At 43.7% G+C, this 72,089-nt stretch overlaps 3 long non-coding RNA genes across 3 annotated transcripts in view; 2 read left to right on the forward strand and 1 right to left on the reverse strand.

The window, feature by feature from the left end:
* Positions 1–4,493, forward strand: part of LOC119872705 — a 7,310-nt gene extending 2,817 nt beyond the window's left edge. The window contains exons 2-3 of the long non-coding RNA XR_005361737.1: positions 1,808–1,896; positions 3,857–4,493. This is a non-coding gene — a long non-coding RNA (uncharacterized LOC119872705). The remainder of the gene's footprint in view (positions 1–1,807; positions 1,897–3,856) is intronic.
* Positions 4,494–22,711: 18,218 nt separating this feature from the next.
* Positions 22,712–26,443, reverse strand: LOC119872706. Its single transcript, XR_005361738.1, has 2 exons — positions 25,684–26,443; positions 22,712–23,041 (listed from the first exon to the last, which is right to left on the reverse strand). It is a non-coding gene; the product is annotated as an uncharacterized LOC119872706 (long non-coding RNA).
* Positions 26,444–26,492: 49 nt separating this feature from the next.
* LOC111096829 lies at positions 26,493–33,640 on the forward strand. Its single transcript, XR_005361739.1, has 3 exons — positions 26,493–27,124; positions 31,762–31,880; positions 32,884–33,640. It is a non-coding gene; the product is annotated as an uncharacterized LOC111096829 (long non-coding RNA).
* The last annotated feature ends 38,449 nt before the right edge of the window (positions 33,641–72,089 follow it).

Raw genomic sequence — 72,089 nt, forward strand, 5'->3', positions numbered from 1 at the left:
GGGCTCCCAAGTGCTTCCTGCAGCTGCCAACCATGCCTGCGCAGGCCTGTATTTGCAGAAAGGTTCCTTCTTTTGGGTCCACCGACTTTCCTTTACAAGTCTACTACTTTCCCTTATGAGGGGAAACCCGCACTCACTCCACTGCATTCGGGTGTTTGTATTGCAAGGTGCTCAGGACAGATTTTTAGATTTTCCTGGTTGTGGTGCAAATTAGACAGGCAAGACATTCTTGAGTCCAGGGGTACCCATCCCCACAGTCAAGATCACCATGACTACAGGGCCTCCCTTGGCCAGGCTACTGGTTGCAATCACTGATTACGTATGGGCATCTACCAGAGCCGTTCCTGATTCCGTCACCAGAGTAATTGCAGTCTTGCACCATTATTGATGGTATTTGGTTGTGTTAGGCTAAATCTGCCAGCATTTCCCGTGTAACACGCCAGCCTGGCTTTGGGCCCATGATGTTCTTTTGGTCTTCCCCATTTTCTAATATTTGTTCTTGCAGGGGGGGATCATGGTGACACCTTAGTCACCCGGCCAGTGTCCAATTCTTATTGGAAATATAAGACGAGTATCCCCTTTTGCATTTGGAAAATATGAACAAATGTTAGTTTTCTCATATTAATATCCACAGGGACCAAAAATCCTCTCTGAAGGAACAAAGCACTCAAAATCGTCACAAAAGTGTAAGGAACCTCTAAGGTGTTTCTATTTTAGAGGCTCATCTGCCCATCTGTCACATGGAGGGCTGTCATCTTGATACAAATACTAGAGTGTGACAAATGTCACAGGGTAAGAGCAGGTTTCCCTTGAATGGTGAAGACAGAGCTTTCTTCTGCAAAAACAGATATGTTCAAGCAGCTGGGTGGCTGCAGGAGGTGCTCACGGTAGACCTGAGGAGATGATGGGGGCAAGAAGCTTTTGGCCTTCTCTTCCCTGCACCCCCCGCCATAGTCAAGGCAGGTCAGCTCTTGTCTAATCTATCTATGTCTGTACATGTATGCACACGTATGTTCCTGTATATATGTACTCACACACATATGTATGTGTGTATATTCATATATGTGTGCTTCTGTGTATGTGTACATATGTGTATATATGTGCATTCCCGTATGTGTATATATGTATGCATATATGTGCATTCCTATATGAGTGTACATATGTATGTGTATATGCATGCACACGTGTGTTCTTCTATGTGTATACATGTGTATATATGTATGCACATATGTGCATTTTTTCATGTGTATGTGTGTTTATAGTTTAAAGAAAGTTTAAGTGCCACTTTAGGTTCCATGAAATAATTAGAACTCTGTAGAGTCAAAATGATGCAGGTATGCCTCCCTACATATGTTCAAAATATTTAAATTCTTTATGAAGCTTCAAGGAAAATGGCAGTGGGGGCAGGCGGATGAATCTTTGCATATACTTCATTCAGAGACTTAAATGATATTTCGCATACTATATTTCCAATGTATGTCAATACTACTGTAAGGGATAAATTCAAATCTGTTTAAAAATTACTGACTCACAACAGGCTTCTGTCATAAGTGCCATACATGTATTTTTCCAATCAAGTATCCTAGATATACAACTACCATGACATAGAATGCACAAATATATTTGTTGTTCAAGTGGGAACTCCACTCTTGAAAAGATGGGGAACTCCTGCCTTATCTTAGTTACCTCTCACACCTTTTAAAAATTTTTTTTAATTTTTTAAAAAATTTTTTCCTCTCATACCTTTTAAGCAAGTGAGTCATAGTTGTCTAACTAAACAGTCCTTTGTTGTTATTTTGCTCTATAGTCAAGTGGGACGACTCAGCTGTAGCCATTCCCTGGCAGCTTGAGCACTGGAACAGCCTCTCTTGCCAGCCTGCAAGGTGACTATATTTGGTGAGCAAATATTCCCTGCACTCTGCACTAAGGCTCTTGACCAAGCCTCCCTTATATCTGACAGGCACTTGAATGGATCCAAAATAAAACAGATGCAGGCTATCTTCCCCTCCCTGTCCTGGTTGCCATCCCCAGCCTCCTGGGAGAAGTGGAAGGGTGTTTCCAGGGGCCCACGCCCTGTGCAGAATTAGATCTACTTCCTTCCCCTCCCTTGGCCTTGGAGTCAGCTGGAATGTGGGTGGGAGATGTGGACAGAGTTAATGCACCCTCCCCCAAGGCCACTTTGCTGATCACAGAACCTCACACAAGCACAGGCACTTGGCTAATTTCAGCGGTGAACCTCTATTTTCCTGGGCTGCTCCTGAGCATTTTTATAGATAGCAAAGGAATCCTTACACATGACCCTCACAGTGTCACAATCACTATTCATTCCTTTTTTTGTTTGTTTGTTTTTTTAAGATTTATTTATTTATTTTGATGGGGAGGGCCAGCGGGAGAGGGAGAAAGTGTCCTAAGTAGACTCCATGCTGAGTGCAGAGCCCAACACAGGGCTGGATCTCACACCCCTCAGATCACAACCTGAGCCAAAACCAAGAATTGGGTGCCTAACTGACTGTGCCCCCCATGAGCCTCAGACCACTGCTCATTCTAAGTTTATTTCTGTTTCTACAATATGATAAAGGGACTTCCTGACCATCTTTCTCAGGTTATTCTTGGGCATCTCATGGATAATTTCTCCTTGCTGTGTGCTTGCAAAGACACAGATTCTCTGTTGAAGAGAAGTCCAAGTATGTGAAACAATATGTTGGCAAGAAGAAAAACATAAAGCACCACATCAATAATCTTATATTTTCCCAGAAGGAAGTGGAGGGGCAAGACATGTAGAGCAAGAAAAAAAATGAGAAATTTGACTTCAACAAATCAGTGAAAATACCATATCCCCAAACTCCTTGAGAAGCAACCATTTTCTCCTTTCTATAGAGTAGAGCATAAAGCTGGGAAGTCCACCACAGTTCCAAATAGGTTTTTTTTTTTCTTTTTTTAAGACTGATTGATTGATTGATTGATTTAGAGAGCATGAGTGGAAGGAGAGGCAGAGGGAGAGGGAATCTGAAGCAGATCCTGTACTGAGCACAGAGCCCGATGCGGGGCTCAATCCTACCACCCTGAGATCAAGATGTGAACCCAAATCAAGAGTTAACTGACTGAGGGATCCCTGGGTGGGGCTCAGCGGTTTAGCACCTGCCTTTGGCCCAGAGCGCGATCCTGGAGTCCTGGGATCGAGTCCCGCGTTGGGCTCCGGCATGGAGCCTGCCTCTCCCTCTGCCTGTGTCTCTGCCTCTCTCTCTCTCTCATAAATAAATAAAATATTAAAAAAAAAAAGAGTTAACTGACTGAGCCCCCAACTGCTCCAGATATGTTTTTATTTCTAGTAATTCCTAATGAAACTACCTCTGACTACAAACCTTGTTTCACGTCATGTTCCTGGGCAGGGTTTTCTATTTTGGTTTTTGAAGAAGCCAAACACGTTCCATGTATATCCCAAGTCATTCTGGTTTAACATGTGTTATGTGTACATGGTCTCTAAATATCTCCAGAAAGAATCTTATCTGCCAGTAAATATCAGTAGCATCAAACTGATTTGCATCTTATTAGGCAATTTATTCTAATGAGTGATGGAGTTAAGGCCCAGAAGAAAGAATCTGAGTGATCACATTCATAAATAGTCTTTATGAAGCTTCAGAGAGAATGACTTGGAATCATGGAAAACAAAGGAAGGCCAAGTGAGCCTGGAACACAAGAGTCAGGCAGTTACTCCTCCCGAATACTGGAAAACTTTCAGCACAGAACCGACTTGCCAGTTTCCTGGTGCAAGTGGCATTTGCACAGGTGACCAGGAAGAGCATGGGGTCTCATTCAGGCGTCTTCAGTGTGGAAAAGCTTATTTCCTTTATTCCAGGATTCTGTTTATGCAGAGACCTCAGGAATGGAACAGCATCCTTCTGGAGATCACAGAGGAGGGCTGAATCCACAGCCAGGTAAAGGGTCCAAATGAAGGGAGCGTCAGCAAGTCCAGTGGTGTCTTCTTGGACCACAAGCAGACAAGTGGTGGAAGCTCACAGGTACTGATGTTCATGCTCAAAAAATCAACCACATGAGTGTTTCAAATCAACATCGGGATCCAGCCACACTGGCTGAAAGAGCCTCCAGTGATGAATACTGCATTCTTAGGTCACCTTTAGAGGACAAAGGCAGCACACCCGGCTCTAGTCAGGGCAACAAACCAGAAACTGCTCTGCTCTGCGTGAGTGCTGTGCACCGAACCAGCCCTGCTCTGACTTGGGGTGTCCTGGAACTCCCTCAGCAGCCTGCACCCTGAGTGGGGGAGCTGGCAGGCTGAGATGTTCCCTGGGGAGGCAAGGCCTCGTCCTCACCCTCGTGGGGAAAGTCCCTGTCCCTGACCCAAGGTTGGAGACTTGTGGCCTTTCAGGCCCTCAGCACGGGGCTCCAGTGAACTGAAGGAACGTGGTGCAGGTGGCCGCGGGGGGCAGGCTGAGAGCGGGTGCACCTGCTGCTGTCACACCCAGTCTGCTCCTCCGTGGTACTGTTTTCTTTCACTTTGGGAGTTGATATCATCACCTGTTTATGAGTCCTCCTGTCAAAATGATTCTTTTCTTTTTTAAAAAAAGATTTTATGTATTTATTTATTTGAGAGAGGGAGAGCATGAGCGGGGAGGGAAGAGGCAGAGGGAGAAGCAGACTCCCCGCTGAGCAGGGAGCTGGAGGCAGGACTCCATCCTAGGACCCCAAGACCATCCTCTGAGCGGAAGACCAAAGACCGACGTTTAACTGACTGAGCCACCCAGGTGCCCCCTATCAAGATGATTCTTAAAAGAGCTCTCAGACATCATTTCCACCGGATGCAAATAATTCATGGGTTCCCAGCACCAGGCATTTAGGGCTTTGGGTGCAGGGAAGGGTGTCTGTGGATGACTGAGGAGAGGGCCAGTTTCAGTGTCTCAGGAGCCTCAGAGAGAAAGGAGAAGCTTACTTGTTTGGGTAGATGGGATGAGGCCAGCTTCTCTGAGAACCCAAGGTTCACCTCCATGTGTCCTTGTCTGACCAAGGCCTCCAGAGAACTCACTCTTCCCCAGGATGGGGTCCAGCCTGGACTCAGGCTGGCTGTGAACCCCTTAATTTGTTCCATTAGATTCACATTTCAAAGGTGGCTCTGGACCTATGAGAAAGGTGCACGGGGAGCCTGCAGTCTTGCCTGCTGGGAACAGCATGGCATAAACCCACCCAAAGAGGGTGTCAGACCCATGACCTGAGAGCAGAGGGGCCCCCGGGGGAGGCGGGGGAATGGTTTTGCCTTCTTCAGTTTCCTCTTCCACATTCCAAACCCTCAACTCAGTTGGCCCTTTCCAGGGAAACAGAAGAATAAATGGAACTGTTACCTACTCACTTCAAAAGGAAAAGTTTCTTTTATCTTCTGTGGTAAGATTAGGAGGCCAGGCACATTTACTTGTGTCTGAATACTTTAAACACACTCTTGGGAAAACATAAACAGGATTTATATGAAATGCTTTAATCCCCCCAAAGAGCAGTGAACTCTGTTGAAAGGGCACCAGCCATTCTGGAGTTGGGTGGGATAATGCTTGCTTATGCCTGCTTCTCACCTGTGACTCAGTAGTGGCCTAAATTCAACCGCAGACCTCTCTGGAACACCTCAGGGCTGCGGGTGCTGCACGGGGAAACAGAGCCAAGCAGGAATGGTCTGGGGGCTGTGAAGAGCTCAAGATCCCGTGTATACAGACAAACCTCGACATAAAATTTTTAATTGATCTGACTTTCTTGTCCTGGGAGTCCAATGCTCAGTGAGTTCCTTTTGAGATGACTGCAATCCCATGTTCCTAAAAATATGAACGTATGGATGGACTTCTGGAGGCAGAGTCACTGATCAGTCTGAGTGCTGGGATGTGGATCCTGCCTCTCGAAATACAACCGGCTGAAGGTCTTCTGTGTAAAGTGCCCTGACTCCGAATCCTTTGGGAGATAAATGAGTCCTTCCCATGTCTGTTTGGTAAATCAAGACTTTCTGAGTCTCATAGAACTTTAATAGGAGAGTAGTTTTCAAGATTGTCTTCTGCAGTGGGCTTGTTGAATGCATGAAGAAACTAGGGCCCAGACATAGGTTCAAGTCCTGCCCGTCACACAGCAGCTACAGTCCTGCCCAGGCTGTGTTTAAAGCAGGATGTGTTTGCGTGTAGACCCAGCATTGCACCTTGTGATTGCACATTGGACTTTGTGCACCATTTCAAGGTCAGCTTTTATGAACTTCATGGTGGGAGAAAAAATACACACACATACATAACACGTGCACACACACACACTCTCACATGTGCACGTACGCTTTTATTTTTACAAAGGGAAGCAAAATTGGGAAAAGAAGTGCTAACTCCAACTCTTACGTCCTTAGAAGGAAGGGCAAGTACTTCGTTGACTTAAAGTATCTGAAATACTAATTTTGTTTTCTTAAAATTACTCAAGTTCTTAAAATAAAGTGGAGACCAGCTTAGCAGTCAGGTGGGACAGAAGAGGAAGAGGCCTCTTTTCCTCTCTGTGAATTAATGTCTCTGTTGTCTGTGTTCTATTATGTCTTTGGAAATAATAACTCTGGAGGTTTATTTTCATTTTATTTATTTATCAACTTATTTTTTTGGCTGCCCCATCTGGCGGCCCATGGCCTGCGTTCACTGTGGGGCCTCAGGATCGCCCCCGTCTGTCAGGAAGAGCTGCAGGGAGAGTGTTGTTTGCTTTCTGCATCTGAATGAACATCTGCCAGAAACTCAGGGCCCAGAGTCCTCTATTTGTTTGTAGAATGTGATCATTATTCTTCTGACAATGCACCCCCATCCCCGACGTCAGCCTGGGAGATTCTGGCCCCTTCGTGGGTGGAAAAGGATCCAGGGCGCCCCAATAGCATTTTCTTCTGTTGCTTATGGGACCTCTGAGCTGTTCCTGATGGTGCAGGGGTGGCTGGCAGGAAGTTCGTGCCACCCTGGTTCCCAGGGATGGAAAGAAAGTCAAAGGACCCTAGCTCCCACAGACACAGTTCCCTGGGCCTGGTCCCCCACACTAACATATAAACTACAACAGGACAAGTAATGCAACCGGGTAAGCCTTGGAAATGCTGACCATAGGAGATGAGGGTGGCTGAGCCCCTCCAAGTGGGAAGAGCTTATCTGCCTTAGTCCTCTCCTCTGTGTCACTTCAAATGGGACTTAAAAGCAATTCTCTAAGTGGATTAGGTCTAGAGATTAACTTGAGTATCCTGTGTTGAAAGGCCTGGGTTTCGCTCTCTCCTGAGACAGTATTTCCAATACTTACTTCTGTGGCAGCTGCCTTGTGGGCAACCCCACTGAGGAGAGATGGGGAGAGGGGAGTAAAACACCATATTTTCACTCTGGCTTGTCCACTTGCTTCGCTCTTTTCCAGACCTTCCTTGGGGCCTCACATATTGCACCTCACACTGGCTCTGAGGTGTTGGGGGCATTTCCTAGACACAGTCACCAGGAAATCAAAATACTGAGAGAGGACCTGCTCATGGTTGGTTGGTAAGGTGTCAGAAGATTCTTCTTCAAGAAATTTTCAGGGCTCCTAGAATCACTGGGTGAATAGGTTGGAGGGATTCATTTGATATGAGAGGTCATAGCCAAATGTAGAATCGTACAAGAACTTGAGACTCACAGGCTACTGATGGCCACTTCAGGCCTGAGGAGCAGGATGAAGAGGAGGGAAAGGTAGCTGCCAGGGGGCTTGAGGGGTGAGGCTTCCTTTGCCAGGACAGGATCTCTCTGTCCTGGCAAAGTGCAGAAGAGGAAGGAAGGGGACTCCTCTGCTCAGGGGTTGGGCACATCATTGCCCTCACATGCCAAGGGGCTAGATAAAAACATCATTAAGATGGGAGCAGTTTGCTGGACATCCTGATGTAGAAGGGGGCCTTGTTAATTGCATATTGTTTTCATAATTCCTATTGGAAGGACAAAGAATGGAAAATGCTCATTCAAGTGCCTATTGTGATTTACGTCTTCTAGAGATTTTCCATGTAGTTCATTTGTACTCCTTATAGCAACACTAGAGGTAAAGAAAGTTGACTCCAGGGACTCCTGGGTGGCCCAATGGTTGAGCATCTGCCTTTGGCTCAGGGCATGATCCCGAGGTCCTGAGATCAAGTCCCACATTGGGCTCCCTGCTGGGAGCCTGCTTCTCCCTCTGCCTGTGTCTCTGTCTCTGTGTGTCTCATGAATGAATAAATAAAATCCTTTTTTTTAAAAAAGAAAGTTGACTCCATTGTGCAGATATCCGTTGAGAGGACTCCAGAAAATTGCTTAGGATCAAGTCACTAAGAGGTGACAGGCCAAGGATTCAAACCCAGGACGTTCAGTTTACCCAGGGCAGACTGATGCCATGATGCCCAACACCGTGCACTCATCAGACGGAGGATGTGGATTTTCCACTTCAGTTATGGAATCCGCGTTTGCCTCAGGGGGAGATCGGCTCCCTCCCCCGTACTTGCTTTTGCACATGGTGGCCAGCTGTGGCTCCCGCCCGGGGTGGAGATGGAACGGAGCCAAGACTGCACATCAAAGACTAGCAGGGAAGTGTGCACGGCTTCTTCCTGGCTCTGGCCTCAATTGCATGCTTTCTGGGCTGTACGAAATTAACCATGGCAAAAGGATTGGGGGAATCCTGTTGTGGAGGACAAACATTGTTTTCCTAGCTTTGTCCAATCCAATTACAACTGTTGATAGGTAGGCAGGTAGTGGGTGGTGAAAAAAGCTTCAGAGGTTTCTTTATAGTAAGTTCTTATGACTTTCACTGGGAAGTGAAAGAATCTCTGACCAAACAGTTGAAATTACTTTAAAATAAAAAAGCAGAGATCAAAGTAGTGTAAATCCTTAGTCATTTAGCAGTGTCATGGAATGAGATGATCTTAATTTTTCAAAGAATTAGAATAGTATAAAATATCCTTACTAAAATTCTGTGGAATGTAATAATCCAGAAACAGGAATCTACTGAGCCCCCGTCTTAAGCTTTGCATAAAGTTGCACAAGACCCCAGAGAGCTTCTAGCCCAGTGGGGAGACACACATTGTGAACAATCAGAGTCCCAAACATTAGGGACGCAGTCGAAGTGAGCACAAAATGCTTTAAAAATAGGGAGAAGGGCATATGCAGGGCTTTGTTTGGAGGGGGGTGAGGAAGATCTCAGAGTCTCCCCCAAGACTGTAGTATTTTAGCTGAAGACTAAAGCTGGCTGAGCAAAGAGAGAAGGGCATTTAGGGCTGAGAGAGAGCCATGTATGCAAAACTGTGAATATGAGAAGGGGGCTGACATGTTTAGGACTGGCATTTATTCAGAACATAAATGATCATTGTTGTCTACTATAAATGTAGAGCGTAGAATTCCAATTTATTAGAAGATATAACACATTTTACTATATGGTATCAGGATGCACAGGCTTTGATGTAAGAAGACTGAGTTGGAATCTGGGCTACGCTACACGATTCATTGTTCATTCATTCAAATATGTCATCAGGCAATATGTTTGGTTTTGGACATAAAAAAAAAAGGGTGGACACAGTAGCTGCTCTTAAAGATGTGACAAGTGTAGAAGTAAAGTGATATGTAGAAGGGTACAGGATAGGGGCTTTTCTCCACCCAAGTATTAACCAGGCCTGAGCCTGCTTGGCTTGGAGAGCAGACAAGACCAGGCACGTTCAGGGTAGTATGGCTGTAGACTAGGGTAGGGGCTTTTCTCGAGTCCCTGTGAGGGTAAGGGGGAGAATCAATGTTAAGGGACAATCAATGATAAGGGGAGAATCAATGATATGTTTTCTTGGAGGAAATGACCTTTGATCTGAGTTTTAAATCTGAAAGACAGTTAAGATGTCACAGGAGGAGAGAGCATTCCAGGCAGAAAGAAAAGGAATGGAGATGAAGAACGAATTCCTGTGTGTAGGAGGACCTAGAAGCAAGTCTGTGTTCCTGGAGTATGAAATGTGAGCAGGGATGGGCAGCAAGGGCAGAGCTGGTGACATTTTCAGAGCCAAGTGGTAGAGGGATAGCCCCAGTACAAGAGGTCCTGATCTAACCGGACCGGGTCCTGGCGTGTTGTTGTTTGTTTGCTTTTTTCCAATTTGGGTGACTGATGTGTACTCGGGGCTGAGAACTGCTACTGTCAGGGTCGGGAAGCTGCTGCAGAGCCTCAGGAAAAGCATGGCAGAGTCAGCTTCGTGACAGAGAAGGGTCTTCTCATAGAAGTCTGGAGGAAGCAGCAGCATCAGAAATAGGGAAACCATTTTGGGAGCGAACATCCATATGTCGAGTGCCTGAATGGGGCAGTAATTATAGGAACGAACACAGATGGGAGGAGGTGTTTCTGAGAAATATTCAAGAGGTAAAACCAGTAGGTGTCAATTGATGACATAGAGGTAAGGATGGGGGAGGGCATAAGGATGGATCCCACACTCCCTGCTGGCTCTCTAGTAGGATGGCGTATTCACTTAGGACACACCTAGTTAAATTTGTATTTCATGTAAACAATGTGTTTGTTTGTTTTTCGTGTATACCCCATACTATATATCTGTATATACCCCCCTCCCCTTTTATATCTGACAATCTTAGTCTCTGGGCTAAGGTAGACATATTAACTAAACAGAGAATATGGGAATAGGGACAACCTTGGAGTTGTGTTGGCAATGAATCCAGATCTGGACTTGTGATCAATGTCAGTAGAGATATCCAGTTGGGTGTTGGATATATATGTCTGAAGTCTGCAGACATACCCAGGCTGAAATCATCAGTGTGTTTACATAGAGGTCAAAACCACGGGATGTGGATGAGTTTTCTCAGGCATGCCAGCTACAGTGGGAGAAGTGGTAGCCCAGGATGGAACCCAGCTTTCTCAGTTACTTTGAGCAAGTCATGTAACTTCTCTGAGCTTTAGCTCCCCAGAGAATAATAAAGTAGAGAATAATAAAACCTGTGTCATATGCTTGTCGTATATGTGTATAATACCATGTAAAAGGTGCTTGGTATCTTTCCTGGCTCCTACCGTCATCAACACTACCCTTGCTATCATCAGTATTACTTACATAGATCATACAAACCAATGAACAAAGACAAACTGTTGTCTGCAAAGATAAACATGTCAAAATATTAGCAATATTATTTTTTTAATTTTTTTTATTGGAGTTCAATTTGCCAACATTTAGCATAACACCCAGTGCTCATCCTGCCAGGTGCCCCCTCAGTGCCCATCACCCAGTCACCCCAACCCCCTGCCCACCTCCCTTTCTACTACCCCTTGTTTGTTTCCCAGAGTTAGGTGTCTCATGTTTTGTCACCCTCACCGATATTTTCACTCAGCAAAATAATATTACTAAGGAATAAAGACAAAAATCACAAAGACCTACACTATAAATTATTCCATGTAGTTCAGATAGTAGGAGAACTCAGAAGTGTAATTCCTCTATTACAGTAATATCAATTTTTATCAATTTTATTCTCCAGAGGATAGAGTGAAGAAAGGTAATTTGCATCTCCCAACACCACCCTATCAACAATGATTTTAGTAAAGAGTTTGTTTTCTTTTTCTTTAGGGTTTCTGGGAAACAAATATTTAAAGATATAAGTTATATTCATTTTTTAAAAAGATTTGGTTTGTTTATTCATGAGAGACACACACAAAGAGAGAGAGGCAGAGACACAGGCAGAGGGAGAAGCAGGCTCCATGCAGGGAGCCTGACATGGGACTCGATCCTGGGTCTCTAGGATCGCACCCTGGGCTGAAGGCAGTGCTAGATCGCTGAGCCACCTGGGCTGCCCAATATTCATTTTCTATAGCAGGAGAGAGAATGTTAATTGAACTGGACCATAGATATAGACAGATCGGGTATATACACACATGAACATGCACCTGCACGTGCGTGCATGTGCGTGCACACACACACACACATACACACACACCTGAACTCTCTTCAAATTTTGTCTGGACATGTTAGCCACACAATGAGTCACTGTTTGTTCTGTACATACAGAAAGAAGCAAGACCACCAGGGTTTTTTAATCTTGTACTGAAGATGGGAAGCTAATGCTTTGATGAAAAGAAAAGGGAACATAGAAATGTCTGGAAAAAACTAAAAATACTAAGTCCCCAAAGGACTCCACTTAGCTCATCTTGCATACTATAAATGGTTTTAAAGAAACTTATATTCGTATATCTCAAACACTTATCCAGCTTCTATTTGATATACATCTTCTGTTTGTATTCCAGTAGGTAACAGAATAGCATCCTTGCCCATTCCAACTGTCCATCAAATTACCAAAATGTATGAAATAATCTCATAGTGCCTTGCTCTATTACAATAAATTCCAATTGAGAAATCAAGAAGAAATGCAAGACTCAGACTTAGTCTCTGAGCTTCTGGAGGAAGGAGGCTCCTTAAACATATAAAAACAGTTTTAAGTTCCTTCCACCCTACGTATGGAGAGAAACCCAGAGGAAACGGGTAGCAGCAGCTTTGTTTGCTCATTTGTTCATTTCATACCAATAGGCATTAAAGACCAACCGGGAGTTTGGTCTTGTGAGGCAGGAATGAGGGTAGACAGGAAGATAACCAGCTTCCTATTATCACACAACGTGATAGGGCTGGACTTAATGAGAAGAACAAAGTGCTGATAGAAGACCCTCGGATTAATTCTGCCTGGGTGGGTACCAGAAGGCTTATCCTGAGTTTTCCAGCTGGTTGCTCATACAGTTTTAAATTTAGAGGATTAAAAAAAAAAAAAAAAACAACAACCCACCATTGCCTGATTTGTTATGGTTCAATACTTTCCTGGCAGAATTAGTCTCTGCCTCCCCTAGGAAACCCCCACACTTATTTCATGCCTCCAAGATGGCTAGATTCCTTTGTGTGTGACCACAGAGCTACTGGCCAAAGCATGGGCTTGGCTTCATTCACATGCACCTTGCAAGCACCCAGGTGCAAGGAGCTCAGTGGGCGTTTCTTGCATGTTTGCTGTTTGTATGCATAAGTGCCACTGTGGAGCCGTGCTGGGAGACAAGAATCCTCTGGAGTAGTCATTTTCTCACTCCTGCTCCCACTCATGTCTCTTTTCTAAGTGGAGGGCAATGCAGACATCTAGAAGTGTCAGGGGTCAGAATATTGATGCTGCTAGCTGCCATTTCTGTGTGTTTGCTGGGGAGATGTCACCCCTGTGAGAAAGCAGTAGGATGGATTCCAACATGGCAAACAAAATGGTGGGCCCAGTGGGCTCATCCAGTGAATGAGGATTGCCAGGGGCCTTTCTATCATCCTGGACTGTCACAAACCACTGGCAGGCCCATTCGGAAGATTTCAAACTAATTGACCAATTTTTAGTCCAAGAACAGGATGAAGAAGTAACCACCATGTTGTGAGCCCAAGAGGCCATACAGTTGCTTTTCTGCCCTTATACTTTTGTGTCTTTCTATCCAGAACTCTAAGCATTCTTTGGAAACAAGCGAACAAAAAACATTCAGTAAGGGCATGCTGAAAATTTAAAAACAGACCAACCTACTGGATTTCCTTTCATCCATATTGGTTTAGAAATGTCCAGTCTGAGAAATCCCTTGGGAACTATAATCATGACGGTGATTATTTCACTTGGTTTGGCTGAGAAACAAAATCTATACCCTTTCAGTTTGATTACTGAAGCCACATGGAAGAAAACAGGGAAGGGAGGAAAGGCAATATAAGAGACTCCGACTGCTCCTCACTTCTGTTCTGTCTGCAGAGATGCCCAGCTTCCCCAGCTCCTCTGATGTAGCCACAATGACTCTGATGCAGCCAACGACATGTTTCCAAATAGCTGCAGATCCAAGACTTATTCTGAAGTCCAGATATCATTATCTTGAATGCTCTGTACTTCTTCCTTAACAGAAATGAACTAGAAGTTTGACACTCCCCAGACTCAGAGATACAAACCATGACTGTGAAGGGAAGAAGAAGTGGGGATCTCCTCTGTGTCCAATCTTTCCAGATTCATCACTGGTGAAGATACGATTTTCACCTTGGGCCAGGCTCTCAGCTTTTTTTTTTTTTTTTTTTTAATAAATTTATTTTTTATTGGTGTTCAATTTACCAACATACAGAATAACACCCAGTGCTCATCCTGTCAAGTGCCCCCCCCCAGTGCCCGTCACCCATTCACCCCCACCCCCCGCCCTCCTCCCCTTCCACCACCCCTAGTTCGCCTCCCAGAGTTAGGAGTCTTTATGTTCTGTCTCCCTTTCTGATATTTCCCACACATTTCTCCTCCCTTCCCTTATATTCCCTTTCACTATTATTTATATTCCCCAAATGAATGAGAACATACACTGTTTGTCCTTCTCCGATTGACTTACTTCACTCAGCATAATACCCTCCAGTTCCGTCCACGTTGAAGCAAATGGTGGGTATTTGTCGTTTCTAATGGCTGAGGAATATTCCATTGTATACATAGACCACATCTTCTTTATCCATTCATCTTTTGACGGACACCGAGGCTCCTTCCACAGTTTGGCTATTGTGGACATTGCTGCTATAAACATTGGGGTGCAGGTGTCCCGGTGTTTCATTGCATCTGAATCTTTGGGGTAAATCCCCAACAGTGCAATTGCTGGGTCATAGGGCAGGTCTATTTTTAACTCTTTGAGGAACCTCCACACAGTTTCCCAGAGTGGCTGCACCAGTTCACATTCCCACTAACAGTGCAGGAGGGTTCCCCTTTCTCTACATCCTCTCCAACATTTGTGGTTTCCTGCCTTGTTAATGTTCCCCATTCTCACTGGTGTGAGGTGGTATCTCATTGTGGTTTTGATTTGTATTTCCCTGATGGCAAGTGATGCAGAGCATTTTCTCATGTGCATGTTGGCCATGTCTATGTCTTCCTCTGTGAGATTTCTGTTCATGTCTTTTGCCCATTTCATGATTGGATTGTTTGTTTCTTTGGTGTTGAGTTTAAGAAGCAAAAGCAAAAATGAACTATTGGGACTTCATCCAGATAAGAAGCTTTTGCACAGTAAAGGATACAGTCAACAAAACTAAAAGACAACCTACAGAATGGGAGAAGATATTCGCAAATGACGTATCAGATAAAGGGCTAGTTTCCAAGATCTATAAAGAACTTCTTAAACTCAACACCAAAGAAACAGGCTCTCAGCTTTGACCTCTTATTCCCATCCCACCAATTAAAAGAGAAAGAAAAGAAAGAAGAAAGAAAGAAAGAAAGAAGAAAGAAAGAAAGAAAGAAAGAAAGAAAGAAAGAAAGAAAGAGAAAGCCTAAAATATTGAAATCAATTTTACAACTAGGAAGAGGCATTATGGTGAGGCTCTTCCTACCATACTTGTTTTTGCTGTCCTGCCTCCAGTCTTCCTTAAATCTGCCCTCCATGTAGTATGCCAGCAATACATGGTTCTTAGTGTCATTGACTCAGGGCTGGGTCCAGCTCTTTTGTGGGGAGACCCTCCACTCTCAGACATGGCATCCAGGCTGCTTGCTGCATGTTGGTTCTTATCCAATATGTCCTCCTCTCATACTGAATCTCTTTGCACATTCTATTCTGTTTTGTTGAAATGGTTCCTCCTTCCTCCTCTCACGATAATTTTTTCTAGACCCAGTTGCAAGGTTTCCTGAAGTCTATCCTTTCACCTCTGTCCCTAACATGTGGCAGCCCAGAGAGCAATACAACCCTTCCTATCAGATATGCTGACTCAGAATCCCAGGATTTCAGCTTCCAAGGTCAGGTGACGTCTTCTTTATCCAGGTGTCTATTTTAAAACTGCCTTGATGGGCTTTGTTAAATGGAGAATTAAGAAAGCCAAGATGCTGTTATTTATAAATAGTTGAATGAATGAATGAGTCATGATTAAAACAGACTCACCTCAAATCCTCTGAAAGTGTTCTGAGAAATGTATACACTTAATTCAGAATTGAGAATGCCTTTTGCTATTACTAATAAGAATATTTCTTAATCATTAGAGGAAACATTAATTTATATATTCTTTACATGTATGTATATATGTATATATTATATATGGTGTGTATATATACATTATAAATGTGTGTGTGTATCTCTTCTCTTGGAAAACAGAAAACCATTATTTTCAGATCACTTTTAAACTTTTTTATTCTTAAGACTTAAAAAAATGCTCTCCTAATTACAGTTTAGTAGCCACCAAATATATTCAAATTATTTATGAAGATCCTGATTAAACAAAATTTACGAGACTGGTGACCGTTGTTCACACTTAGAGTAGCAAAATGAAATTCAATTATTATAGTAATTCTTTTGATCCAACTCTTCAGTACTGAGGTTTCTATTTTTATGTTTCAATGAAGAGTTTTAAAGATTTTAACTGGCCAGTGATTTTGTTAGAATACTATAGAGTATTAATCCAGGTAAAATCATATTGCAATGGATACTAATTCATCAATTCATTTCTGTGGACTATTTTCACATATACCCCAGGAATTCTACAATAATGATTATTTTTGTTGTTGCTGTTCCTTATGATGACTAATTCAACTTTCCTCCATTTCTGTATGTTCTGCAGTCATTCAGAAGTAATTGAAGATTATGTGATTTTTATCAAAGGATGACTGGTAAAGCCAAAAGTTATTGAACTGAGTTATTTTGTGTGTATGTTTTCTCTAAAGTAAAACTATTTTACTTTAGTTTCTCTAAAGTAAAACTAAAAAAATAAATTCTCAAATATTTCAGTCAACCCCATATATCACCCAACATAAAATACATATTAACTCTAAAGACACTCAAAGCATAAAATGAATGTGAAATAATCCTGTTTAGAGAGATGAACGTGCTTGGTTCTTCCATCTTTCTGTTGGAGGGTTTTAAGTCTTACTATTCACTTCTTATTTATAACTACTATTAATTGAGTACATGACAGGTGATTTCTAGCAGAATAATCATTATAATACAGCAAGGAAATCATAGTCTATGAAAGGATGTTGGAGAAAAAAACAGTGTGGTTACCCTGTGTAGTTCCTTCAAACTAAAGTCAGCCCTCAACACACGGGAAGCAAAAGTGCTACAATCTCAAGGATAGAGATAAAAATTGTCTTGATTGATGAAAAGTGTCATCTGTCCCCTTTTCAAATAAGTAGCTGTATAAAAACAAAATAATTACAATAATCTCAGAAACCTTGAGCTAAGGTTGGGTCTAGAAATATCTGTGCACTCTTACACAAATATAGAGCCTATAGAAGTCTTTGTGATCTCCTTTCCAAGATAAATAGATCAGTGGTTATCAGCACCTATTAATTAAATCAGGAGTTATATGTTTGATAGTAATCAATTACCTTCCACTGAAGTAGAGTCTTTCAAAATTTGAGACGCAATGAAACAATTTTTGATGGCTCTACACAAAAATCTAAATGGTTTTCATATTAATTTAGTATAGTTCACTTGCTTTATGGTTTTTCTGCATATATGTCACTAGGCATTTTTTAAGGTTCTAAGACATTTTTCTGTAATTTTCCACTTATAATAACCTAGAGGTTTCATTTTTTGATATAGAGCATATTTTATAATCATTTCATCAAAGAAATGTTACAGCTAAGGTCAATTAAAAGTCCTCATGTAGAAAGTGTGTTATAAATAGCCATGAAAAGTTTTGCAACTACTCAAAGTTTCAAGTATAACCTTGATAGTTAGAAGATGGTCAATGGAAATTATTTGAGGTCTCAGAAATAGATCAGCAAACAATCATTTCTCAGGAGGGAGATGGAGGTGGTGTTGACTTTTAAAGTTTATTTTCCATACACCAGCAGAAACCACTTTAGAAAAGGAAACCACTTTAGAAAAGGAGGACAAAGAAATGCAGTGTCACAGCCTAGGGGAGATGATCCTCAGAAAATCTTGAGTTAGGACTAGGGGAGATAGAAAAGTCTTGAGTTAGGAATGAAGTGGAGACTTTGTTGCCACGTCTGACTCTTACTAGCCCGTGATCCTGGCAAAGTCACTTCACTTTCTGATAAATGAAAGAGCAGATTCCTTGTTGCTGCAAAATTCTATTACCCCATGACTCTGCAGCTGGATCTAGGCAAGCGACTGAGGCTGTGCAATCCTCGGCTAAAACTCCCTTGGGTTGATGTGAACCTGCAAGAAGAAGGAGACAAGTGCTTGTTTGATGCTGGAGAAGTGGATGGCTGTAGGGATAAAGATCCTGGCTTTGGGACAATTGAGAACCAGCCTCTTCATTTACAGGGATCTGACCTGGGAGTTCTGCAGTCCGTTTCTGCCTCCTGGTTTATAACATGGGGCCAATAGTGTCTCCACCTTCAGGTTGTGGTAGCCAAATAACACATCTCAGAAAGAATCTGGATCAGAGTGCTTGGCCTAAGAACAATTTGTCAACTCAAAAGAGCTTCTTGGCTTTGCCACATAGGCCAACTACTCTGACCTGGGTTTGTTGGCTTCCCGTCAGTTGATTTCTGTTTCCTGGACATGCTACAGGCCCCTGACCCTCTGTGTTGATGGCCATGCCAGTTACCCCTTGACTTTATGGATGGAGAAAACAGGGGTAAGGTGATGTTGACCTGGGTTCCAGAAGGTTCCAGACATGTAGTCATGTTTTAAGGAGTTAATTGAAGTGTATGAGGAAAGTGATTCTGCAGGAGGCTGTCCTCAAAGTGTAGGGGTGTAGTTTCAGGGACAAGGAGGAGGACACTGGAGAGAGCTATTTGTCTGGATGCAGTTTAGGCATGAGGAAAGGAGGGGGAAGAAGGAGGCTCATGCTGCTCTCCTTCCTCCCAATCCCTCCCTTCATCAGTCTACACTGTCACTAGTGGTGTCTATTACCTTCCTGTTTACAAAGCTGCCCACTGCCCACGGGATAAAGATCAAGCATCTCACCACGGCAGGATCCAGGCTCAGCAGGCTTTTCCAGACATCCTTTGTTACTCAGCCCTTATGAGCATCATCTCTTGGACCAGGATGTTCACCACTTCTGGAGTGTAGACTTTTGTGAGCTTTGCCCATGTCTACTTCCTCTCCCGGCTGCCCTTCTTATCTGGTAAGATACTTCCTATTGTGTAGAATGCAGCACACAGCTCACCTTCCCTTGTCTCCTGGCTCCCTCCACCTTGGTGGCCAGCATGAATGGATTTGTTCTTCCATACCTCGTTCACAGGAGTTGTTGGGTTCACAGGAGCTGTGGTGAGAGGGGTAGCTTTCTCCTCATCTGGCCATGGGGTCTTTAAGGACAGGCCCCTGATCTTATGCTCTTGTGCATCTTCCATACAAAGCCTGAGCTCGAGGAAGTTGGTAGAAAGGGAAGAATGGAAGCCAGGCACTGGAGGCTGGGCCTCCATTGAATAGGTGGACAATAAGATGCCACCTTTCCCTTGAGGAACAGGGACAGTGGTGTGTGTGGTGGAAGAGGGGCCAGGCCAGGAGGAGAGCAGGGAGGAAAGTGTGGAATTGGTAGGTTGGAATCTGGGCTGCTGTAGGTGTCATTAGAACCTAATGCAGAATCAGACCTGGGGGTAGGGTTATTTGTGGGCAGAAAAGAGAACAAAGCATTTGCAGAGGCTGTTACTGTGGAATATGGTTTGGGCTTCTGAGGACCCCATAGATGAAAGATGCCCTGAGGGCATTTCTTAGTCTGTTCCAGCTGACAGAGTTCCATGGACTGGACGGCTTATAAAGAGCAGACATTTACTTCTCCCAGTCTTGGAGGCTGATGGTCTGAGATGAGGGTGTCAGCACGATCTGGTTCTGGTGACAGCCTTCTTCTGGCTTTCAGATGCTGACTTCTTGTGTCCTTGTGCGAATCTAGCTAGGAAGCTAGCTGTCCTGTGACTAATGCTCTACCATTAGTCATGAGTGCTCTATCCTCAGACCTCATCTTATCCTAGTCACGTCCTTGAGGAGTAAGGTTTAAGCCTATGAATTTTGGGGTGGTGGTGGGGACACAGTCAATCCCTAACAGGAGTCCAGGAATGACAGCACTAACTTTCCTCTTTGAGATGAAACTTTGCTCCAGCCAGCTATGCCAGTAGATGATGATCCTGGGCATTTGTCATTCAGCTTTTACTGTAGGAGACTTCTACAGAAAACATCAAAATTGGTCTTTCCAGAGTGCTTAATTTCAATTTTAATAGTACCTCTGTATTCCTGGAGGTTCTCTTATTTTTACTGCTATTTACTGAAGTGGGTTACAAGTAGTATATATATCAACAATCTGCTGGAAACAACGGTTGATAACCAACCTTTACTCTCTTGTGTTCTTGCACATCAGATCGCAATGGCTCTCAGCCTATGCTCCCTGTAAGCTCAAACTCCTTGTTCCTGTTGGAAACCATCAGAGTTAGGATTATCAGCAAAATGATAACTTTCTTTCTTTTGGGTGGGTGGGAGGAACCAAAAGATGAAAGTTGTAGAACACTTAAGTAACTTCCCCCTTTCTGTCAGAACAGATGGCAGCATGTTGTGGGCTGTTATTATGTTTGAAGACACACCTGCAAGCCTGTCCCTTTGCTGAGATGGCTGCCCGACAATGAAGCTCAAGCAGGGCACAGCTGGGTGTTTTCACCTTGCATCTGATGTGTTTGTTCATCAGCCCAGACTGGAGGCTTGTCCAGACCCCGGAGGGTTGCCAGAAAACACTTTTTACTGTTATTTTGAAACATCAGCTGGCACTTGGGTGCCTCACATGCCATTTCTCTTTGTCACAGAGAAACCTTCCCATAGCACTGGATTTCACATGCCAGGACCACTGGCCCAGCTTATCTGGCTGAAAGACTTAGAAAATAGGAAATGAGAGAGGAGGGAAGAGAAGGACAGCAGTTGATCCAGAGTTCAGCCACGTATACCTCTTGTTTCCTCTGTCATAATAAAGCCAGGCTTACTCCCTGCCATTCACAATCTGATCCCAGTATTAAAGAAAAAGAAGAGCAGGTGCCATCGGAGGAGTTATGTGCCTCCTCTGACTCACATGGCACCTTCCTGTGACTCTGGCCCCATCAGGGCAAAGGGTGGTTGCAGTCGAACTACTGCCATGGCTTCTCTGTGACCAGGCATTTTGTGGATCTGTGTGGCATTCTTGCTTCACGATAGACTCTCATCATACCAGACTGCCATCCCTCTGGCACCGTGCTAGCACCTCAAACATCCAAGCCCCTCTTGGAGGTGCTCCCCACCTGGAATGCCCTGGCTGACCCTCCATTTGGTGGAATCTGAAGATCTTTAAAGTTCAGATCCAACGTCACCTCACTAGGGATTTTTCTCCCAAATGCCCTAAACATTCATCTCTCCCTCTTCTGTGTTTCTGGACCACTTCTTGTGTACTACTTCTCATCACAGGTGATTCCATGCGAACTTCTTTGTTCTCCCATCCTAAGCCCCTGTTGGGAGAACTCCATGGCTTAACTTTGTTCCCACCTTTAGCATCAAGCACCCTGCCTGGGGTGAGTCATCATTAAAAGTTAGTCATTCCTTCTTACTCCAGAATGGTCTATTTCCTTGACTAGATAATTGTGAGCAGAATTGATTTTGTACACTGGATATTCATGCAATGGCAAAGGGCTTGTAATGACCCATGAAATGTATTAGTTGAAGCTCACATATTCTGCTCTTGCTTTCCACCTCTCACAGTCTACGAATTTCAAGGAAGACCACAGAGTTGAGCAACCGAAACAAGGGTTTGTTCTGGGTGGGCCATCTCAAATGTGGGACAGCAAGATGTTGGATCTTGGTTAGCCTCCGGGGCCACTGGGTAGAAAAGTTCCCTACACCATTTCCCACTCACTAAATATGACTAGAAGCTCTGGACAATCCATGAAAGCAACTATTTACAGTTTGAAAAGTAAACAGAAGCAGAAGCAGGCAGATAGAGGAGAAGAGACAAATTTGGAGAAAATGCTACACAAGAGCGGGTCCTTATCATGGAATGCCAAAAACTTTAATAGAAACTCCATCTCTGTTGCCAGAGGAACTATGTAAAGGGGCCCTGCAGATGACAAAGGGCAGATAATCCCAGAGGGATAAACCAAGACAGAGGCTCTCCTAATTCTCTGTATAAATCCACACACATTTCAGCCTAATCCCTGAGCCACCCATGCCAAGAACAGACCCAACCAGCCTAATGGGTGAATTATTTCCTGGGGCTGCTATAAAAATTATCACAAACCTGGTGGCCTAAACCAGCAGAAATGTGTTCCATCACAGCTCTGGAGGCAAGAAGTCTGAGATCAGTTTTATATTTTGTTAACTGGATTTCATAAAAATTAAAATTTTCCCCCAAAGATACCATAAGAATATGAAAGAGCAGGCCTCAGACCCAGAGGAAATGTCATCAAAGGACTTCTATAGAGACTATATTAAGAACTTGTACAGGTCAATCACAAACAACCCAATGAAAAAGGAGGCAAAAGGTTTGGACAATTACAAAAGAAGTTACACAGATGTCTAGTAAGCACAAGATGTGCTCAACATCATTTGTATCAGGGAAAGAAAAATGGAATGTATGTCAAAATAAGTACCCACTGGATTGGCAACAGTTAAAAGTATGGAGCCAGGTGAGTGATGGTGAGGATGTGGAGCAACTGGAACTCTCATATGCTTCTGGTAGCAACATGCAGCCACTCTGGAAGACATATTGAAAGTTTCTTTTAAGTTAACCTATGCCCACTCTATAACCCATCCCTGCCTTTCTACCCGTAAGTCTTTACTCAATAGAAACAGGAAACCTATATCCCATAAGTGAACGTTCATAGCAGCTTTATTTGCAATAGCCCAAACAGGAAGTGAGCCAGATGTTCATTGTAAGGGTAAATGAAAATGATTTTCTCCTTTTGATAAAGGGCAAAGAGACCATTTTCCCTTTCTGTGCTTTTTCGAGTGTTTTCTTGGAGATGTAGCTAATCTGAGTCCTTGCTCTGTTTGGAATAGAGGCACATGTCTCTAGAGAGTAAGCCCAGTCTCCACTGCTGGAACTTAAAGGTATTTCTCTGGCCTGGCTGAGCAGATGGTCCTCAGGAATTAGCTCAAGCCTCTTTTGCAGGAAATGTGGCAATGAGCAGTAGTTTAGTCTCTGGAAGATAAGAGAAAGGATTTATTTTTTTCTTTGCTGAACAAAATCTGTCAGATTTTCTCCAAACTTTGCAGTCATTTTTGGGCACAAATTGTCTATTCATACGATGGAACACTGCTCAGCAATAGAAAAGAATGAATTATTGATTCATGCAACAACATGAATGAATTTCAAAACAATTATATTGGAACCCCAAAATGAGCCAGGTCTCTCCTCCCTGTCCTCTGGGCTTTTATTTTGGCCTCGGTGTCTTGTGTCCAAAACAGAGCTCTTGGACCAGAAAAAGTCATACATTTCCCTCAGTTCTTTATCTTATCTTAGGACTATTTTTCACAGCCAAAGTGGAATTCATAATTGGAGGGAGGGGAGATGGACCTCAATTTTATCATTTAAAAGACATCTGTAAAAATATGCAGGGTTCTCACCCTCAACTAAGTGTCAGTGATTCTGGGAGCAGTTTCAACATTTAGGTTTGCCAACAGGTGCTGACCACCAATCTGCCTCCCTTCACCTGAGGAACTTTCTTAAAAATAACTTTCTGGGGGCAGCCCCGGTGGCTCAGTGGTCTAGCGCCACCTTTGGCCCGGGGTGTGACCCTGGAGACCTGGGATCGAGTCCCACATTGGGCTTCCTGCATGGAGTCTGCTTCTCCCTCTGCCTGTGTCTCTGCCTCTCTCTCTCTCTCTCTGAGTCTGTCATGAATAAATAAATAAAATCTTAAAAAAAAAAAACCTTTCTGGTCACCTCTGGGAATTGTGATCTGGAGTGGCAGTGGGAATCTATATTTCTTTTTTGAAGGCTCTCAGGTTATTCTAATATGCAGCAAAGTAGGGTACCATGTCTCTGAGGGTTGCGTGGGTAACTTCATTGACTGGAAAACCTCATCTTTTTCTGCCCTTTTGCCTTCATTTGCTGGCTGACACCTGAAAAGCCACCCGAAGAAGCTTGCAACAGCCTGCAGCACAAATGCCAAAGACCACTGGCATGTTGTTCCCCTTATCCTTGCACTTGGCTTTTATTTCTTTTAACTTAGTCTTAAAGTCCATCAGATTGCAAAATCACCTAGGCAGATGTAGTAAATCAGAGATGGCCAAAAATTCTTTGCCATTCTTCCCCTTGAGAGATGAGGTCTATGACCCCACTGCCTTAGATTTTGAACAAAGACAATATGGCAGAAACTATGCTGTGCCAGTTTCTGGAACCAAGCCTTAAGAAATTGGCAACTTCCACTCCCTGCCTCTCACACCCTTGCTTTTGAAATCAGCTGCCATGCTATGAGGAAGCCCAAGAAGCCCCATGGAGAGGCGCACCAGAAGAGGAGCCAATGCTGGGCTGCCACCCCATAGCAAGCACAGGAAGTGATTCTCTAGCTCCAGAGACTTACTCCAGGGAATGCCTCATAGATTAGAGCAAGCTTTCCTGCCATGTTCAGCCAGAGGGCAGATTCAGGAGTGAAATAAGCTATTGCTATTGTTCTGCAGTTGTTTGTTACGCAGAAATGGGTACTTGGAAGGAGGAGCACTCAAAGTAGTTGTTTAGTATAACCTCTCTGCTGCTTAGCACCTGTGTGACCATGGACCAGTGGCTGGTCTTTACAAACCGCAATTTTCTGCTTTATAAATTGGACTAAACAATCAAGATGCTTAAGATTTGATAATTTTGTGAGAGTTTATGATTTTTACTTTTGTATGAATGAAGGGTTGCTGAGTAGGTTTGAATAGGATATGGAAAGAAGGACAAGGCTTTCATTCCTTTGGGGAAATCTTCCCTGACACTTCATGCCATTGCCTTTGGGGCAAGTGTGGGTGCTGGCTTTTACCCAGCATGCACCTTACCAGAGAATTTGCTACAATGTAATAAGATCGTCTCTGTTCATCTTCCTCTAGAGCAAGGCTCATGATTTATTTTACTTCATCTCTCTAATGTCTAGTACCCTTAGTAAACGCTTTCTGAATGAATAAATGAGTATAGTACAGATGGGTGGATGTTGAGAACAGATAGATGAAGTGAAAACCATTAAAAAAGGAAAGAGCTAGAAGTTCCAGCACAAGAGTTCTCAAGGAGGGCTAGTCAGACAGTGTTTAACAGCTCATCTGGGTTTTTGTTTTGATATTTAATAAACCTTAAATGAGTGTATGAGATATTGAGTCATTTATAAGTAGCATGTGCTAAAAAGAAGTTGGGGCACAGTGTTCTAGCTACTTTATTTCTGCCTGAGGCTGGCCCATAATTGCTACTCCCTACCTGGTACTCAGAGACCACAGTGTTACCTCCAGTAAGAATTTCAGGACATCTGGGAGAAAGCCTGGAGCAGTTCATCCCGTTTACCAAACTGCCTTGAACTCTCCCAGGCAGACACCATGGGGCTTGGCCTGGAAAAGGTTTAATTCTTTTATTTAGTGCCATTGAGGGTGTTGGAGGGGGTGTCCCCCTGGGCCCCAACCATGGGCAATCACATAATAAGGCTTTGGGTCCAGGTGCTACTGTTGCCCCAGAAATGATGCTGGCTCTGACCATCCTGCAAAGAACAGCCAGAAAGGTTCTCATTCGGTGTGTCGAGGTCGAATGCAGTTAATAGTTGGGGGATTTCCTGTCTTGTGAGTAAAAATGTGTAGCTGCGCCAAGTGTAATTAAACACTTACCCTCAGATGCTGTTCAGAATTTATCCATAACACCAACATGTGGTTTGTGTCCTACTGGGAATTGAAGGTTATTACATTAAAAGTGCTTCCCGCCACCTCCTAAAACTTCTCACTTGCCTTTGAGCGGTATGGTCAGAAAGAATTGACTTTCAGAGTAACTTCTGAGATGCCACTCTGCTCTCTTCTATTTCTTTTCCTACACATTGAAGAATTCAAGATTTCAAGGCCACAGGGAGTTTGGCAATTTCTTTTCAATTTGTCCAAGAAGTCTGTCTATTCTTCTTTTACGTGGACTTGTATTTCAGACTTATTAAGTCTTTGAGAACATTCCTTCCCTTCAGTTTTCTGAGATGAACAAATACATATTTCTCTGTCTTTTATTCTAGACCTAAAGCATTCAGACCATTGGGCTTAAAGTATTTTTCTTATGTCGGGTTGAACATTCCTTTCTTCAAATTATGTTCTTCCAAATTTGCGGAAAATAAAAGCCAATCTATTTATGATCATTAAAAATACAAATCCATGTCTGTCCTAAGGGGTAAAAAAACAACTCAGGTGAGCTAGAGGGGCAGAGAAAGAAAAGGATAATAAATGGTGATATGTTAGCAAAATGATGAAACCAGAGTTGAGATGCAGAGGTTTAGGATTGAGTGAAACAAAACAAGGAAGATGTATCATCAGGATGAGAAAGATTCTGCTGTATAACAAATATCCCTCTGATCCCAGGGCCTTCAAACCATAAAGGTTCATTTCTCATGCATAGAATTCTCCTGTGAGGTGGGTAACATTCTAGAGCAATCATCCCCTATGTCACATTTCAACAGACAATATAAGGTCAAGGCCAATTTCAACTGTGTGAGGATGTATATCTTCCTGTGTGCTTGAAGCAGAGGGGAACTAGGTAACAGTGAACAAAAGTAATGGCTGCTGTAGAAGAGAAAGAAAGAGTTTTGAGAAGTGAAGATAGGCTACAGACCGAAGTAGAGACCCATTCAGGGACATTTTGGGGTGTAGAGTCAAAATTTCTGTGTATGAGGACTTGGGGGGGGGGGTCCTTTGTGGGAATCTAATGAATGCCATCCTTCTTGTCATCCAACTGAGAAATGAGGCATGAGAGTCTCCTGACGGAAAGCTGAAAGGTCACCTACGTTTCTGACAAGGCTGATTCTGAGGACTGCCTTAGTGTGCCCGTGTACTGAGCCCTTCCAGGAGGCAGTATGCCCTGACTCCCACAGCACTGCATGGAGAAGCGACATAGCCAACCACTGAGCAGGAGAAGAAGTAGGGCAGCTACACACATTCACCCCGCTAGGCCATTCTTTCCCCACAGGGAGGAGCAGGTGTGGAAGATCCTTCCAAATGAAGAAATACCAAGAGGAAATGAGAAGTGTTCCTCCTTCCCAACTGAGACATGGAGAATAAGCTGCCAGTTCTTATGGAGGTAGTTCTGACTAAATGTTGGGGTGCCCATGGGCCTTGTTTCATCAAGCATGAGGCTCCTGAGAGAGACAAGGTGAGGGAGACATAGGCATATGGGGGCAGAGAAGAATCCAGACAGAGAAAGAAATACTCAAGGAAGAAAAAAAAAAAAAAAAAAAACCCAGAGAAACTTTTGAGACCACAGAGGGAGAAGAAAAAGTGACTCAATAAAAAGCAGAGAGGGAGGGAGGATAAGGGGGTGGGGGGAGAGAGAGAGAGAGAGAGAGAGAGAGAGAGAGAGAGAGAGAAAATATCACATCAGAGTTTCTAGGGGAACCAGGACAATAAATACAAATAATTCCGTCCTGCCTGGGTTAGGGAGAATTAGTGGAGGTTTAGAAGGCCGACTGAAGGTGCCTGTAGTTTGTCTGCACACCTGGTTTGTCCTCCAAGATTCCTCACCTTGTAGGGCGCTCTCTACCAAGCTCTCGGTGTGACGCTGTAGGTGATCCATTGCTCAGAAGATAATGGAATGCCATCCCAAGGTGGGCCTTGTAGGTCACCAGTAAGACCTTCCTTGCTTCCTGGACCCCAGTTCTGGAGGTGGGGATTGGGCCAGGAAGGGGCAGCAGTGGGCTCCCTGGGGCTCTGCGATCACTTCATCCTGGGCAACCTAGCTGTGAGGAGCAATTCTTTGCATTTCTCTTCCATCCATTTTGACAACCATCTTTAGAAAGATTGTTAGCATTCAGCCTGAGTAAAACAGAATCCCTTTACAGCCACACACTTGTAAGGATTTTTGTTCACTTGTTTGTTTGCCAGCCCATATCACATAGCAAACATTTGTGTTGATTTTCCCATTTGATATTTTTCAAGTCAGAATGTCAAAGAAAAAAAGTTGAGGGGAGGATGGGGAGTGGGAATGGCTTTCTCACAGGAGACACTGAGTTAAATTCCAGTTTCCAGTGTTTGATACTAGTCAGTGTTATTGTCTTGGTCTGTGTATATTCTTTTTGGCTGTTCACAAAAATCATTTTCCAGGCCTCAGACGATACATGGATATACATCATCTTGGTGAGGTTCCCAAGCTGAGACAGTTACACGATCATATATACATACTCCTGTAAAGCGTTTGCCCTGAAATGCTTGCTCACATTTGGCATTTAGAGAATATATGAATTAGTTTACTTCCTTTTTGGCCTTGACAGAACCCATAATGCATTTTCCCAAGCACTTTGCCCTTCATTTTTAAAGTGACCTATTTTCTCAGGGAAATGTAATCCGTATGTTTCTGACTCATTTACACTTAAGTCATCAGGCTGCTGTCTGGTAAAGGCTATTGGTGTTCAAGGCGCCCGAGGAGGCTGTCACAGAGCTTTACAGAGTAGGGGACACATAGTGGCTATTCTCTCCTGAGTCAGACCATCACTTCTCCCCTCAGTGTTTCAACCCAAAACCAGACTGACTTGGGCCAACCTAAATGTGTCTCTCCTTTTCCAGAATTTGTGACTGATCTCTCTAACCTTTATAAGGACTTAATAAGAAAAACATGGGCTGATTTCCCACCTCCCACTTCTCCACTTCCCTTTTCCTTAGAAAGTGCTCAGTGTTACAAATAAATTTGGGCAGACAGATGCCTTTAAGGAATCCTGACTGCAGTCTGATTATAAAGGTCCTGCCTGGTCTTGGGTTCAGCTGAAGTTGGGCTTCTGCCACTGATGAGACTTTCCCTCTACTTGGGGAAGACTCATGTGCATCATAAACAAAGAATAAACAAAACTTGGATTAACTAGAAGCCAACCTTCTACGGGGAATATAGCCAACCCTTACACATAGCTCCCAACCTGCTTTGATAAGTAAAAGGCAAACCCTAGTAAAGTGCTCTGATATCAGAGATTTATTTAAAACAAACAACTGACTAACTTGGAAGGGTTGATGCCCATCCTTGGGTCTGCACAGCTTCCCACATCTGTATCTAAGTGCTGAACAATGAGAAGCCTTTGCTCTGAGAATGATTGCCCGGGGCACAGCCAGATCCTTAATCATCACAGAAAAATTCAATTGTGTTCCGTTCTGTGGCAGGAAAATAAGCGCACGCATATGTTTTAGAAACATCTTCCACATGGAGGATGGAAACAACGAGAATTTTCTGGTTAAAACAAACTTAACCTTCCAAATTCAAGTAACCATAACACACAACTGCCTCCAATATTTTTTAAAAAATGATAATAAAAGTCACCATTTATTAATTGCTTGCTCTGAGCTAGGAACTCTGTACGCATGATCTTTCAGCCTCAGGGTCTAATCCTTTCAAGAGTTGATGTCACCTCCATTGAATTGATGAGGGAACTGAAGCTCAGTAGGCACCACGTGGTGCCAACTAGTGGTGTTCCAGAGCTCAAACTCTTTTCCTGAGACCACACTACTTCTCCCAAGATGTTTTTATAGAGACTCGAGTTTCTTCATTTGGTTGGAATGGACATTCTGCTTCTGTTGGAAAAGAGACTCCAAGTTTTCTTCCAAGGTAGCCATATTTCAGCCTTACTCCCCAGCTTAACCCAGGATTAAATCTGATCTCATCAGAAGAATCAAGGCTGGACTCTTTTTTGGTAGATGTAAGGAGAAATCCCGGAGCAGTAACCAGCACATTTGGAGTAGTTTGAAATTTCCCTAATACTTTCTTGAAAAATGATTTTGGAGAGGCAAAGGGTAGGGTTAGGGAGCAAGGCTACCTAATTCTGGTGGCTGGGTGTGTGAAGTGTGATGGGAATACCTGTCCACTAGAGGAGGCCACTGGGTTTTACACACAGCCTCCTGCCTAACATTCTTTTGTACATCTACGGATGGGAAATAATCATGCCCATTTCCCTGGTCTACCCTAAGGAGTAAATGAGAGAGCATGTGAAATGCCTTATTTCAGTGTCTGCTCATGACCATGGGCCCCATATTAGGTAAATTAGAATCTGTAAACAGTTTATGTCTGACCAAGGAAATGTTTTCCTCATCATGGAATGGCCACTTTGGTTTTCTGGTATGGAAATCAAAGCTCTAATCATGGCAGGTCTCTGGACAGGCTTCTGGACAAGATCATTTTGTCCCTCCTTTCATTTTTCTGAGCTTGATTGATATCAGTGATAGAATTATACTGGATTAAAACAGATTTCTCTGCACATGGTCTGAAATTGGTCAGCAAATCATGCTGAATATATATCTAGATGATGGTTCTTAGCCTTTCTGCCACTGGTCAGTCTAAAAACTCTGGAGAGAAGTCCTGTCCATCATGCTTCTAGGCTCATTAGAGAAACAGATGTTCAGGTACATGAGCTCCAAAATGCAGACCAAAAGAAAACCTTTTTGAACATTTTTCAGACCCTTAAAACGTGTGTGCGTTTTGAAAGAAAGTATACAGTTGGTTTTAATCCTGGCTAAATGGAGGGAAACCATTAGGGTTAGCTATCAGCCCAATTATTTGTCAGCAGTAAAATAACTCAAGAAAAATTCATGGCCAGTGTAAGTTGCCTGGAAATTTCTAGGTAAATTCACATGTATTCACATTTGTATTCACATTTTGAAGCCTCTCTTCCTCAACACAATGCAATGCCTGAGAACTCTGCACATTCTGTTTCCCGTGTATGAGTGGCAGATTCTGCTGGCGTCTTGCAGTTGGATGCAGTCAACAAGGAGGGAAAGTTGAAATCTCAGTTGGATTTTTGACATTCTGTTCTAATTGGGAGAGGCTGAGTCAGCTATAGTGTGTGTGAGTGTGTGTGTGCACGTGCAGGTGTGCATGTATGAGAGAGACAGAGATACAGAGGCTGAGAGATGGGGAGAGACAGAGCAAAAGAGATTGATTTTGCCATCTCTGAACATACATGCTTGAGCACATGTCTCAGAGCCAATCTGTGGCTTGCATTGCCCTACAGTTTTTCAGATGAGACCCAGATGACAAAAGCAAGCATGGTTTGGATCCCCATAAAAAGCAATATGACTGACTCACTTGAATGAAGAAATGAAATGGGAATTAAAATTCCCAGAACCTCTGACCTTGCTTGATCAGTGGGAAAAGTCCCAACTCAGCTCTGACTTTAAAATATAGATTTGTCGGTGTTCATTTAACAGGGCTCTGTGCATTACTTTGATCTTCTTACATGAGAAGAGTAACTTTAAATTTAAAAGATTACTTCTGATGACAGGAGTAAAATTGATCTGCTTCCACCATGCTGGGCTCTGCATCCCCTCTCACATTCCTGAGCACGGAGCTTCCCAACTGGGTATTTGAGAGCTGACAACTTGGGGGAGAGCCATGTGTGGAAAACAAGGCCTGGGCACCAGGAGGCAGATAGTACATCTTCCCGGTTATTTTTATTTTGTTTTTGAGCAAGCGTATGGAAAACGCACGATCTTGGTCTTTCCAGCTACAAGTGCTGACGCACAGCACATGGAATACTGGGCTGCCACGTGCTTGGGTAGGAGAGGCCGCTCCCAAGATGAAGAGAGGCATGAAGGGAGGTGGGGAGGAGGTTAAAACACATCAACTTCTAAGGCTCCTTTAAATCTTACCATCTTGAGCAAAGAAAAGCCTGAATTATGTAGAAGCTGGCCAGGTGCCCACATCTGGCAATGGTCAGAGTGTTTTGTAAGCAGGCTGTTTCCACACAGCACGCAGAGCTGGTCCACTCTGGAAAGAATGATGAGTCTGTGAAGAAGTCCGTGGGACCTGGCCCCCAGACGGATACCCCCTGGGGTGCGGAGAGCATCTGATCTCACAGGGCAGCCAGGTGAGCTGAGCTACGTCCTCCCTGCTAGGACTTCAGCAGGACTGTGTGAATTTCTGCTTGAATTGAAAACCAGGCCTCCATTCTGGTGTCAGACTTTGAAATCAAATTTTCTCGAAGTCTTCCAAAGGTCTCAGAGGAAATAAGACCCTTTCTTTCCTGTGTCTGGAACTTTAATCTTTCTGAGTAGACCACTCCCCTCCATTCCCTTGGCTCCCCCACCCCAGATGGCAATTGGTTGTTCCCCAAGTGCTGTACCACTGCTGTGGCCCAAGTGTTAACTCCCTTCTGTTTGCTGCCATTAGGCCTGGTCCCTGCCAGGGCTTGTGGAGCTCTGAACCAGGGACCCAAGAGCACAGCCAAGCCGCCCCCATACAGGTTTTGTATGCTGGGGAGCACATCTTACAAACAAGTCCCTACCTGGCCCACTTGCGGTTTGGACCCACCAAACTAGTTGAGGTGAATGCAGAAATTAAGATGTGTTTTCCTAGAAGAACAAAAGAGGAACATGTGTCAGGTAAGTGCTTGGGGAGCCGTTTAATGCCTACCCCTAGCCTGGCACCATGTTCTGGGAGACAGATCAGTGACACCCACAGATGGGAATGGACCCACCCCCTGCAGCCAGGCATGTGCACAGAGAAGCACATAGCTCCAGCAGAGAAAAAGGTCTTGGGGCCTCTTTTCAAAACCAGGCCTGAAGTATGTGCTATGATTTAGATTTGTTCATAAAAACAACCTGGTTGGTTTCTGTTAAGTCAATAGCATTTGAATTGCTTCTCAGATATTTAGCTCTTGCAGGATCTTTTATGACATGGCTGTGGGCAGGCTGTATCTTGCAAAGTCTGGCTAGCTCTACTATTTTCTCCTTTCCACAGCAGGAATGGAGACAGAGGAGTTGAGCGGATGCCTACTAAAGTCTAATTTTCATTGCTAATCTCATACTTCCGTGCTGCATGATTTAGCTGCTATCTTAAAAGACGTTCTCTGTGTTTTCTCTTTCCTCCAGATTTTACTTCCTACAAGAAGTCGTTTTGGAATTGACTTAAGCTTTAATGCAATAAGCTTATCCCTACAAGGACCATTTTCAGCAGCTTAGGGATAGCATCTTTAGGGAACCCCAGCCTGACAGATGTCACTTGAGCAGGTTGCAGGGTGTGGGAATGCAAAACACATTTTATACAGAATTGCCCGTTTTCTCCATTCTCCTGTGACTCTGGATTATGGCATTCTCTCAACAACTTATGTCAATACAACCTTGCGCCTAAGAGTCTTCAAGTCTTGGCTATAGGAAAGCTATGAGAGATAATTTGCAAGGGGCCATGAAGACTATAGCTAGGCACGTGTTGTTTGCTGTGGGCCAGTCTTCCTTGTAAATGGCACCAATTGGGATTGAGAGTGCGATGGGGAATGAAATAATAATATGAATAATAAAAAATAAAATCTCTTTGTTGGATGCTTATTTAAACTGAGTATTGGTTTAAGCAAAGCCTAATTTGCCTCTAACCCCCAGAGACATCTTCTCAAACATTGCTCTCAGGCAGGCAGAAGAGAAAAAGCGTACAGTGTTTTGCCAAGATTGATCCTCTATATTTGCAAACTAACAACCTGCAGACGGGTTGGTACATATACAAGTAGCAAAGCAACGATGTGGGAGCAAGCGCCTCACAGTGAGATAGAATTAGACGGAATCCTGGTTCTACCATTTGTTAGCTATGAAATCCCAGGTAACCACTTATACTTGCTAAACCTTAGTTTACTCATCTATAAAATGGACATAGGGATCCCTGGGTGGCGCAGCGGTTTGGCGCCTGCCTTTGGCCCAGGGCGCGATCCTGGAGACCCGGGATCGAATCCCACATCGGGCTCCCGGTGCATGGAGCCTGCTTCTCCCTCTGCCTGTGTCTCTGCCTCTCTCTCTCTCTGTAACTATCATAAATAAATTTAAAAAAAAATTAAAAAAAAATAAAAAAAATAAAAAAAATAAAATGGACATAATAATACTTTGCTCATAAAATGTTCAATACAATGCTTGGTAGTGAATACTTAATAAACAGGGGTAATGCTAGTACTATTATTTGATCACATTTCCCAATGTGGTCCTTAAAGGATGAAAATGAATCTGATTTGTCATCTAAAATTTTGCCTTCTCTAGGTCTCATCGGTAGACCTTGATTCTGACATTCAGCACCTTGAAAATGTGCTTGACCTGCACTAAGGTATCTCCCCAGGCAGAGCTGGTGCTGGAAGCCACAACTGTACATTTAGCACAACAGTGACTTCCAGATAGAGCGTCAGGAATGCCTACATCGAGGGTGCTTCAAACCGAGTGTTAGCAGTAAACTCGGACTTAAACCATGGGGATGAAGTCAACTCCCTCACAAAATCACAACTTGGATCTTTGGCAGAAATCCTCTGTGAAGCTTGGGGAGACTTCCCTTTTAGGTAATCCAGAGTGGAGGTGTGCCAATGAGGAGAAGAAGGGACATGCAAGGCCAGAAACTGAGCTGATGGTTCCTTGGCCTTATAATTAAATTGGAAGAATTCTATTTAATGAAATCTCTTCAATTTATACTGTGTTCCAGTATTGTTTGGAGAGTTTTAAAGCTCATGATGGAAGATGACAAGAGGTAAAGTTGAGTCATTCCAATCTCTGGAGTGACTGGAGACAGTGGAGTGTTGAGTCACTGTATTGTATACCTGAAACTAATAGGATGCTGTATGTTAACTAACTGGAATTTAAATAAAAACATTTCTTTTTTAAAGAGACAGTGGAAATCAGTATACATTCCTTCTAAACCCACTGAGTTTTGAGATATGCTCAGGTTGTAATTGATGTTCACATGAGAACCTTCAGGTCATCTTTTTTTAAAAAAGATTTTATTTATTTATTCATGAGAGACACACAGACAAAGGCAGAGACACAGGCAGAGGGAGAAGCAGGCTCCCTGTGGGGAGCCCAATGTGGGACTTGGTCCCAGGACCTCAGGATCACACCCTGAGCCAAAGGCAGACGCTCAACTACTAAGCCACCCAGGCATTCCACCCTCAGGTCACCTTAATAAAGCCTGTCCCGGATCCTTCAAGTTGGCTGTGGAGGGAGGGGCAGCTGTAGCTCAGGGGTCATGTCTCCAAGATTCACTGTGCTCGGGTATCTCATTGTTCAGACCACATTATGGCTCTAGGGATGGTACCTTGCTGTTGGTCTCTTCCTCGGGAATGTGGATGACTAGTCTCCTTACTTCCCAGTTGTGTGGTGGAGAACAGGATATAATGTTAAGAGACTTGAATAAATTTCAGGGATAATAGAAGAGAATCAAAGAATAAAAAATAACACCTAACTGGCTCTGGACAGAGTGACACCCTCCCTTCAGAAAGACCTTCCACTCAATCAAGGAAGTGGTTAAACTTAACTTAGATCCCCCAATGGGCAACTGCACGAAACAGAGCAGCCCCAAATGTAGGGAGTTGTCCAACACATCTGATTATCCAACTTGCATATGCCTAAATGACACAGGGAAGGGGGTAGGAGGTTGTCCTCACAAGCTTTGCAACTTTCCTCTGGGGAGCTTCTTCAGTCCATATAAATGGCCTTTCTCCTCTGGAGGAATTGGGAAAAAATTTTTGAAAACTTAGCCATCAGCTATGATGTAAAAATCATTATGTACAGTCTGGATTAGGATTCCAGGGGCAAAGCAACAGTGAGCAGGATTTGCTCACTTCTGTCAGAGAGGCAGGTCATGACTGGAAACCCAAAATAGGCCACTGCTAGATTCTCATGGGTCCACAAGAGAGCTTTGTTCTTTGGCTTCTGGAGCCACAGAGATTTACTTCAATGATGAGCAAGTTTGAAGAATGCTCTCGAAATACTAACGGGTATTTTTTTTTTTTTTCATGTAAGGAGAACTTTATTTTCATGACTTTTTCTGGTCAGGTGGAGCCTGCAGGACCCCCAAGCTCATGCTTCCCATGGGGCATTCAACATTGCCTGATTACACCTCAGTGGTTTTGAACACGCTCACGTATGCCATCCCATTCAATCCTCACTCACAGTAGTCCTGTGAGACCAATGAGACAGGTTGTGCTTCACAGGCAAGAAAACCTGGCAGCATGAGTGAGTCACTCTCTAGTGATGGAGTGGTGGGTGGCTTGTGACCAGACCTGGGTGTTTGTCTCCTTAGCTCAGGCCTTCTCCAGCTAGTTCTGAGAACAAGCTGACTGGAAGTTTCTCTTTCATGGGACATGATCCTTTAGGTCACTGCAGTCTGGTACCTTTTTCTACCTCCTAGTTCCTTATGAGCTCTTTGTTGTCCTGGTTTTTTAAAAGATCAGTTTTAAAAGATTCAACTCCATGCATACCATCCTCTGAAACCTTTTCCTTAGTCATTCTGTGGCTACCCCTCCCTCTGGAGGCACAGAATAAGAAAATGTACTGGTACAGAGACGTTCCCTTGACTTTGGCTTCCTGGTTGGTTCTCCTGGAGTCCCCTGTTTAATTCGTGTTGGCTTGTTTATCACTCAGAGAAATTGCCAAAAATGCTTTACCTTAAAATATTTTTTTCCGTGAACTATGCTGATATCCCCTTCAATTAACTATGTTGAGTCTGTGTCGTGTGTTCAAATTCCAGAAACTTTCACTTGGCTCAAGGCAGTTCTGTGCAACGGTAGTTCTGACACCTTTCCTCTGGGGCTTGGTTCTTCCGGCTTCTTCCACAGAACATCTGGGGGCATGACAGGCCACATTGAAGGGTTCAGAGAGAAAGTTATCCCAAAAGCACAGGTCAGGCCTGATGGGGACATCAGGTAAGTTTCCCATAAACTGTAGTGCCTGTCATTCAGATACATTTATTAAGCACACAGTGTGTGCAGAGGACACAGGTGACTTCACACTCTACCTGGAGAGACCCACACGCACCATCATCATGCTGCAAATATTATGCCCGGAATGGAAAGTCCCACAGCCAAAGACAGCTGCAATGAGAAGTGTGGCTGAGGGAGAGAGACCCTGGGCGGAGGCCTCAGGGCACCAGTGCCACTTGTCCCCTTAGCATCAGACTGCAGTTCCTTGGCTCTAAGGTGGAAAGCCTGGCCTGCACGAGTTCTAAGTTCCCTTCCAGCCCAGATGGTCTATAATTACAACATTCCACTGGGGAAACGCAGGCTAAGAAGAGCCCCCGGTCTAGGCGCTAAGGTTAAAAGATCATTTTTTACATTCTATTCTCGAAATGGAAGTTGTTGCTCTAAATCTAGAGGCGGCTCAGGCTGGGGAATGGAGAACAGTGCAGAAAGCAGGTCACACTCCTGAGGCTTTACAGAGGATATTCCAGGGCTCCCGGCACAGCCCACGGCTGGTGGCCCGGAGTTGGGCTCCCCTCTCTCCCTGCCCCAATCCTCAGCTTCCCTGGGTGAGAGCGTAGCGTGGCCGAGAGGCCTGCTGCTCCCGCACAGGTTGGTGAAGGAGCTCAGCCAATAGGCCATGGTGTGAAGGCGCCTCTGGTGGGGGCGGGGGGGTGCCCTGGCAAGGACACAGGGAAGTGTTGCGGGGATCGAGGGGGAGGCTGCGGTGGGGTCTGCCCAGGGCTGCCTGTTTCAAATTCAGGGAGGAGAGGGCTTGGCCAGGGTACGAAGAACAGGCCCAGGGCTCCGTTCACCCAGAAGACACATGTGGTTCCATTCAGATCGCTTTTGGATAATAATGCAGTTTTCTTTTGTTGTTTGCTGTGTTTGTTTGTTTTTTCAGAGTTCACATTTCCTGTGCCCAGGGTTTTCCACACACTCCCATGTACTGCCCTTTCCAGATGGAAAGGCCTTTGAAGGAGTCTGTCCACACAGCCCTCCCTTCCCCGTCCCCCACCCCGAGCAGAAGCTCCCAGCAGCCTCACAGTGGGTTTTATTTTGGAGCATTTTCTGTTTTACAGAGCTGGAAGCACTTGAGAATCTTCTCCTGGTGGAAGAGCAGTCACTGGAAGGAGCTTGTGTTTTGAAAGGGAAAAATCAACCAAGGGAAAAAGAGTGAGTGACATTTGGGGCCTCAGAGATGCCAAACGAGAATGAGAGCCATGTGGGAAGGGTGAGGTGGAGAACTTGAGCTGCTGCTGGGCCAGGGGACATCTGGGGAGGGCCCAGCTTTGCCTGCACCTGAGCAGCCCTGATCAACGTGGAGAAGGGCTCTCTTCAGGAATGTTCTCTCCACCTATCTGTTCTTTTTCTGTCAATTAGCTGTTGGGTAGGCAGTGCTGTCAGGACTGAAGCACAGGTCCCACATCGGGCTTCCTGCATGGAGCCTGCTTCTCCCTCTGCCTGTGTCTCTGCCTCTCTCTCTGTGTCTCTCATGAATGAATAAATAAAATGTTAAAATTTTTTTTTTTTAAAATGGAGTGAAGCACTAGCGTCTTATCTTACACTTCCCTGCCTGTTTTATGGGGAACCTTATGAGCATATCCCCCTCCTCTGGCAGTGACCGAGGACAAGCCAGGTGGGAGCCCTTCCTCCAGTCCTCCACCCCTCTGGCCCTTGTGGCCCAGCTCAGAGCCTCCATGCACTCACGTCAGCACCTTGTTCGTCTCAGAGTTGGGGGATTCCGCAAGACAGAAATGAGGAAGGCACTAGGAGGATCCCGAGAGGGAAGGAAAGCCTGGGGGAGGGACCAAAGGCCACTTCTGGGTGAGGGGACAAGGTCCTAATGACAGCTGCTGGCACCCACTCCCTTCCTGAGCACACATCCCTGGTGGTTCCTGTATCTGTCTGAGGGAGCTCCAGCCTCTCTTTGTAAGAAGAGCCTTGGGTAGTCATCCTCAGCCAAAGAGGAGAACAGCAACAAGCACACCACTGGGAGTAGATGGAGCATCCTGTCCCCCTCCCTGCATTCCTGCTCACACACAAGATGAGAGTGCTGTCTTTTCTGTGGGAGGATACGCAGCCCAGTTCTCTCTGTCTCCCTCTCACTTTGAACCTACCTTCTGGCTACGAGTGGTCCCCCGTCACCTTTGACTCCAGGTGCTAAACAAACCTGGGCAACCCCGGAGCTACCACACTCTGTTCTGGGCTCTTGGGCAGCCTTTCCCCTACAAGGTGTACGGTGAGCCACAGCTGTCCATGTGTCTGGTGGGCACCGACCCCTCCACAGCCCCAACTCTCACCTTGAGTGGATCCCAAAGACTCAGCCTAAGGGAAAGGAGTGGGGCACTGCTTTGATCTCCATCTCAGCTTCCCCTACAAATCATCTGATGTTTGGATCTCTATCTGATTCCTGTGCCTATTTCTCATTTGCTTCAAAATCTATAGAAAGACTAAAATTAGTACTGGCTAAGATTTCCTCAGGATTTGCTAGGCATTGGGAAAGCACAGGTTTCGAGGATTTAGGTAAAATGTGCCAAGTCACTGACTGGTCATGGTGGAGCTGGCACGACCCCCAAGTTCATGCTTTCCATGGGGCAGTCAATAAAAGCAAAAAATAAACAAGTGAGACTATGTCAAACTGAGAAGCTGCTGCACAGCAAAGAAAATCATCAACTAAATGAAAAGGCAACCTACTGAATGGGAGAAGATATTTGTGGATCATATATCTGATAAGGGGTTAATATATAAAGCAGAAAAAATTATACAACATAAAGCCAAAAAAAAAAAAAAACCAACAAAACAAAAAACAATCTGACTAAGAAATGGGCAGAAGGTCCGAATAGACATTTTCCCAAAGAAGACACACAGATGGCCAACAGTACAGGAAAAGGTGCTCCTCATCACTGATCATCAGGGAGATGCAATTCAAAACCACAATGAGCTATCCCCTCACACCTGTCAGAGTGGCTATTATCAAAAAGACAAGAAATTAAGTGTTGGCAAGGTTGTGGAGGAAAGGGAACTCTCTCTTGTGTGCTGTTGGTGGGAATGTAAATTGGCGCAGCCCCTTTGGAAAACAGTATAAGTTTTCCTCAAAAAAATCAAAAATAGAAATACCACATGATCCAGCAATTCCACCTTTGGGTATTTATCCAAAGCAAACGAAAGCTCTAACTTGAAAAGATATATGCACCCCCGTGTTCACTGCAGCATTATTTACAAGAGCCGAGGTATGGAAGCAACCTCAGTGTCTTTCGGTGGATGAATGGATAAAGATGTGGCGTGCATAGACAAGGGACTATTACTCAGCCACTGAAAGAAGTGAATTTTGCCATTTGCAGCATGAATGAATCTTGAAGGCATTATGCTACGTGAAATGAGTCTGACTGAGAAAGACAAATACTGTATGATCTCACTTTGATGTGGAATCTTAAAAATCAACCCCTATACTGAGCTCATAAATATAGAGAACAGACTGTTGGTTGCCTGAGGTGGGGGATAGATGAAATGGGTGAAGGGAGTCAAAACTTCCGGTTATAAAGGAAATACACCGTGGGGATATGATGTACAGCATAGTGACCATAGCTAATAATACTATATTGTGTATTTGAAGGTCGCTAAGAGAGTAGATCTTAAAAAGTTCTCATCGTAAGAAAAAAATTCTGTAACTGTGAGTGGTGATGGAGGTAATAAAATAGACTTACGGTGGCATCATTTCACAATAGACACAGACACTGCATCATGTTTTATACCTGAAATTAACATAATTAGTAATATGACATAATGTAGTATGTCAGTGATAACTAAATTTAAAAATAACCCAAAGGTAAACAATTTAACTTGGAAAAGAAAAGGTTCTATGAGACAAAGAATCTGGGGAAGGTCAAATGTGGGAAGCTGGAGAGAGACCTGCAGACAGTCTGAGGGAAGGCGTCTTCGGGGCCCTTGGGACAGGTACAAGTACAACTCCTGTTCTGCACATCCTTGCTCACCCATGACAGCATTCGGGTGACAAGAAGCAGGGATTTGGTCACCTATGCAGCTTGGATTTTCTGGGGTCTCCCTGATTTCAAATACTCTTTCTCATCGCCAAGTAGTTCCAATGTGGCTCTAAAAATAGACTCAGTGTGGGTATAGAGGTTTTGGGAGCTTGACCCCTATGCCCAAACTTTGAAAACCTTGTTGTTCATCGATAGAAGTTCATACGTGCTATTTCAGAAAATGAATTTTCCCTCTCTCATTTCTCCTTTTCTGGTGTGTATGGTAAGTACAGCTAAGAGAGAGCAAGAGAGAGAAAAAAAAAAGTTTAAAATTCAAAACAAAAAATCACCAGAGTGTGTCAAATGCTGTGTTCATTTTATATCCCCAGCTTCTACAGAGTTGAAAGACAAGGCCAGCAGCCCACGTCCCAGCCAGTGACAGGCCCTCTTGTTGGGGCCCTTCCTGCAGCCAAGAGGGTAGGGAGCCCAGTGGCCACGGGAAAGCCCTGGAGGCACTGGCAAGTGTAAGGGGCATCTTCTGCCTTTGGTGTGCAAGGATGTTTCTGACTTTGCTGACCTGGGAGCCGGAGAGGGATATGAGACTTTGCAGAACTCTGCCCAGAAAACTCTTATAGTCGAGGAGGCATGGCTACTCTACTTAGAACCCCTTGGTCTGAAATGCTTGCGAGAACTTTGCCGTCCCAGGTGACACTTCTCAGACAGAAGGGAGCTTAATCTCTGACCCTAAAGATAGCTTCCTTCTGGGAGCTTCTGTCTTGCTGAACCGGAGAGAATATTTTAGGCACTATGCAGTGGGGGTGCTCTGGAAAGGAGATGGGACTGGTCTGTTTGAGTTTTGGGCCAGGACCATCTTCTGGCTCTGCCCTTCCCAGTGACTCGCCGGGGAAGGCTGCACTGGCTTCTTCCCCAGCAGTAAGGTCTCCTGTGGGACTTAGCCTCCCAGGTGGAGCGGGCTCAGTCCTCCTGAATGACTTGATGGCCTCTCAGACAGGCAGAGTCCTTAACATTCACAGCGTCCTTTTCGGCAGAAGCCCATGGCTTCACATATCTCTCACCACTCGACAGCTCTCCGCTTCCCAAAAGACTCCTTAGCTTTTCTTGCAGGCTTGCCATGGCCAACAGCTGCTTGGATCACTTTTCTTCAACTCTTCCTCTTACTGTTACAGCTGAGTCCAAAATCTAGGCAGAATGGAAAAGAAGGGGGAGGGCCCAGAAGATAGAGAATTTCTCCTCTTCCCAATCATTTTACTGCTATCTGCACCAGCCACCACAAAACAGCACTCTGGCTCTTCCAGAATCTCTGTGGATTTTCCTATCCGGACATCCTGGAGGTCCAGGTCCAAGTTTAAGAAACGTTGGAGTGCGTTAGTGGTATTCTACTAGGTTTACGAAATAAAGTAAGCAGGCTGCTCATGAAATTTCTACCCACAGAAAGCTTTATGATAGCCTCTTTGGAAGCATTCTTTGAGGGGTATGTCATTTACTAGGAAGCTCATTCTGGATAACACCATAAAAAGGCTTACCTTAGCTCATATGCCAAATCTTTAATCAAATAACAATGTATAGCTGGAGCCTGCCAAGACTCGCTGGATAAAAGCCACCATGATTTCTCCCTACAGGGCTATAAGCAGATGGAATCTGATGTATTCCACACAGTATGAATGAACAACTCAGTAAAGAAAGTTCCTCAGTGAATCTGCTACAAGTATGTTAGATGAAAAAAAGATTGTTTCTTCATATTAATATTTTAGTGTCATAGGGTCATTGCCAATTGGCTGGGCTTGCTGCTTGAGTGAACAAATGCTGACATTCCGACCTCAAAAGCTCCTGCTTTTAAGAAAGCCTATGTACATGCTCTCGAAACCAATCACAGACCAGTTGTAAATGATGTTCAGCAGGCAATGTTCACAGGCTGGAAAAGCTAGGCAAAATATCTGTGACATGCCAGAGGGATGAAAAAAATTGATGAAAAATTATACTTTCCATGAAAATCTGACCTCAAACTCAAGTTGTTGATAAAACCTAACTAGCCTGAATTTCAAATTAGACTTTTCAGGTTTTCTAAGTGGAAAAGGAAAATGTTGCACAACATCCTCCATTATGTGATTGTTTCTAATAGTTCCATATTTATGAGAAAATAGTCTGTATGGTTTTGCCTGCATAGTATAAATTTTTTCAATATGGTTTACTTGGAATGTTGATTAGGGAGCCCAGTTGACCATTTGGAGGGCCACCTGGTCTAAATTCTAAACTCCTGAAGTATAGTCTCCAGCGGCCCACAGAGATTCTGAGGTTCCTAAGGCTCTGAGAGGTAGGTGTAGAGGCTACTGAAGATAAACATCTGTCCAACCACCCTGTCAACATCCAATTACTTATTTATTCATGAAGAGAGGGTGCTGAGGGATGTCTTTGAATTGGTTTTAGAAAAATGTGTTCCTTGGGAGGTTAGAAATTACTTTCTTACCAACAGGAAATAGATATGACACATTCATGAAAAAGATGGACTTCAGTGAATTAGGACAAAGATTTTCCAATTCAACGTGACTGCTCAGAGTATGATTCACATGTTGAATGTGAAGTCAGAAACTATCCTGAAGCTGAAAAAGGCTCATGATGTGTAAGCAGCTTGAGCGCCCAAAAAGCATCAAAGAGAGTGACCCATCAGGGTTTCCCATGGGACCGCCATGGGCTCATGAAGAAGGCACGTGGCAGAGGAACAAAAGAGCTTATTCTCTCATCTTTGGCCACTGCTTCAGAGGTAGAGGACACTCAAATGATTAGGAGTTCTCTAGCTGGGAAAAGGGGAACTTTTCAGCTTACTATACCAACTTCTTGTCAATGCTGATATGTATTGTTTCATGTTAACTAAATAATAATGGCCTGTGCCAGAAGACTTTATGAGTAATGGCATACAGGGAAAGAAATACTATCTGATTCAATTTAGTGTTTAATACAAGTAAAATACGTAGCAAACAAGATAGATTATTCATTAAATAATGAATCATAGCCTTTCATGTCTATAAGAGTTGGCATGAAGGTCGTTCATTCATTCAGCAAATGCCTGCTCACAGCAGGGGATTTTTTTTTTTTTTCTGTGCTGTCTGGGGCACCTCATGTTACTTCACCAGGGGCTGATGTCATGTGGAAAATGGCCAGTGGTTTCTGCGTCCATTCTGGAGCATGGAAAGAAACATCATACCAGACCGAAGAAGTCACCCCCACATCCACTGTCCTTAATTGTCCTCTAGATAAGTTATGGTGTGATGCTAGTAGCCACTGTGACCAACAAGGCTGAAATGCCCGTGGCTCAAAAGAATGAAGGTTACTCTTCTCTCAGGTAATAGTTTTCAATGGGTTTTCCCCATTCTACTTTATCAAGCAACCATGTGAGCCCCAGTTCTTTTCCACTTGTGGTGCTGTCATGTTCAACTCCTGCCTTTCAGGTTCTCCTTGCTCATCTGCATCAGGCCAGAGGCAGAAGAGCACAGAGGCAGACGTGTAGGAAGTCTTAAAGGGCCAGAACGGTCATCACACATCACTTCCTCCCCCAAGTCAGAACTCAGTCAATGCCACCTGCCAAGCCGCAAGAGATGCTGAGACAGGCTAGCTGTGTGCCAGAGAGGGACAGGGATACAGCAGGCTCTGCCGCAAAACACACTTCTTGAAAGCTTACAGTGGGCCAAGCACTGTGCTAAGTGTAGCAGGTTTGAGTGGTGTGCACATGTCAAAGTGAGCTCAAGTCACTTGGCGGGCTCACAGCTGATGTAACAGGTGGCAAGACTGAGACTGGAACCAGGGAGGGTGACTTCAGAACACACGTCCTTCACCTTCCTGCGGTCTGTTCTGCTCCCAGCTCCGGTCTCACCCCCACCCCAGGAGGAGGAGGACGGGTTGCTCTGAGCACAGCTTACCGCCTCTCTCCACCAAGAGGCTGAAGGAGCAGTCACAGGCTTCCCAGACAGTATTTGGTGTGTTGGATGGATGGTACAGGTGCCTTAGGTGAGGTTTCTCTAAAATTGTGGAAATATGTTAGATGAAACATAATTTAGGAAGAACTACTGGAGAGAAAAGAAAAGAAATCTCTTTCTAAAGACTTCCAGTGAAGGCAACGTTGCAGCTTTCTTGAATGATATCTTCATCTGTAACCAGATTAGGAATTTCCTCTTTTTATCTTACGCTACATGTTCTGGCATAAATTCTGGCTCCCTCTTCACCAGAGATTGAGAACAGCTGTTCCCCTTCCAATTTATTAGATGTAAGATTCACTTTTATTAAATTTCTTCTTTTCCCCCCTCTCCAGGCTAAAAGTATTTCACTTCCTTTCCTCACCTCTCCTCAGAGGATCTCCAGTCTAGGGTGAAGAGCCTTCTGAGGATGCTCTTGGAGTCCATCCTCCGTTCTACCAGGGGACCTAGGATTGGGCACAGAGCAGTGAGCTACGGCCAGGAGCCATGCTGCAGAGCTGCCTCTGTCTCTAACTGTGTGACCCTCAGCACATGACCTAAACTCTGCATGCCAGTATCCTCGTCTATAAGAGAAATGGGTAGAAAAACTGATTTCTGAAATTCTTGAACTCTTAAGCTCCTTTGAATGAATCTTAATAATTCTATCCCAGCGTTTTTATCTTGACTTAGAACATACTAACCCCGAAAAGAAAAGAAAAAAATCTTTGTTAAAGTAAAGGTCTGAATCACTTGATTTTGCACTTCCTGGGTGCTGGAAACTTGACTCTAAATATCAAGTAAGACTTGTCCAGTTTAGATATTTATGTTTGATCATCCTGTGTGCGTGTGTGTGTGTGTTTGTGTGTGTAACTCAGATGATTCAAAAGTCAAATATAAAAAGATATAGATTGAGGAGTCTGACTCCCACAGATCTTCCCTTCCACCCTGTCCTCAATCACCTCATTATGTCTTCCCTATCACTGCTTCTACCTGCTTCCCATATATGATTCCAGTGATGCTTTATGTAAATATGAACAATGTGTGCTCTCTCTCTCTCTCAAAAAAGAGGAGCGAACATGTTTTGTCATATTCTATTCTTATTAAATTATCTGCACCTTTCCTTTTTAAAATTCATTTTTGATTTTTTATTGAGATATAATTGACATATAATGCTATATCAGTTTCTGGTATACAACATAATGAGTCAATATATGTGTATATTGTGAAATGATCACCAAGATAAGTCTAACATCCATCATCATACATAGTTACAGTTTTTTTTTCTTGTAATGAGAACTTTTAAGATCTACTTTCTTCACAACTTTCAAATAGACAATACAGAATTGTGTCACCCTGCTGTACATCCTATCTCACGACTCATTTATTATATAACTGGAGGTTTGTACATTTTGACCACTTTCACCCACTCCCACTCCCCTGCATCTTTTCTTTTTCACTAAGCTCTGACATCTTTGCACATTTCTCTTTAGAGGGTATCCTCACTGTTTTTCATAGTTGTATAGTACTCCATTGTGTAGATGTATCATGATTTATTCAACTCATCTGTAGATGGATACTTGGCTTGTTTCCAGTCTTGTATTATTACAAACATTTCTGCAATAGATGACTTTATAAATATGTGTGCAATTCCTTCTGTAGGATAAATTCCCAGAAGTAGAATTGCTAGGTCAAAGAGTAAATGCCCTTGAAGTTTCTAGATGTTGCCAAATTGCCCTTCATAAGGTCGTATCATCCTTACATTTCCACCCTCGTTACAGGAGAGTCCTGTTTTTCCACAACTTCCCCATTGGATAAATTGTCAAATCTCTGGACTTTTGCCAATCTGATAAGTGAGAAATGGTAACTCAGGATGGTTTAGATTTTATTTTCTTTTATTAAGAACAAGGAACTCAGGGCCCATTGAAAGCAGCAAGCAGATTTGTTGAGAATGACATAGTCACACCATGGTACGAACTGTATTTGATTTACTACTTATGCTCTAAACCGGAGGTTCTCCACTTGGCTGCACAGTGAAATCACTTAGGGAGCTTTTCACGAGTGTAGGAGCCTGGTTCCCGCCCCAGACCAATGAAAGCAGAGCCCCTGGAGACATAGCTTCTGCTCTTTGTCCCTCAAACTGAAGTTCTCTGGGTGGTGTATCTGTCTTTTTTCTAGTTGTGTCATCTGTGTGGCATCTGGGACCAGCTTCCACATTCTCCTTTTCCTTAGCTAAAGAGGCACATTTAAGTATTTTTTCTTTTTTTGGTAGCAAGCATTGCTTCCTGCTCCTTGGAAACAAAGTTGCAAATAGACTGCATTAAATGGCATGTCCCAACAAGCCCTGTGTAGTATGTGAAACACCTGTCATAGAGCATCGGCCCTTCAACCCTTCCTGCCCAGGGCCTGCAGCTTCCACCAACCCACAGAGCAATAGGATTCTAAGGCTGGCTCACGTTCATTCTTACGCTTCTGTCCTCCCAGAACATTTCCAGCTCAGCTTGTGTAGAACTGCTCTGGATTTTTAGAACATATTCCAAATGCAAATAATCTATCTTGATAACATGTATGTATGAATGTAAAAAACGGATACTCATATGTATTATAGAAATAAAATTGCAAAGTTCTGTTGCAACAATTTCAAAGTCACCTCCTATAACCGAGAACTGTGGCTTAGGAATTTAGCAAAGTGGTAAAACCTTTGCCACATCTCTAATACACCTTCCAACTATGGTGGCTGGAGAGGCTAAGATTCTGGTCTTTGAATGCGAGGGAGACTTCAAGATTGGATCCAAGTGGTAGCAGACTGGAAGTGGTAAAATGTTCAGCCTTTCTCACTCATGTCCTATAGGAAAAAGCAGTTAAATTCTTTGTCTTTCCAGCAGGGGAGGCCAGTTGGTCTTCAAGCAAGGGAGGTCCTTGTGAGGGAGTGGCAGAGAAAAGGGCAGGAGGGAGCAGTCCTTCAGGTGAGAGGTAACTAACTTCTGCAGGCTTGGGGCTGCCCCAGGGGCTTAGATGGATTCTAAATAAGCTGCAGAATTGCCTGGAGGTGGAAGCCTGGCAACAACACCCCTTTCCTGCTCCAGAGAGTTTACAGAGGGCATCTCATAACTAAACAAAATTGATCCCATCCAAATTCAGCCACTCAGTGTTCTTTGATGGCAAAGACCAGCGATAATCTGGTCACTTGGTTACACCCTCTGAGGGTATCTGGATCAAGTCAACCAGGAAGAGTCATGTGTTTATCAAATTCATTTATTTATCAAATTCAAATCATTTATCAAATGAATTTGGGATAGTAAATAGGGACTCTATCTACAAATAATTGATCATTTTCCATTCTTTTCCCAATATATTAATGATGCCCACGTTTTATTTCTGACACCCTCTGTGGCTTAGAAAGATGGTGTTAAGAGTTTGAAAATGAGCAACACGATCCCTTTTACTGTCTTCGAGGTCACAGACTTCACTCCCACGAGAACAAGGACAAGTTCATTCCCATAGAGAGAATGGTCCCTCCCTCTCCTTTGGCTCTCGTCCAGAAAGAACAGTCCTTGCTTTCGTGGATGTCACTAAGGAGGGTCAAACAAATATGTGGAGGGATGTAGAAGGCCAGAGAGTGGGGACACTTGCTGCACACTGTTTGAAGCAGCCATGGAGGCCTCTGGGGACCACCCCGCCTAGAGTGGAACGCTGGCCTGGAGTCTCAGTAGGGCTGGTTCCCCCGGACCTGAAACACCCACAAATGAAGACCACGAATTCAGTGGGCTGTGCTGTGAATTTGGAAATTCCTTTAAGAACAGGGAATATGGGGATCCCTGGGTGGCGCAGCGGTTTAGCACCTGCCTTTGGCCCAGGGCACGATCCTGGAGACCCGGGATCGAATCCCACGTCGGGCTCCCGGTGCATGGAGCCTGCTTCTCCCTCTGCCTGTGTCTCTGCCTCTCTCTCTCTCTCTCTCTCTGTGACTATCATAAATAAATTAAAAAAAAAAAAGAACAGGGAATATGTGAAGTTGTATCTGGGAATCCAACAATAAAGGGAAGAGTGGTTTTTGAAGCAATGGGGCCCAATTTACTTACCACCATGAAAGTCTGTGAAAAGATGTCATCAAATCTCCATTGCATCTCTATGATACACAGAGTAGACTTTCATTCCTTGTGAGGTTTCACGGGGTGGGGGAGGCGGGAAACACCAGACAAGCTAGTTGTTCAGCATCACAAATTCAAAATAGTCACATTAGCTGTTTCTAAACTGTTGTACCTCGTTAAATGGGCATGCACAAGGCCCAAACCAAACACTTGCCTGGTTTTCTTCTGGTAGGGACAAGAAAAATTGATTTTTTTTTTCTTACTGGCCGCTTTTTGACCTCCCCTTTTCCTCAGTGCTACTTATAAGATGGTCAACCTTTCATTGTGAGTATAATTATTTAGTAGTACCAAACACTGCTCTTTCCCACAGTGGGTCTCCCCTTCTTGGTGATTCGGAGACCAAGGCAAGCAGCATTTTTCAGAAAAAAGTTCGAAAATTAGAACCCAGAGAAGCCTGCCGCTCAATGACCCGAAGGTCCCGGGAGGTGCTAGATCCACTTCCTGACTCCCGGGTCTCCCTTTCCCGGTCCCCAGAGAGAAATGCCACCAATGCAATTTTCTGCATCTTATTCCAAACTCAGGAAGGTTCTCATTATATTTTCAACATGAAGCCTCAGCATTCAAAACTAACTGTTTCAGGATGAAAATGAAAAGATAGGAAGGCCTCTGTTAATGGGAATAATTAGAGGAACAGAATCCCCAACTGCGCCGACCGCTCCCTTCCCTTTGACTATGAGGACAGGCCAGAGAGCCTGGTTCATGCCCAGGACCTCCCCAGGCTCTCCTTGGGCCCTGGCCAAACTACCTTCTGCACTGTCCTGAATAGCCTCCTTTTTTTTCTCTGCTCTCCCCCACCGTAGTCCTATGGGAAATGCAGGGGTTTAGAAACTTCTGCCTAAAGCTTGCCAATGCCTATGCTTTTCCAGGTTAGCTGGTGTCCCCGGCTTTTTTGAGGAGGGAGCGCAGGTACTATTGCATTTCAAATGTGGCCCATGGCTCAGCTGTGTCACACTCTAGGACTCTGGACTTCTGCCTTCCAAAGGAGTTTGTCCAGCATTTAATTTAGGTGGAATTTCGTAGAACCAGCACACCAACACGTTATTAAATTGAATGCTTTTCCAGACAGAGTGGTCTGTACCTGTGGGGAAATGCACTGAGTTTTTCCAGGGAGGAGCTGACCAGACACCCAGCCCAGTGGAATCCCAGCCGAGCCTTGTGCAGAAGTTAAGGCCAGCTTTGGGCGCAGCACAGGGAGTTTGGGATCTGAACAGTGCCAGGCAGGTGTTACCTGGTCCAGAATACTCATGATCTTTATTATTTGCATCATAAATGTTCACCCTACCCATTTACTTTTGGTCATTAGAAACCTCTTTCCCTGAGGGATCCATTAATGGGAAAGAGAGGCTGATTTCAAATATGGGAGCCTTAGAGGAACCTGATACCCATCTACCTGGCCCAGGTGTAGGCCAAAGGGGAAACTCTGAGGACACAGCCTGTGTGGGAAGGGTGGCGGATTCCAGGGACAAGGAGCCCAGAGCACACCATGGACCTAGGAGAAGCGGCTCAGAGCAACCACCCAGTGAGGCCCGCATGTACATTTTGGATGCACGGTTTGCAATCCAAGGAGGCTAAAGACATGAAGGCCATTAATGACATTTTGTTTAGAGACCCAGAATTTGGATTTCTTTTCTATCACCACTGTGAAAGGAGCAGAAATTGTAATTTATGAAGTGAAATTCATCAACACATGGAAGTAAAGAAAAAATAAAATAAAAAAGCGAAGTGTAAATAAACTACTCTTGGGGAGGTCATGTGGCGGAGTTAAATTTTTTTTGAAGCATGGGCTTGGAGCCTGTGAATCATTGTGCTGTGCTTTACTCTTAGCCCTGCCATGTAGTGATGATGAGAATCACGCTCTATATCTCTATTTGCTTTCTTTGAGGTGGGAAAATTATACACGACTTATGAGAGAGCTTTGGGTGTTAGTAGGAAACTATCACTTCCTAGCTGCTGAAATGCTAGATCCCCACACCCTCTTCTCTCAGTGAATAGAGCACTTCAGTATTCAGTTTTCTTTCTGGCCTAGATCAAATCTCCTTTGGTTCAGTCTCTGTTACAACAACAACAACAACAACAACAACAAAAACAAAACCTTTCTAAAATGCTTTAGTACATTCATTTTGACTTTTTTCTGATTCATTCAAAAATTCAACATGCTATTCCTCTATTATGAATATTCATTTGTTTTGTCCTGTATTGCAAGTGTAAGAAATCTGGGGAATTGGGATGGGCATGAGTTGTAAGAAACTGCAGATATTTTAAAATTGCTCCCAGTTTTCTCCTTTACCTATTTTTCTGGAAATTGAGTAGCATAAATAAAAAAGTAATTATTTAAGATTTTTTATGGAGTTTAAGTTAATTGAGCTTTTGTCGTGTATAACCGTCCATTATCTGCCTGCTTATCTAATATATAAATATACTAAATCTTTCAACTGGTATGAGGTTATGCTTTGGGTACAGTTTGACTATGCGTCTATAAGTTATTTCATGACATTTGTGAACCTGGTTTGTACATCATTTACAGAATGGAAGGATTCAAAATCCAGAGAGGTGGGGATCCCTGGGTGGCTCAGCAGTTGAGCGCCTGCCTTCAGCCCAGGGCGTGATCCTGGAGTCCTGGGATTGAGTCCCCCATCGGGCTCCCTGCATGGGGCCTGCTTCTGTCTCTGCCTCTCTCTCTCTCTGTGTCTCTCATGAATAAATAAATTAAAAAAAATAAAATCCAGGGAGAAATGGCCAGTAGACTGCTTCCTCGTTCTGCCCATCAGCATTGGCTGAGTCATACTGATCTCTTCGCTGCAGGCGGGGTCCGATCTGGAGGTGGTCCGGGTCATGGGAGGGGCAGATCCAGGGAGATCTCAGACCCTCTCATCATTCTGACCAGGAGCACCTGTGGGTTTGTGGCAGCGTCTCCTTCAGGTGTTCCTAAAAGGAGGGGGAACCCCACTGGAATTACCTGTTGGAAACAGCAGTGGGCAAATTGGGCACGCCATATCAGATCCACCTGCTGCTCAGGTCTGGCTGAGAATATGACGCCTGTGAGGAGTGAGCTCAGTATCTCGTTCTTCTCATACTCAGTTTTCCCCCTACAGGTCGTGAACTGTTTGTGGGTAATAGCACAGACTAGCATTTACAAAAACGAATGACGAGAATAGAAGGGATCTGAGTGACTTCTGGGTAGTGAGGCTAAGTATTATTTTATGAGACTTGTATTTCAGTTGTGTGTATGAGTATATATCTGTGTCCTTGGTCATGACATAAAATGTGGTTCTTACTGCAGGTCAGCGTCAAACAAAATCGAAATGTCACTGAGTGGATGATGGGTTTCTCAATGAAGGTGGTTGGAATAGACTTTATCTCCTGTAAATCATGAGTGCCAAATTTTACAAATATCTGACAAATTGCATGCTACTCTTGTACAACATTCTTTCATATGCTCCTTGAGCAAAACAGAGAGAAAGATTGTGGTGATCAGAACTCTGCTGTCCATGAAAATAGAAGAGGTTAACAATTCAGAGCAGAGGACAAAGCTCTACCTATAAGGGAAAGCCTTCTTTTGGGGGAGGGGACAAGAATAATACTTTGTGTTCTTAAGGCAAGTACTATTATTCATCATCTTGGTGGATCATCTATCGGCCTTTCAACATCTTCTTGAATGCATTGCTCCAAATGACAGGACGTCCAAACTTCCTTGAAACTGTTTTTAAATCTACACCTTTTTATTTAATGCTAGCATTTCCAACATTAAATGGAATCATTTCAGCTTCCATTCCAGACGTCAATATATACAATTCTTCATTCCAGACTCAAACAAGTTAATGAGTATAGCATGAAAATAGTTTAGTCCTGGGAGCCTGGATGAGAGGCAGGAGAAGACCAGAGTCCTCCCTCACCTGTACACCCCTCCCCTTGTGTCCTCTGCTGGTCATCTCCCCTCCCCTGACCTCCTGTCCTAAGCCACAGACCGAGAAGGTGGGTCCACTTTGGGCCATCTCTAAAGCTCCTCTCAACTGCAACCCTTCCCTTCTCTAGTCAAGTAAATTGTTCTTTTTTATGTCCAAGAACAGCAGGCCCCACCCACTTCCTTCTCTCTTGCATTTTCTGCTGGAGTGTGGCTTAAAACACAGGCTTACTCCTGTCTCCAGGGCAAGATAAGCTTCTGACGGCTGGTAGTAATACACATCTAATTGGCACACATCGGAGCCATATGGACTGCTTTGGAGGCTGAATAAATGCCAGGATTGATTTAACTGGGTTATTTGGAATGGGAGGGATTGTCCGTATTTACAAATTATTTAGTACTGGTAAAGTATCTTTTCTCCCAGAAACGTAAACCATTTTTTTTCAAGCTACTATTCCATTCTCTCTAAATTCCCTTAATCACATTCAGTGTAGAACAACTTCAAGGCTCTTGACTCCAAGTTATAAAAAGAAAAGAACCTAATAAAAGTCTTAGAATGTCAGGCTAGTGATCCCTCATAGCAGTTGACCTCTGACCTGGGTGCTGGGAGCTGTATGCTGGGTGAGTACTGCAGATTTTCTTGTGATGCTGAACTCCAAATATTAGTGATACCTACAGAATATTCCCAAATTTCCCTTAAGACCTTATTAATTAGGTCTAGTAAGCATGAATTTATCTGAATCCATTTTGAGTCTATTTATAATTTCCCCTGACATCCTCAGCATAATTTGCTCCATATGTGTACAGCCTGTGTAGTAAACAATATTTCCTTCTATTTGTCACCAAGACAGCCTCCCTCAAACTTTAAGGATTCTCTGTCATTTTACTTAGTGTTTGTGACTGCACTGGGCTTTCCCCTGGCATTTTCCTTCTGTTGTCTCATAGCCTCTGTTCCCAGGCAGCAGAGTCCCCCACCAGCCCCTTGGTGGGTGGAAGAGACCCCCCATCCATGCCCTTCTCCGGACTTTTTGTGAAATGCTCTTCTTGATACCTGTGGGCAAGATTAGCCACAGCATTCTAGAGACAAGCCTTGGTGTTGTTGAGACTCACGCTTTCAGAGGACTAACTCCTTGTGCTTCTTGAATCAAGTTTCTTTGACACAATGAGCCAGAGTCATGTCCGGGTTATCAAAAACTCATGTGAATTATATACTGCCCCAAATAGACCCCACGCTTGACTAGTGAGGCCCATAACCTATCCAACTTAGTGAAATAACTCACTGAAGACCTATTGTAAATCTACTCTGAATGAGTTCTCTACCATCTCATATTTTAGAGAAACTATGCACACATGCCTGCACGCACATGCACACACGGGCATCAGGAAGGAGTCAGGGTTTCACCTAGGTTTGAAAAGATTTGATAGAATCTCAATGACCAACAAAAAAATTAAGGATGAAAACTTGTTAGGTGTCCTCTAACCTTCATTGCCATAACCGGGGCTGGGATGACCATTTCTATTGGCCAAGATGCAGAGACAGACTCAGAGACGCTGGGAGCCTGCCCGGGGCCTGCTCCTGCCCTGCCCTTTGGCTGGCAGCATCGCATCCTGCTCTCCAAGGCCCTCAGGGCAGCCAGAGAAGTCAATGTGAACCTTTTGCCCTGACCTGCCTTGCACCATGCTTCCTGAATTTTTCCTGATCTTCTCAGCTCTGACATCCTGAATTGCTTTCCCAGTTTTGGTCTTCCTGCCCTTGGGACCCAAGACTTGGTTTTGCGCCCCAAATGTGCAGTCTTTGTGCTCCTTCCCTGTCACAGCATGGGTGGCATGTGTGGCCACCAGGTCAGGCTGCCCAGACCTTATTCCAGTCCTGCTCATGGGACCTGACTTTCATTTCAGAAATGAAACTCTGACCTATTGGATTATAAAGTCTGTCTTTTTCCCCTCGATCCACATAACCTCCAAGGGAAAAATGACAAGATGTGTCAGGTAGCAGAGAACACAACGCATGGTGGCTTGTGGTTGGTTACTAGGCTTTCAGCTCTAACCCTTAGGAACATGCTGGCTGTTCCTCATTTGCTTTTGGCAGGCCAGAAAAACACTACATGAAAGTTACCCAAGAGCTATTGAAGTAGAAAAAAAGACTTGATTTCTTTCTTTTTTTTTTTTTCTAAATCAAATAAAATCTGACTTAATTTCCTACTCAGAAGGCTTAGGAAAAAAATTAGCTATCAGTCTCTTTTCAGGGCTTTCTTTGCCTCTTCCCCACTCTTGCTCCACCTTTGGATCATACGAGACACTGAAGAGGACCCATCTTACGGCTTCTGCTCTGCTGTGGCATTTTCCCTGAGCTCACAGATGCACCTCGGCTGCGCAGTTCTTGGGTCACTCCTTGTCAGGCCAGGAAGATCCCCCTGCAGCCCCTGAGAGAGAGGTGGGGTACTGCATTCACCAGTTCCACTTTCTCCCCTGGCACACGTACATCCCAGCTTGTACGACAATGCGGTTGGAGTTAAGAGACTGGCTCCCACCAATAAGACATGACAGAGGTGATGTAGATCACCTCCTGAAGAGACCACAGAGCCCATGTGACCTTCTACACCAGCTCCATCTGACAGAACTTTCTGCCATGATGGACACTTTCCATACCTGCACCGTCCACTATGACAGCCACTAGCCTTATGGTACTGAAGATTTTAATTTTAATTTAATTTAATTTTCATTAACTTAAACTCAAATAGCCACATGTTGCTAGTGGCCACCATACTGGGCAGTACAGATCTATCTATCCTTTCACTCCTCTTCTGCAGTGACCTTGGAAGTCACATGTCCTAGAAGGCATAGCTACAGGATAGAAGCTGCCCAGGCCCACAGGTCACTACATGGAGGCCAACTGCCCAGGAAAGTCGGTAACCTACAGCAGCTTGACTCACTTTATGTGCTGTGTGAAGCCTCAGAGTTTTGGGGTGTATTTATTAATGCAGCATGACCTGACTTATTCTGACTATGGCAGCTTCCAAAGCCTCACAGGTCCCCACATTGCCTTCCTATCTGAGTCAGCTCCAACCCAGTCCTCCAGCCAGCTCTGCCCTCTGCCCTCAGGAGCCCACTTCCATGCCTCTGTCCTATTCCTTTCCTGTTCCTTCACTGGTCAATCCCTTCCCTCTTCAGCCTTCCATCTGCCAGACTTTATCCACATCCACTCTAGGGCAACCTGGCTTGCTTATCTTCAGTGGGCCTAGACCATGTGGATAAAAAAAAGAAAAAAAGTCTATTTTGGTTTTTTTATACTAGGCCCTGCCTAGCGACTTCTCTTTTTTTCCAGTTCTATTCTTCCCTAGAGTCTGCCACCAAGAAAAACAAAGTGCAGAATTTCTCAATAAGTACTATACTGCATTAAATTATTAATAAATCATCTAGTTTTAACTACAATTGCAGAGCTCTGGGAGTGGAGATAAGGGAAGAAATTATTTTCCTTTATTCATGCCAAGTTGGCACTTTTGTCAAAGGCCTGAGATCCTGGCATGGGAAGTTCCACAGAAACAATTTATTTAAAAGTATAGCCCAGCTGGGGTAGGCCACAGAGAGCTCGGCTCGCACCCCACACCCACCTCAGTCTGAAATCAGCATCCCACAGAACAAACCCCATCCCCACAGGGCCTTAGGAAGAACAGCATATGTTACTGAAACTTCCAGTAAAATTTCTTGAAGAGACAGAGAAGAAAAATCACAACCCATACCTCAGAGTAAATGAGACTCCCCATCAACCGTGTCTTTTATTTTCCCCCAAGAGCTTCTCCCCCTTGCGATCTGTTTCTTCTCTTACTCATCCCTGTCCTGGCCTCTCAAATTCCCTCCTAGCACCCTGAACAACTTCCTTTTCTCCTTCAACTTGTGTCCCTCACTTAGCAAAACAACATCTCCCAGAGCTGGTCAAACTGTGAGGACATTTCCTCACACATGTCCTTTGTGAGGGGGGCTCACCCACCACCCACCACCCACCCAAAACAGTTCAACAAAAACAAATAATACGACCTCCCTATTGTTAGAGCGGGATATAGCAGTCATAAGCACAGCCTACCCATCTGCCTTTTTCTTCCTTTCAGATGGTCTCATGCCACCATTCGTGTGAAGGAATACCTTTCTCTGTGAGCCACTCTGGCTGAAGCCCTGGGATCTGGTCCTTTGAAGGGGGCCTGACTTTCTTGACCTGCACTATTTGTCCTCCGGTGGCCACAACACAGCTCTGGCCAGTTCCTTGCCCCACTGAAGCTGCAGCTTTGACTGCAGCTGGTGGAAGGAAGCTTGTTCTCCCAATGCCACCATTTCCGCTCCAACGTTCATTGTTCCTAGAGTTAGTTACCACATTGGTGGTTCAAAGCAATAATCTTCTTTTGCTCTCATTTTGGAGTCCCGTGTTTTCCCCATCCGCCTCTATTATCCTGAGAGCCTTATTTTTCCTCTTGATCCAAACCAAACACTGTTTATCAGTCATAGGAAGGGCTTTGCAGGGTTCCTGCCCACAGTGCAGAGTGATACACAGAGCTTCCTGTGCAAGCATGGCCCTGCTCCAACACAGTGGAACAGGCTGCAAGGCAGATCAGAGTCATAAACCGGAATGGTCTGTGCCAGGGCCACGAAGACACATCTGTCCTTTCTCTGCCTGTCATTGTGGGCCAGGAAGGGCCCCAGAAATAAATGTCAAAGCCCGAGTGTCTGGACCTTTCTCAGGGAGGACTTGATGTGCGTTGAACCATGGCTCCATAAAAAATAAAAGGAGTGATTATGGAGCAGTGTACATCTTAGAAGCATGCCTGCTTCCAAAGATGCTTGAAACATGATGAAACACATAGGGATGTTCCATTCTTAGAGTTCACTGGGACCTAAGGAGGTTGAGGTGGGTCATCTCAAGCATGGCCCTTTGAGGGGTAGTGTTGTGAAGGGCCTCTGCCCCATTGATGTGGAGAAAGGAGACTTCCTCCCCCCCCCCAGTGCCTCTGTTCAGCAGGCATGTGACTCTGTGAAGTTCCCTTATCTGCCAGTGTCTCAGTTTCCCTATCTCCATGTTGAGGAAGCTGGACTCACGTCCACCACCCTGTGAACTCTCTGTATTCTGGGCATTCTGGAGAGTACTTACCAGTTGCTGACAGGATATTCAGAAGGCTTGGCTCACAGATCAAGTGGTAGCCATTTATTGAGTTACTCCTGTGTTGTAGGAACAATGATGGGCACTGGGAATACAAGGGCAGCTAAGATATAGTCTTTACCCTTGAGAAGATCACAGTCCAGTATAGGAGACACATAAGTAGGCAGATAGTTATGATCCTATGTGTCAGTGACATACTATACAGAGGTAAGTATAAGGTGCTTATAGAAGCATAAAGAAGGGATGTATTGCTGCCTGAAGAAGCAGGGTTGGTTTTCTAGGAAAGTCTGAACTCCCTTTTGAAGAGGAACGCATTTCCAGGCAGAGAAAAGGGACTGAAGGAGGCAGGGAAGCTGTGTTTCAGGAAGAGGGAGCCACTTGAGAGAATTGGACTTGGAAAATGACCATTGTCTTTCCCCTCACCCCCGCCCCCATCTATAGTGGCCACTCCACACATGTATGCCATGCAACCCCAGTCCCAGGTCATGGCTAAGCAGACCAGAGGTAGATACCTGTTTTCAAAGAAGCTAGTTTTTAGATCATTCTGGGCTCTATGACTTGTGGCCTGGATTGAGAAGCTGAGCTAGCCAGAGACTGCTATACTTATCTGGGGAAGTGAGAGGATGTGTTTGCATGAATAGGGGTGCTGAGGCACTGTTGGGATGGAAACTGGGTGTGCAAAATCGTGAGGGAGAACAAGCCTTAGGGGAGGGGACTGAGAAAGGACAGATGAGGAAGGAGAGGGAGAGACAGAGTTCCTGTGTATCTTCTACCTCCTTACCAGGGAGACTTCCAGAGGGGACCAGCCTCCAGTTCCAGAAAACGTCTAATTTCCGTTCTCAGGAGCCCTGTCATTTTTATTGGGATTCTTTTATTTCTTTTGTATTTACTCTTATAAAATTAAAAAAAAATAGTTATATAGACAAAACTTTTTAAAAAGATTTATTTATTTGAGAGAGAGAGAGAATGGGGTGGGGGGAGCAGAGAGAGATTTTTCAAGCAAACTCCCTGCTGAGCGCAGAGCCCAACTTGGGGCTTAGTCTCAAGACTCAGGAGATCATGACCTAAACCGAAACCAAGAGTTGGACACTCAACGACTGAGCCACCCAGGTGCCCCTATAGACAAAATTTTAACACATACCCATGTAGCTATTACCCAGAATTAGCGAATGTTAGGGATTTGTCATGTTTGTTCTGGATATATACATCTTAAAAGATAAGAAATTACTATTTAAAATTAATGTTGAATATTCTCTATTTTTTTTCTTCCCTGGTCTTTCACTCTCTTCACAAAAGGAACCAATTAGAAATTTGGCCTCTATCTGTGAAAATTATATGAAAGGGCAATGCCTGTATCAGAAAGGAAAAAGACTTTCCAGAAGTGGGAGCTTGCATCCATGTCTCACTGACAAGAATCTTGTTGCATGGCCACTCCAGTGCATGAGGAGGGCTTGAAACCAAGTGTGTTTTTGGCTACTATTGTTTGTTCAATCTGATGTACTGCTTGGAACAAAAAATTAAGATGGAAAGAGAGCTTGGATGGCAACTAGCTTGTTCTGCCAATGAGACATATTTATCAATTTGTAGTCATGGCCCTGCCACTTTTTACATTTTCTCTTTGTCTTTAGCATTCTTCAGTCTCAAGAATGTGAGCCCAAGTCCATTTATTTGTGTGGATTCCACTGAGGTTCTAGTGTGTTTCTTCACGTCTGTCTTCAGCTTTGGAAGATTCATGTCTTCTCCATCATTTGCTTTTTCTGAAACATCTTATCATAGCATCCCAGACTCTTTGATTTCTTTTATGTTTTCTGTCTTTTGCCCCCTGTCTTACATTCTGGGAGATTTCCTCAGAGGTACTTTCTAGTTTAATTATATGTTGAGTTGTGTCTAAATTTCTGTTCAACTATCCACCAAGTTGGGTTTTTAAAAAAATTAATATTATAGTCTGTATTTCTAAACTTTCTATATGGTTGTTTTTCATTCTGATTTCTTATTTTGTAAGATTCCATTCTTGTTTTATGGAACTTTTTAAAAATCTTTTTTGAACTTGAAAAGGGGATTTATTTTTTTATGAAACACTATTGACTATGGACTTATAATTGTTGGAAGTGCATGATGGGCACATAGAGCTTCTTTATTTTCTCCAATGTATTTCAAATTTTCCACTAAAAAGTTTTAATGATGAATCCCTGGTTATGAGGAAATAAGAACATTATTATTCAAAGATTACTAAGGTGCCATTTGCCTGGTATGGGGTTATTCTCTGATATGTAAAGAGGAGATTTACTGAAGGCCCCTTTCATTCCTCAAATATTAATACAGTGCCTACCACTTCAGTGCAAGGTCTCAATGGACAACCCTAGCAGTACTGTTCTAGTGTAGTGAAACAGATAATAAACAAAAAGAGAAATTTGAGGTGATTAATAAAGCTACACACATATAAAAAAGTTTTAATGATAATACTCATTTATTTTGGATTTCAGTTTCTTCCCCCTAGTTCTAGGGGCACCAGGGATCTCATTTGTGGCATCTGAGACTCATTTCCTGCATCATTGTGATCATTCCTTGAGAGTGCTACTCTGGTAGGTGCTGTTTTCTGTGGGACATGCACATGAACCAGGCTTTAAGAGTGGCCCAGCAGGAAGGCTTTGGTTTTGTTTCTGCCTGGCCTGGATGGTTTCACTATTTAGCTTCTCTTCTTAGGCTCCTGGCATTATGTAGACAGTCCAAGTTTGGGCTCTGTGCACTTGCATGGCATAATCCTGGGCTTTGACTCCTACTAAATAATCCCTTTTCCAAGTATAACCTTTGCTTACCCAGGCCAACGGGTAATTTTCGTCACTGTTTTCTCAGCCCTTTATGACTTTTTGCAGGGACCTTATACAGTTAGATAGGATCCAGTTTCTTTTGTGGTGGTCTGCTTCTCTTGATCTTACACCAATCTTGCAGGCAGCAGAGCCATGGAAACCTATGTGGTCTGAACTGGGTTTCTTCTCCTACTAACTGCTGTTTGAGTTCCTTATTTCTGGCACCTAAGGATTTCTATCTTAGTTTTAAACATGCATCAAGACCAAAAAAAGTTATTTTATTACATTTTACTACATTCCATATTTTGGGGCCAGAAGGAGGGGAGTGGGCTTGGCAGTCTGCTTAGGTTGGGACTTGGTCCAAAGTCATTGCCTTTCCAAGAGTTCTTGGCATCCTTGTAATAAACTTCCACTTTTCTTAAGCTAGTTCGAGTGAGTATCTGTTGTACCTTGCAATCAAAAGAGCTCTAACTAGAACAGACATGATGTAGTCAGGGAAAGATGAAATGACAGAAGTCAGAAATATGATAAGCAGTTTTATTTCTGGGTGTTTAGCAAAAGTTTTCAGCTGGGGAGTGATGTTACTGATTTGTATGTGAGAAAGACACAGGATGCAGCACTTAGAAAAAATTAGACTGCTTGGGGTTGGGAACAGGGAAGAGAAGAGAGACAGAAATATTCTTTCTATGGCCATAGCAATAATGCAAGTGAGAGGTGATGAAGTCCTGAACTAAGGCAGTGGGACTGTGGGTTTTGGCGGAAAAAATATTAAAACTGGTAAATACTTGCTCTGCCTACACCAGGCATTTTTCATGCATTTTTCATTTACTGTTTGCAACACTCTGGAGAGTTCCATATTTAATTATTATCCCTGTTTATAGATAAGAAATTACAAGCTCAGAGAGATTAAGTAGTTTGATCCAAGTCATATAACTAGTAAGTGGCTGAGTCTAAATTTGAATTTAAGTCTCTAACACCAAAGCCCATCCATGTTCTTTTCTTTACATAAAGACCTTATAATAGGAGTTGGCATAGTGGGTATGTGGAAGATGAGGAAGAGGGAAGAGTGGACAAGGACCCTTGAGGTTATTAGCTTGGGAAGCTAACAATTGGAAAGGCTGCTAATTGAAAGAAGGGATGCAGGAAGCAGAGCATGCTTGGGGAGGAAGGAAATTAGTCCATTTTGTGCAGTGGCCGGAAATCATTGAGGTAGAGATTTCTAATGAATAGTTGACAATAAGGGTCTGGAGCTGAGGTGGGAGCTCAGCTGGAGATACAACGTTTGACTCATGGACTTATTCCTGGTTATGGAAACCAAGTGAGAAGATGAATCTTTAATGAATTGGTGGAGTGAGAAGAGAGCTAAAGGTGTACCACGGAAGGTGTTAATATCTGAGGAGAGGGCACAAGTGGAGCCAGGGAAGGAGTTGGGAAATATGGTTAAAAAAAAAAAAAATGGAGGCAGAGGATCCATAGAGAGTAGAATCTCAAAAACTAAGAGAAAAGAAAATTCTTTAAAAGGGTATTTTCAATACTAACAAATGTTAAAGAGGTCAAACAGGATATAGACTGAAAATAAGACATTGGATATGCCAATTAGGAAGTCATCGATGACCTTTGCAAGGACAGAGAAAGGGAGTGATTAATCCTGCCTGGGGCAGGCTAGAGAAAGGCTTCACAGAAGACTTGACATTTGAGTTGGGCCATGAAGCATGATGGGATTGTGCCAGGCAGAGAAGAGGGTGAAAGGCATTTTGGGCAAAGGGAACAACATGAGGGGAAAACAAAAAGCCAAGCTAAGGCACCATTTGGAATTTAGTTAGAGCTCTTTGGATTTTCACAGGCAACATCAAGTTGGCAGCACAAATGTATTAGGCCATGTTTTGTTTTCTACATTTCGGAGAATCTTACGGTTTCTCTTTCCACTGTAGACATAATAATGGATATTGGGAAATAAGGCTGGTGTCTTCCAAAGGGACATAGGGTTCAATCCTTTAGGAAAGCAAAGTTCTAATCAAGTAAAGTGAGTGGGAAATCTCTACAGGTACATCTCACAGAGCATGGCATGATTTGGAAGGGCAATGAATGCTGGCCGTTGTGACAAGCAACCCAAAGCTCTCCACAGTTTGACATAATCAAAATCCCATTCTCACACAGAGCCTTATGGGGGCCAGTGGCACTTCTGGGTAGCTCTCTTCCACACAGTGACTCAGAAATATGTTTTCCTTCCATATGTACTCTGCAATCTCAGACCCCTTCATTCCCAGGAGGTGGATGGGGAAAAAAAAAAACAAAGGGAAATCATACCAGACAGTTAGTCCAGGATGGAAGTGACATCTCACTGCTACTTACATTTTTATGCCATATTTAGTCAAAAGGCCAACCTAATGGCAAAGGAGACTGGCAGATGTTCATAAGCACATTGATATTGTAAGCATTATATGCCATTGATTGATATTAACATATTGATTATTAAAGTATTCTTTTTTTTTCCCTTGGAAAATGTAAAAAGCCTTAGGCATTGTCCATTTTCTATGTGTTGAGGTAAGCCTGGTCATCTGATTTAGGGCCTATCACCTCAGTCTGTTTTTCAAAACAAAATTTCATGTTTTTCATGGGAATGTAAATTGGCGAAGCCACTGTGAAAAACAGTATAGAGGTTCCTCTAAAAATTAAAGACACAACTACCATGTAACCCAGCAACTCCTCTTCTGGGTATTTCATCCCCATATTCAGTGCAGCATTATTTATAGCACAAGACATGAAAACAACCTAAAGGTTTATGGATGGGTGAATTGGCAAAGAAGACGTCTCACACACACACACACACACACACACACACACACACACACACAAAGTAGAATATTGTTCAACCAAAAGAGAGAGAGAGAGAGAAAGGAAATCTGCCATTTGTGACTACAAGGATGGACCTTGGGGGCCTTATTCTAAGTGAATTAACTCATCAAGAGAACGACAAACTCTAAGTGATATCACTTGTATGTGGAATCTAAGAAACAAAAACTGAACTCATCTCATAGATAAAAAGAAGAGATTAGTTGTGGCCAGAAGTGGGGGTAGGAGGTTTGAAAAATGAATGAAAGGGAGTCAAAATGCACAAACTCTGTTTATAAGGTGAATATGTCTTTGATATGTAATACAACATAGTATAGTTGCAAGAGTGTAAATCTTAAAAGCTCTCATTACAAGAAAACATATTTTTTAACTACATGTCAAGATTGATGCTAACTAAACTTTTGCAATTATACATATATCAAGTCATTATGTTGTACAACTAAAAGTAATAAAATGTTATATGCCAATTATGCCTCATTAAAATAAAACAAAAACATAAATTTCTTATTACTAGAATGCTTCCCTTGAACTGTGAGCAACCTTTGTATGGGGTTAAAGACCATAGAATTGTGCTTATTAGTGTTAGCCAAAGTGATCCGAATTCTCAAGGTAGATTCAATTTAATGGGTTCATGGAGCAACATTGTTGTGGTTGGCAGTGTGGTGAGCACCACAGTGCAGGAGACCCTTTCCAAGAAACTCTGTAGGCTGAACATGAAGGAGGATTTTTTTTCATGTCATGAAGGTACAATATCTTTTGTATATTTAACCAAGGACATCTTAATTTTTGTGTGAATAATGTTATAAAATTATTAACACCAATTTTAAGAACAAAAAAACCATCCACACATCATTCCTTCTTATTTTTCCATATTTCCTTTCAACTTGTTTTAATATGCATCTAAAATCCTCATAGAGTGTTGTGCATACCACACTTTTTATCCTTATGCTTTTCTCACATCATATCATCTGCATCTCTGACTCAACCTCTTGCCACTCTCACGTTGCCATCTACATCCTGGTCAAACTGACCTACCTTGTTCTTGACCAATGTTCTTCTACCTCAAGATGTCTAGTAAATGGCCTTTCCCAACCTTTTCACATGACTAGTGTGTTCCCATTTTCCAGTCTCTGCTCAGATGACACCTCCTTCGAGAGAAGTTCCCTGAGCACCTCATGAAAACACTCCCTGTTCTACTCTATCACATTAGATCACCATGCTTAGTCACATCATGGCATTTTCCACAACCTAGACACTTGCCTTTCTTTATTTGGGTTTTATTTATTTCACTGTAAGCTTCTATAATGAATATGTAAATTCAACTTTCTTCTTTCTTGAATTTTTACTATGGGCTCTTTTCCTGAATAAATTCTCAGAAGAGAGATTATTGAATCAAATTTGTGAAAATTGTTGTTTCTTGAAACGTATTTGTCATATTGCTTTCCAAAAGCCATACCAATGCATACTGATGCCAGGCAAGTGGTGTACAATTTCACCTCATCATTGTTAATACATGGTTGTATTATATAGGTGCCTTGAATATACTTAGCTGAATTACCAAATTACATACATGTGTGTATATGTATTTATGTGTACATATACACACATATGTACATGAACTCTGGCAAATTGACTAAGTATCTTCGGGCACCTATATAATACATTTGTGAATGATTAGAGATTAATTAATACTTGAACATGAGATAAAATCCTGAATTTTTAATTCTTCAAGCCAAACTTTAAAGGAAATCATCTCCTTTTTAGTGCCCCTCTCCCCTTATTAAAATTCTTTATGCCTCATGTAATAAAGTCTTCTCTAAGTGCACCGAGACAGCGTTCCTAAACACCACACCCATCTCTCTGCATTTACTTATATGACCTGAACAATCAGAGCAACAAATCTGCAAATGCCTTTAAATGCTGAGACCATTCAGGTGAGGTATAGTCTAGCTTTGTTAAGCTTTCACACCATCAAAATAAACAGATTAGATTTATGGAAAATTCTTTGGATCTCTGAGACTCTAAGCAGAGCATAAAATACAATTCCCGCGATATTTGGAAGGGCCAGAAACTTGTTACTTAATGACTAATAAGAAGTAAAGATGAAGGTCATCTGGGTGGCTTAGTGGCTTATGCTTCTTTTTTTTTTTTTAATGGTTTCTAAGCTTTATTTTTTTTAATTTTTTAAAAATTTATTTATGATAAGTCACAGAGAGAGAGAGAGAGAGAGAGAGAGAGAGACAGAGACATAGGCAGAGGGAGAAGCAGGCTCCATGCACCAGGAGCCCGATGTGGGACTCGATCCCGGGTCTCCAGGATCGCTCCCTGGGCCAAAGGCAGGCGCTAAACCGCTGCACCACTCAGGGATCCCTGGCTTACGCTTCTGACTCCTGGTTTCCCCTCAGGTCGTGATCTCAGGGTTGTGAGATGGAGCCCTGGGTCAGGCTCTGCAGCTCAGCTCCGAGTCGGCTTGAGGTTCTCTTCTCCCTCTGCTCCTGTCCCTGCTGTGCTCTCTCTTTCTCTCTCAAATAAATAAACAGATCTTTAAAAAACAATAAAAAAAAGTAAAGATGCTTTCCCACAGCAGAGCCATAGTCAGGAAAGAAAGTTGGAGAAGGAGAAAGAATGAATAATGAAACAGCACTGGGGCAGTCTGCACAGACCAACAGAGGTAGGGTGCTAGACCTGGTGGGTGTGTGGGGGACACAATCCCTGTGTGTGAGGCCCAAGAAAGGGGAAGAAACAGAACATTCCAAAAGGGAACCCAAGGCCCAGGCCACCCCTTCTATTTTTCTCAATTTAACAGACCGTTTATTATTCACGCATGGTATGCAAGAGAGAATGAGGCTATTAGGATGTGGCTGGGGACCCTGAAAAGTCTTTTTGCGTAACTGGATTTCTACACATTCGTGTTTAATGAAGACTTAGAAACAGCCCAGCTTCCAGCTCCCCGGAGCTGACACAGAGATTTAATGCCATTTTATTGAGACACCAGAGGATCTGGCCACTCGGAGGCAGCAAGTCTGCCGCTGGGGGCTGGGGGAGCGGCCGCGGCGTGCAGAGGCCCAGCTGGACCACGCTGCTTCTGCACCGGCCGCTGCCCTCACCTCACCAGGGGATGCGGGGGAGCCTCCTTTCTCCTTGGGAACCTCAGCTGCCTCCTTTGGAAGATGGGGAGGTTAGACTATGTCCCTGGGTTCTCAGCCACCTCTCATAAAACCGAGGGCTTGGGTAGGTTTTCAGGGTTTCCTAAACACTAAATGTTTAAACAGCCTGAAGAAAGTCTAATTCTGTGTTGATCTTTCTATAATTTCACTTTTTTAAAAAATGGGGGTTTGTTTTTCATTTAAAAAAGTGGTTAACTATTGCATTGGAATATCTCCAGCAGCTCCCTATCTAGCAGTTTTAGATGTTCAAAGTATTCCAGCAGCATGAGGCCTTCAGCGCCAGCTCCAAGGTGATTGCAAAAGCCAGCGGAGTGGTTTGGTCCTCCCTCCATCCCCTCTTTGTCCTCCTCCCTATCAGATGTCCCCTCAGTGCTCGCTAAGCCTGCTCCTAGGCTGGACTGGAGAAGCCCAGGAGCTGCTGTTGGCAGGACTGCTCTGAACACAGGCACAGAGATCTGTGAAAACACGGGGCAGGGGGGCTCCCCAGAAGAAGAGACAAGTAACGTTTGTGAACACTTCAAGGGGGCCCGTGACAATGAATCTTGCCCTTCGCAAGAGGGTCAAAAGTAAATTATGGGGTGAGCTCAATGTAATTTTCACACTTCCGGACTCCTTGGTCTCCGTTGAACAGTGGACCTCTGTGCAAATGCACATTGGCTCATAAAGTCTGCTCGGTCAGAGGCCTAAACTGTGGGTCTCAGCGCCAGTCTCGGAGGGACAGTTGGGTGATACTGATGCTGATAAACACAGATGGAACTTGTGAAGATTTTTAGATTTAACCAAAAGAAAAAAAAAAAGACTTTTCCCAACATTCTGCATTGGATCTTGAGTTAATTGAATCCATTTTTCCTCGTACGTGTGAAGGGAAGAATGCTCAGAAACATGTGGAGAGCATCTCAATGTATAAAATGCACGTTAGAAGGAGTGCGTGCTAACGTGACCGAGCAACCCAGGCTGCGGGCCTTGCAGTGGCGGGCCGGGCTCCGGAAGCCACGGGAGGGGGGCCCATCTGGGACCCGGGGCTGAAGCACCTTGGGACAACACACGGTGCCTTGTGTTTCAGGAGGGATTCTGGAATCTGAAAGGGACAGGATAATGAAACCTGGATTTTTTTTTCACTGGCACTCTCACCTCCCAGAAAAATGCGGAGATGAAAACTCTGAAGCTGTATCTGTTTCCAGCAGGGTGAAAATAATCTCCGGCTTCAGAAATTCCTTTCAAGCCAGTGTCCTCAGGGGAGGTGGCCAGGCATCCACCCGGGTGCCTTCAACTCCACCCAAAAGGAACATCTCTGTCTGCCAGTCACCACCAAATAAATGTTAAATCTCCAGATTTTAGGACGTGATCCTACCTCACTGTGTGCTATTGACACATAATCAGTGTTTCTCTAGTGGGGAGTTAGCAGTTAGCATTTTGGAAGATTAACTCTCATGCTAGGTGAGGATCTACATTCCCTGAATCTTAACACCCAAACACCTTTATAGTCAAGTATTACTAGGAGCACAGAAACGCTGTTGAGATAGTTTGCCCTCTTTTCCCAGGTGGCATAAGAACATTGTCAAATGTAAATCCCATTAATGTGGGCATTGAACTTTTCCTCACTTCTGGTCTCCCTTCTTCTTGGATGGATTGCTTAATCCAAAGAGAAATTGCTAGAAAGTCATTTTTGTCCGAAGATTCCTATTTCTTTGTTTTCTTACAGAGTGAGTTCCCTCTTGCTGATGAAATGTTGGTGTCTGTAACACCGATTCTCTGCCACTCGTGGAGTTATTTTAGTTTATCAGTATTTTAATCAGAATGATTATAATCCTGTATTTTTTGAGTTTCTTTAGCGTGGTGGGTGACATAGGCTTTAAACCCTCTATGAGCTGCCCGTCCTCAGAGGGGTAAGAGTCCTGCTCTTAGATGCGCCTTCTGATAATTAGAATCAGTCTGACAACTCCAGAAATTTCCCCCAAACACTGCTGAACACAAACTCCTGGTCTGGTGACAGGATAGCTGGTGGGACAGGCCCCAGCTTGCAGTGCCTGGCAGTGAGGCCTATGTGTCCTCACCGGCCTCACTTGGGATGGCACTGTAGGTTGAAATAAATACATTTGTTGCTCATATTAGCCAATGTTTCTGTACTTACAATGAATAAATCTGACCAGGCATTGTCTCATTTAATTAATTTTCATTTTAAAAGCATTACATAGCTTTTCTCTTTTTCTTCTGCACAATTCTCATCTCATCCATGAAATGAAGTTGTTGCTTCCTTTGTAAACTATAGAGACAACATTTTGCCCCCTTCATTGGGTGTTAATCTATTTGCAATCAATTATTAGCAGAAATTTATTGGACATAAGCTACTATGGCCCACAGGGCTCAACTTTGTGCCCTCGAAGACCGTAGACACACTGTGCTCCCCTCCACACTCTCCTCTGTATAGTCAAAGCCTTTCTACCTGACGCGGGAGAGTCACCCAGAGTCAGCCATAGCAGATTTTCATCTTGCTTGCTCTTTGAAGAGCCACTGGGCTGTGCGAACAGATAGGTGATTAGTCTGCCAATTCTTGTGATGTGGCATCTGGCGACCACGTATTATGGATTCAAATTTGGCCACTAGTATTTTCATTTCCTTGGGTTAATGAAGAGGCTGCATTGAGAATTTTAAAGTAATTCAAAGCAGATTAAAAATTCTTCTACGTGCTTTTAGTGATTTCGCTGGGTTTATCAGGAAGACAGAGAAATGCACAACAGATCTCGAGCTTTTTTTTTTTTTTTTTTTTAATTTTTATTTATTTATGATAGTCACAGAGAGAGAGAGAGAGAGAGGCGCAGAGACACAGGCAGAGGGAGAAGCAGGCTCCATGCACCAGGAGCCCGACGTGGGATTCGATCCCGGGTCTCCAGGATCGCGCCCTGGGCCAAAGGCAGGCGCCAAACCGCTGCGCCACCCAGGGATCCCAGATCTCGAGCTTCTATATCTAATGAAAAGTTAAATTCTTTTCTCAGTCTTCAGGGTTTGACTCTAGCCTCTAATCTATCACAAACCAGTCGGGTTTTCCTTTATCTTTAGTGAATTTACCTACCGTGGTCAGGACGGAAACGTGAGCCTGGTCACACTCCTCGCAGAGCGAACTGGGCGATATGGGCAGAACTAGCAATGCAGCTTGAGCAACATGCTTACATTTGGAAGAATGGGGGCCCCTGGAACAAGAGCCTCCAGGAGACTTGAAAGCAAAGCTGGGTTTTCACATCGCCTTTATGTTTTATGAGTGTTAGGAAAATGTTGGCTGTTTACTAATTATCAAAGCTGTTTTTATGACTTCCCCAAAGGAAAACAAAAAAGGAAAGGATCCAAGTGCATATTCCTTTAGGCCTGGGATAAAAGCTTGACCTTTAGTGCTCTTGGGGAACTGCACGGTTTGTAGCATTGGAAAATAAAACTCGGAATGCATGTTCAGGAAAGCGGGAAGCTTTGAAGTTGGAAGCCAAACAGGAACAGCTGGTGTGATTGGTGCGGTGTCCGCTGGGCTCCGTGACAGAGCCATCCGCGCACTATCCCTGTGGCAGAGTGGATACCCCTTCTTTCTATGGGGCTTCTGGTGCCAGTGGCCCAAGGACATTCAACCTTGATCACGAAAGGCCATGATAACAGGCCCAGAGACCCCAGGGCATGGTAGTATCTGCCGAGAGGCAATATCAAGGCCATGAGCTCCACACGGCCTTGCGTGGAGGCCTCAGGCTCAAGGAAGATGGAACAGAACATGCCATTACCACTGAAAATTGAATTATAATGATTTAAGACCATAAAGCAAGTTTGACGGGAACAAAAACATTTCTGCCTTTTTAAGTTTCTGAGGCCTTAAAACTGGCAGCAAGCAGAAAAGTGTTTTCTTCATGGAAATTTTTACTCCCTGAGACCTATGTATTAGGTTAAATGCCATCAATCACCATTCAAAAATTAACATAAAATATTCTTTTCCCCAGGGGAGGATGTGAAAATCTCTGAGTTTGTCAGTTACCGTAACCACTGGGTTTCAGGATTTATTTGCATTCTTAGTTTGGTCTCTTTTCAATGGACAGGCCCTTTACGGCTTCCTTCCTGTTTCTATCAGCGGAAATTGAACAGTAAAAATGGTAAATAACTTAGCCCTATCAGTTCCCAAGATTTAGATTCTTTCTTTTATATTCTCTTAAAAATCAATTCAACTATATCACTTTCTAAAAATAAAATTTAGGGTTGCATTTATCATTCTCCTAGTGTTGTGTTAACCTGTATGAAGAATTTATGATATTGTGCCATTTTCATGGCGTTGATCTTCCCAAACGCTGGCAGATCTGGGTTTGCAGCACAGATCAGTTCTGATTTGAAACTTAATTTACTATGAATGCTCTCCAAATGTACATTTATTAACATATGCCCCCAAAGGTACATTTTGGCTTTGGATTATTTTATAGTAGGTGCCATAGTTTTCTTCACCACCTCTGTGGGATGTTTGATGCTGCAGTCATTTGCCAGAAGGTAGAAAGAGGAAGGTGGCAACAAAGACTGGAAACTCTAACCATGGAAGCCACTGTCAGAAGAATGCAACCACAACCACAACCACACAACACAACATGCAACAACCAGGTTGGTGTTGACAAGTTTGATACCTATTATAGTAACCCTCTTGGGACGAAATATTCCTACCAAGTCTTGGCTCTTCCTCTGGCACAATCTGGTTGTCCTTTTTTTTTTAAAAAAAAAAAAAAAGAAGAAAAAAAAAAGAAAGGTTTGCATGTACTGAGTAGAAGAAGCTAAGAGCACCAGGAGGCTTTTTTTAAAAAAATAATTTATTTATTTATTTATTTATTTATTTATTTATTTATTTGAGACACACAGAGAGAGAGAGAGAGGCAGAGACAGAAGCAGGCTCTGTGCAGGGAGCCAGATGTGGGATTCGATCCCAGGACTCCAGGACCATGCCCCCAGCCAAAGGCAGGTGCTAAATCACTGAGCCACCTATAGATCTCCCATCAGGAGGCTTTTAATGAAAAAATAGCTACTTGCTCTGCCCACTCCCAGCTCCCGATTCCTGCTTGCCTGTGGTAACTTCGCTCACCTGGATTGCCTGATTCTTTGGGCTTCTAATTCTCTGCGTCCTACAGACTGAGGCTACTTCTTGGTTTTCCACATCAGGAAAAATCGTCGATGAAGAGTTTGCCTTCTTACAACTTGCCACCCCCCTTCTCCGTTAGCTGTGCGCTTTCCCTTATCCTACTCTGCAGACATTGCTAGGCTGCCATTTTAGGTTAAATCAACATTCTTCATTTATGTTATTTGGACTACATTTTGATTTATAGGTGAGGCACATAACACAGTATGATCACTTTTCCTTTTGTACAAATGTCTCCTCCTTGAAATAACGATGGTCTCATTTTGTTT

This window comes from Canis lupus, chromosome 7 (genome assembly GCF_011100685.1).
Source record: "Canis lupus familiaris isolate Mischka breed German Shepherd chromosome 7, alternate assembly UU_Cfam_GSD_1.0, whole genome shotgun sequence".
In the NCBI taxonomy this organism is placed as follows: Eukaryota; Metazoa; Chordata; class Mammalia; order Carnivora; family Canidae; genus Canis; species Canis lupus.